Source organism: Cajanus cajan, chromosome 3, assembly GCF_000230855.2.
Source record: "Cajanus cajan strain Asha chromosome 3, NIPB_CcT2T_4, whole genome shotgun sequence".
NCBI classification, from domain to species: domain Eukaryota; kingdom Viridiplantae; phylum Streptophyta; class Magnoliopsida; order Fabales; family Fabaceae; genus Cajanus; species Cajanus cajan.
Window position 1 is genome coordinate 66,480,864 of NC_138519.1, and position 72,089 is coordinate 66,552,952.

The 72,089-nt window shown below is 32.5% G+C and overlaps 4 protein-coding genes across 9 annotated transcripts; 2 read left to right on the forward strand and 2 right to left on the reverse strand.

The window, feature by feature from the left end:
- Window positions 1–11,908: 11,908 nt before the first annotated feature.
- On the forward strand, window positions 11,909–12,594 carry LOC109816150 (small ribosomal subunit protein uS9). Its single transcript, XM_020381040.3, has one exon. It carries the CDS (start codon window positions 11,968–11,970, stop codon window positions 12,409–12,411), a length of 444 nt encoding a protein of 147 aa, XP_020236629.1. The 5' UTR covers window positions 11,909–11,967; the 3' UTR covers window positions 12,412–12,594.
- Window positions 12,595–15,390: 2,796 nt separating this feature from the next.
- LOC109816142 (filament-like plant protein 7) lies at window positions 15,391–20,896 on the reverse strand. 4 transcript variants are annotated; one of them, XM_020381029.3, is made up of 6 exons: window positions 20,740–20,896; window positions 19,463–19,572; window positions 19,145–19,265; window positions 16,493–18,794; window positions 16,325–16,385; window positions 15,391–16,133 (listed from the first exon to the last, which is right to left on the reverse strand). In XM_020381029.3, exons 2-6 carry the CDS (start codon window positions 19,559–19,561, stop codon window positions 15,636–15,638), a joined length of 3,081 nt encoding a protein of 1,026 aa, XP_020236618.1. In that variant the 5' UTR covers window positions 19,562–19,572; window positions 20,740–20,896; the 3' UTR covers window positions 15,391–15,635. The 4 variants fall into 4 exon arrangements, with proteins under 4 accessions (XP_020236618.1, XP_020236619.1, XP_020236621.1 ...); XM_020381030.3 differs by having other exon boundaries at window positions 20,697–20,861; XM_020381032.2 differs by lacking the exon at window positions 20,740–20,896 and adding an exon at window positions 20,453–20,690.
- Window positions 20,897–36,759: 15,863 nt separating this feature from the next.
- On the forward strand, window positions 36,760–43,421 carry CER9 (RING/U-box superfamily protein). 3 transcript variants are annotated; one of them, XM_020381021.3, is made up of 10 exons: window positions 36,760–37,288; window positions 37,631–38,323; window positions 39,100–39,852; window positions 39,935–40,146; window positions 40,242–40,604; window positions 40,898–41,058; window positions 41,137–41,300; window positions 41,403–41,549; window positions 42,559–43,074; window positions 43,270–43,421. In XM_020381021.3, exons 1-9 carry the CDS (start codon window positions 36,911–36,913, stop codon window positions 43,060–43,062), a joined length of 3,375 nt encoding a protein of 1,124 aa, XP_020236610.1. In that variant the 5' UTR covers window positions 36,760–36,910; the 3' UTR covers window positions 43,063–43,074; window positions 43,270–43,421. The 3 variants fall into 3 exon arrangements, with proteins under 3 accessions (XP_020236610.1, XP_020236608.1, XP_020236611.1); XM_020381019.3 differs by having other exon boundaries at window positions 42,559–43,421; XM_020381022.3 differs by having other exon boundaries at window positions 40,901–41,058; window positions 42,559–43,421.
- Window positions 43,422–45,942: 2,521 nt separating this feature from the next.
- Window positions 45,943–51,751, reverse strand: LOC109816141 (polyadenylate-binding protein 2). The gene is made up of 9 exons (XM_020381027.3): window positions 51,034–51,751; window positions 48,654–48,772; window positions 47,869–48,525; window positions 47,709–47,786; window positions 47,533–47,622; window positions 47,086–47,223; window positions 46,780–46,953; window positions 46,495–46,698; window positions 45,943–46,366 (listed from the first exon to the last, which is right to left on the reverse strand). The coding sequence occupies exons 1-9, from the start codon at window positions 51,290–51,292 to the stop codon at window positions 46,121–46,123; spliced, it is 1,965 nt and encodes a 654-aa protein (XP_020236616.1). The 5' UTR covers window positions 51,293–51,751; the 3' UTR covers window positions 45,943–46,120.
- Between the last annotated feature and the right edge of the window lie 20,338 nt (window positions 51,752–72,089).

Consider the following 72,089-nt stretch of genomic DNA (forward strand, 5'->3'; position numbering starts at 1 on the left):
TAATTTATATCTTAATGTAGCATCTATTATAATTAAAAAAAATTATATTAATATTTTGTTAATATGTTTAAAAAAAATTTTATGATAAGTTTTTTTGAATTTATAATAAAAATTAGTTTTTCCGTTATATTATTTTTTTTATTTTAATATTTTTATAATATTATTATAATTTTTTGTTTTTAATTTTTTAATTTTGTTACATATAAACAAAATTTATTATAAAAATTGACCTTTTAATTATTTTCTTTTGAATTAATTTTTTTGATTGATTCATTTTATACAAATTTTTAATCTAAAATTTATGTTATTCTGAATTTATTTTTTAAAAGTTATTTATTCACATAATTTAACTCTTTAATTTTTATGAGTACCATAGCAGCTGTTGAATGATTTAACTACTATAAGTACTTTGAAGACTTATACTCATAAAGTAAGTTGGAAATTGAGTTGCTGGTATATTAGAGGACTTTGCCTTTGTGATGTTAGAAAAATATTGGATAGAATAGAAGAATCACCATATGTACAACATTTTCTTAATATTCTTGAATAAAATTATCCACAATTTCCACTTTCAATTGTTAATTCATCTATCGTCTTGGTTTGAGCGTACGTATATAGTATATACAATGATTCAATGAAAGTTCTTAAATTTTAAATGAGTTTTAACAATATAATTGGTTAAATGACACATTCGAACTATGCAAACAAAAAACAATTGTTTCGGTGTAAGAAAAAGATTTCGGAATTATTATTTATTTTTTCACTTTTTCATTTAATTAGCACTCTATTTCTTTCCTACTTTCTACTAAACTTATTCCTACCTGTAACGTATTCACATTTTAATTTTCAATTTCTTGTGCCTCACATTTTCGGCTTGTTGGTGCAAGTGTAATTTCAACTCTACCTAATATCATCAACTGTACTTACGTTTAATTAATAGTCTTAATATGAAGAACAAACAAGATGTGATACTTATGTACTACTTGAGTTTGTTTAAATACAATAAAAATATAGTTTGGTGCATAAAAATAAGTTAAAAATTTGTATTTGTTTTTATACAGAAGATTGCTTTGTTTAAATTTAAAATATTCAATGAGTATAATATAACCTATCTAAAGATTGAGAAGTTCTCATTTATATCGGAGTTATATCTTTAGTATGAATCTCTTATTTCTTGTCAAGATTTCGTAAATCAGCCTGCATATTTATTAGTATCAATAGTTTCACAAATCACAACATTAATAGTCGTTGTTATACATAACTTTATAAATCATGATATTTTGTCTAATGTTTCAATGTTGAGGAGAAGTCAACTAATAATTAAGTGTAAACTTAATAACAACATGGGGAATCGGTCAACATTAAATCGAAGGGTCAAGTCATAAGGCTTGATCTTAAGAGTATGAAATGTCATATTGTTCGAAGGGTCAATCGATAGGAGTTATGATGCCTTGGTCGATTATGGTCGGTCGATAGGAGACTAGATGGTACACTATTATTTGGGCTCAAGTGTTGAGACGTGAAGAATCTAACAATTTGGTGTATTTGGTCATTTTGAAGTTGAAACAGTACACAACCCTTCAAACCGTAAAGATTTTAATTATTTTGTGCACATGGTCGATTAGAAGTTGATATATATAATTTATTACAAATATTTTTTTTTGTAGATATATGTATTTTTTTATTGATTAATAATATGAATTGCTAACACTTATAAGTAATTAGGTTAAGATTAAAAAGTAAAATATATCAAAGGTAATTGCATTGACATAGCTCATTAAACACTTCATCGTAGAATTTGTGTTTAATGTAAAATATTTGTTTGTAATTATGCTTAAAGGTGTAAAAATCATCTGGCCGACCTAACAGGCTAGCTTGATGGTTCATCAGTTTGGGTAACTAGGCTCCAAAGAGAGTCGCTCAAAAAAGAATTACACTACTTTAGTCGAATCCAGGTAAGCTAGGCCAATCAGGCATATTTGGCTTAAAACCAATCGGGCATTTTTGGTTGATTTTTTTTCTTTGTAAAATTTAAATAGAAATATAAAATAGAATAAAATGGATCAATTAGATTTGGTCTAATGGGTAAGGTTGAGCCACAAAATAAGTGACCCATCCAAAATTTGGGTCGGGCTAAATCCATTTGTCAACTCTAATTGCTTTTAATAATATGATTTTTCAACTCTTTTGAGAATTTCACTAGTATCATAAGTTTTCTAGATCTATTTGAGAGGGATGTAGAATCTACTGATATAAAAAGTGAGTACATTTTATTAGAGATGGCAAAATGGATTGAGTTTGTTGGATTAGTTCTAAACTTGTTCGATAAATTTAATGCCTAAGCTCTAAATTTCAAGTCTGGATTAAATGTTGGACTAGCTCAGTTGAGTGATGGACTGGTTGCTTCTTTATTTAATTTTATTAACTATCTTTTTTAGTTAAATTTTTTTTGTAAACTAACTAAGAAAAGTTTAATAATATTAATATTACTAAATTCATGATAGTCTCCAATTTATTTATGCTCTTTTATAGGTATAACCATGTCATTATGCATGTTAAATGCAAATATTCCTATTAATTATAAAACATATTTATTAACATTTAAATTTTAGTTACACTAATTAAATATACAAACAATATTTAATGATTATTTGCAATATAATGGTCTTTTAATCATGAACATTTAAATTCAAATTCAATTTATTTTCACTATAAGAAATGTACATCTAAATTACCGTATTTTTCTTATTAATTGTGAAATTGCCAACAATATCTTTCCACATTTTAACATCTTATCTTAATCTTACTACTACTGAAGCTACGTTTGGAAGAACTTATGAATTAAATATTTTTGGTGGACTATTTATGTAAAATAGGGATTGATATTCTTTTTAAATTGTAAAACTTCTTTAAACTTCAAGGTATTTCACATATGCCATTTCCTACATTATTATGTACACATATTTTTCTCATGATTTATTATGAACCACAAATATATTTTTACAATTATTTATCACTATTGATAGAAAATATAGCTTACACCATAAATTAATAAGTTAATATCAAATCAATTTATAATATTCTAAAAAAAAATTAGGGTATTCCTAATATTTATGAATGAATTATATATTTTGCCCAGAATTTATCCCACACATAAACAAATTTTCATCCAATAAAAACTTAACAAAACATATTTCTAAAATTCCAATAAAAAAATTAAAATCAAATACTTCTAGGGCTTGTAAATTCATACAAACATTTGAAGACATTATCAATGATTTGTATAAGGTTTCCATTGACCCATTTTCCACTAATATCTAATTTAAGTAGTGTAATTGAGTAAAAATAGCACTAGGGTAGATTCAACAAAATAGATAAATGCACCTATTAAAAATAGTAAATGAGCTCAAACAATTCCAATTTTTTTTCCCAGTAATTCTAGAGGCATGATTACACATGGATATATATAGTCTCACTTCACCGAGAAGAAACCACAAAAATTCCAACAAAATTAATTACAACAACAATACAACGAGAATATAACTTCTTAACCACTCAAGACATGCAAGAGATAAAAGAAAACTCCTCCATAACTATTTGAGAAAAGATCAAAGTTTTTCATATGCTACAAAAATTGTATCCACTTGGAGACCTCAAGTTCCCCACCAACATATTTGAGATAGAATAAGAATGGAGGCCTCAAGGTGATTTAATCTTTAGAGGGAAGTTTGAGTATTTTGGGAGAGATGAGAGGCAATGAGAGATTCTCTCTCTTGAGGGTGGTGACTAGACAAAAAAAAAATATAGGCAGAAAAGCTCATTATCTATTTATACTTAGGGCAATACACACACACATACACTTAATTATGTTTCTTAATTGAGGTTTAGTCTAGTTTTAGGCACTAATTCTAGTATAACTTAGCTTTAAAATTATTCTTTAATGAGATGAATCTCTAATTAGTTTAATCACATCTTTAATTAACTTAATTTAAGTGTTAGTTAAGCCCACAAATATTAATCACACCCTAAATACTCTTAGAGTCTTAGTCTAATTTTAAGCTTACTTTACAAAGTTCTTAAAATTTATTGGTATGTCATTAATGAGTTGACTAAATCTCTTTGAATCTTGTTGATTTTCTAATCTAATTTTGACCTTGCTTTAGACTATTAAATAACTTAAATTAAAAATTAGTCAAAATTTCTTTTGATAATTAAGTTAATTCTTATATATACTAATTGGTTTTGACTAAGTGTTATTGGTTAACCTCTTTGTATTAATCTAGTGCTTGATTAAATTCAATTAGCTAGATTACTAATTAATTAGTTCTAATACTTCATCACTAATTAATTTATCACTTATGTGTCTCTATTTAGGTTTTTTTACTAAGTGTTAAGTCTTAAACAACTTCTATTTAGCTTCTAAGACTCTTCATTAATGTACACTAGTTCAAGTAGTCTATATTAACTTAATCAAGGATTGAAAATCCTATTTATTTTAGTCTAGGTTCTTATTATTCATTTCCTTTGTATTTAACCTCATTAAGGAGTTTATTTCTATTTAAATAATTGATATTTACTATATTCTAATTAGTAAAAGTTTGGAATGTAACAAAAAACACAAACTTCATGAATGCAAATTCTTCACTTTTCTATATTTTCTAATTTTCATTAAATCATAATTTTTCTATCAAACATATTTATTTTTAATACAAATGGAAGATCTTAATCTTATCTTAATACTACTTATATCAGACAGGCCATTCAGCCACTATAAACTGACAAGTACATGACCCTTCGACGTTTTCAATGACCAAAGAACTCCCATGAACATGTTCTTACTCCCTTCAACACCTTCGACAGTCGAAGGAATCATATGATCGAATTCCTTGATTAGTCCCTTTGGCACCTTTGGTAGCCAAAGATATCACATGAACAAATTGGACCAATCCATTCAGCATCTTCGATAGCTAAAGGGATTACATGAGCAAATTGGACCAATCCATTTGGCACCCTCGATAGCTGAAGGGATCACATGAACAAATTTGGCCACTCCCCGACACCCTTGGTGGTCGAGGGACTTGACAAGCCTTTCAAGTTACATCACCTCACTCAACCACTAAATCCAAACAATCCCTTTCGACCATTTCGGTAGCCAATATGATTGAATGAGATATGAAACTTGCAATTTAAATTATGATGAAAAAGATTATTAGGACTTAATTATTGGTACAAAATCAATTATTGACGTATTACCTAATCGATAATCTTAGATTGCGACCCATTTGAGATTTGTGTTAATTATAGTCAATATAAATAGTTAGTATCTCGAGGTAAAATTATTGTTAATTATTCACATTTAATATAGCAAAAGCGTAACTTATTTGAGCATCAAAGTCTCTTTTGTAGGTGCACTTCCTCAACACAGACATGCAATTGGATTAGACAACAAAGAGAAGTGAAGGCATCATCAATAAGGAGGAAGAAGTGAAGGCATCATCAATAAGGAGGAAAAAGTGATACCTGAATGCAAGTACACTACTAAATCTAGAACAATCTCCAATTTTTTTTCTCTTGTTCTTTATAAGTATAATCATATCATTATACATGTTAAATTCAAATATTTCCTATCTTAATACTACTTATTTAAAATTACAATATAATTGAAGTAAGTGTATATATTATAATGAATTTTACTTTGCACATAATGTAGTAAGAATAATTATCAAACCATATTCTTCTTTTCTATAAAATAATAGTAGGAATGACAAATAAATCTATATTCATGGATAATATCCGAACCCGTCCTGACTTTGACGGAGAATACTCGATTTGATCGGGTATGGGTACGGGTACGGGTAAAACCCAAATTATTAAACTTGGGACGAGGATAGATATATACTTAGTCGTCCCGTCCTCGTCTCCATCCCCGTCCCCATCCTCATCCCCATCTCCGGTTTCACTTGCAAGATGAATTTTATTTTTATTTGAGAAATTTCAATTTATTTTGTTATTTCAACTCAACATTGTGGCTGTTTATTTGTGACATTACTAAACATTTGTGGTTGTTTAATTTGTAAGATTTTAATTATGTATAGTTGTATAATTTGTAAGATTTTAATTATGTGTGGTTGTTTATTATGATATGAAACATTTGTGGTTGTTTAATTATTAAGAAGTTTGTTGATTAAAATATGAGATAAACAACCAACTCAATTACCATTATAATATAACATAAAGATTAGTTAAAATATTGTGTGTGTTTTTTGCAAAAAAAAATTAATTTTTTATGGGTACATGTATGAGTACGGATATACCTGATACCCAACGAGGACAGGGATGAGAAGAAAATTACATATCCTTCGGATATCAGGAATGGGGACATGGATGAGTTTGAACCGCGAGAACAAGGACGGATATCTTGAAACTCATACCCGCCCCACCCCGCCCCATTACCATGCCTAATTAACAGAAAATAATTGCAAAAATGTTGATTGAACAACATTTGAAAGTTCATGAAAAAATCAATTTTGAAAAAATTCTATTATTACTCTTTATTAATTATAAAAATTATAAAACAAAGGTAAACATTTTTATTATTTTCTCAATATTATAAGTCTAAGTTTAGTAGGTCTAGTAAAAAAGTCAATTAAAATTAGTAAAAGTTTCATCAATCTTTATCAAAGAAATAAAATGTGTATACAAATACACATTAACTATTTAATGTAACATGTGTCACACAAATAAATTTGAATATGATATATTAACATAAAATTATCAATCGTTTTAAAAAATTCAAATAACCCACGACATCATACGGGTCAACCAAATAATTAAGAAATAAAGACTAACTAAAACTATAAATTTTATAAATTTATGGAAAAATGGTTAAATATTATATATATATATATATATATATATATATATATATATATGTATGTCTGTGTGTTATTTTTTACTACAACTTATATTAAATGGTAGATAAGATTAACATTTTTTTTTGGCTAAGCAAAATTGAAATAAATAAGAGGAATATAATGGGTACTCCAACCTATATACACAACATAACCAAAGTAAGTAGTGGACCTCTAATATCAAGAGGTGTTTAATGAAAACAACACAATAACTACATACCTCCTAAAATCAATTTGCAATCATCATACAATAAAAAAATCTTACACCAATAGGTGGAACAACCAAACTAGCAATCTAAAAAAAGACTATCAACTGCAAAGTGAAACCAATCACCATTGTCAAAAGCATTGTCGCAACTAAGTCAAAATCACACACCCAGATAGCAATAATCACCATCAAAATCACTTAATAAAAATTTAGGCATACGAAAGGTGACTCAGCCTAAGAAAAAAATGAGTATGAAAAAGAATTATCTCTCTCTTTTAACCATTTCCAAGTGCCCAGTTTTATCATTTCGAGCACATCTAAAGTAGATAGCACATTGTCAGAAAAAATAAGAGCATTTCTTGCTAGCCAAATACTCCAGATTACAGTCAACCAGATCATAGCCCATCTATACCTCATTTTGGAAGGACAGAGAGGTAGACCAAGAAATTGATCAAAATGAGCAATGAAGCTATTGGACAGCACAGAAGTGAAGCCACACCATTCCAAGGAAAGCATCCAAACATGATATGAAAAAGAGCACTCAAAGAATAGGTGTGAAGAAGTCTCCATCCTATATTGACACCATACACAGGAACTATCCGAATCAATAAGAACATGTCGCTTAACAAGATTAAATTTTGAGGGGAATCTGTCTAACAATACCCTTCAAACAAAACAAGAGACCTTATAGGGCACCAAACGACACCAAATAAACCTGTGTAATGGTATTTCAACAAAAAGAGAATCATTGACAATAACATGATAAGCTGACTTGACAAAATACTTGCCATCTGAATTAACTTTCCATCTCCAAGAATCATGAGTATACTCTTGAACCTAAAAACCACGAAGATCAGAAACGAATAGATCCAACTATTGCAATTCCCACTGAAATAAAGGCCTTCTCCACCTCCAATTCCACTCAACACCACCCTCTCTACCAAAGAACATGTCCGCCACGGTTGCCTCCAAGTTGATAGTAATAGAAAAGAGCCTACCATATCGTACACAAAAAGGAGTTGTAGTACACCAAGAATCCTTTCAAAAAGAAGTGTTTCGCCATTACTCAAAACTCTTACACACATCGTAGAAAACCAATCCCAACAGATACCATCACACACATCAATACTCCATAGATCTAACCACCACTTGGACACACTACCCCTTCTACCTTCCGAAGTCAAGGATGGCACCCCATATAAAGATGTTAACACTTTATTCCACAACCTATCTCTCTCAACTAATAGACGCCACCTCCACTTCCCTAATAGAGCAAAATTGAAAGCTCTCAAATCTCTCAAACCTAGTCCCCCATACTATTTTTCTCAACACACATCAGCCCAAGAGACCCAAACTAATTTCCTATGTTCATCATCCCTTCCCCAAAGAAAGTTTGAGAACAAAGATTTAAGATGTGAAATGATCCCTTTAGGAGCCTTGAAGAAGGAAAGAAAGTAGATCGAGATGGAGTGGAGCATAGATTTCAAGAGGACAAGCCTACCATCGAAGGACAATAATTTGCTCTTCTATTTAGATAACTTTTTTTCCACCTTCCGCACCACGGGCTGCTAGGTTGCCAAGTGAGTGGGATTAGCACCAAGTGGTAATCCTAGGTAAGAGCACGCAAAAGACCCAACTTTGCAATTTAGAAACTGAGCCAAAGACTGGAACCAAACCTGATCAACGTTAACACCCAAGAGCTGACTTTTGAAGAAATTAACTTGATCAATGTTAAAACCTGATAAGATTAACATATTATATATATACGTGTTTTTATATTAAAAAATTATAACAATGATCATTTTTTTAATTTTAATATTTTTCTTAAATATATCAATAGAATAAATTATTTTTTTATATTTTATTTATTATATTAAAATAAATATGTCAGTTAAAATTAATTATGACAATAATTTTTTAACTCAATTTTGAGAAGAAAATAACAAAAAATAAAAATAAATAGCGACAAACTTAAAATTCTGCAATTTGTATATAGCGCCAATGTTAGACATTAAATGCTAATCTTTTTTTTATCTCAATTCATTATAACATGTGACCCATACCAAATTGGCCTATTGTTGGATTGAGGTCAAAAACTATAGCTATTAGTTAAGATATGAACTTTGGTTCTAATACCTATTGTTAGATCAAATGTTTATCATTAAGTCAAAAATTATAATTGTTAATTAGGACTTTTATCACGAGACAATTAAAGTCACCCAACAAACAACAATAACAGGTTGAAGTAGCCCATTTTGTTGACTTTATATTTTATATTAATTTTGAAATCAATTAAGATATACATCTTCAATATTAATTATCAATTATAAATATAAGATTAAATTACATTACCTTTTTATGGGAGATAAAAGTATTACACTATTATTCTCTCTTGTGCTAAAATATACAATTTAGTTCATTTATCTTAACTCATTAAAGTAAATTACACTTCCATCCCCTGAGTGATACAAATATTACATTATTCTCCTTTCATATGTTAAAATTTAAAATATGAAATAAATTATACTTTTATCCTTTAGAGATATGAGTAATGTATCATCACTCTTCTATTATATTAAAATATATAGTTTAACTTAACGTCTTAAAAAAATATTCATTCTAATATTTTAAAATATACTTTTGATAAAAATATATGATGAAATATTTTTAATTCATTATCATTTATTTGCTTCATAAAAAATTATAAAATATATAATTAAATATAAAATAATTTTTTAAAATATTTACCAATATATAAAGGAATAGATCCATTTGTAATCATTTTTTGTCTATATTTTTTAGACAATTTTACCTATAAATCTTTAAATAATTAAAAAATAATATTGAAAGTTACTTTTATTTTTACTATTCAAATAAGTTAACCACTCATAATCACTCAAATCTTCAAAATTTTAAATAGCTATTTCATTACCTTTTTTACACCACTTATTTCATTACTTAACTTTAATTCTTTAATTTTATTTTTAAATTTTTAAATAAAATGTAGAAACACGAAGTGTTTTGACCTTACTAGTAATAATTAAAATAAATTTTATTATATTAATTATATATACATACATAATATATATTATTAAATTTTGTAATAATTATATTTTATCGAATAATAAATCTTTAATATAAATATATTCATAAAAATTGTATGTTTAATATACATATTTTAATATTATATTTATTAAATATGATAAATTATATTATATAAAAAAAAAAACCCATTTATTTAGATATTTCTTAAAATATTTTATTAATAACATCAATTAAATAATATCTTAAAACTTATGTATTACATAAATTTAATATATATATATATATAATTAATACTATATAATAAAAATATTAATTTGTTTAAATATTTATAAAATATTATATTAACTACATCAATTAAATATTACTTTAATATACCATTTTTAATTTCATTATAATTATATATATATATTATTTTTATTTTTATAAATATAAAATTATTTTAATATTTAAAATACTTATTTTAAATATACAATTAATTTTAGAAAATTCATAATAATTTTTAAAATAATAATTAAATATATAAATCAAAAGATAAATTGTTTTTTCTTTGCACCAAGAAATAAATTGTTAAAGTGTAACATTTGTACTTATTAAAGGAGAAAAGTGTTTATTTTAACACACAAAAAAAGGCAGTGTAATATTTATATTTATGAGAGAATAATGGGATGAAAGACATTTTGATAATATTTTTTTTAAGATTTAAAAATAAATAAAATATCATATATTAATATTTATATTTATTAGAAGAGGAATGTGTAATATACTTTTAATATAATAAATATAGAAACTCTACTAGAAAGTGAAAGTAGAAATAGTAGGATGGCAAAACGGGCCAGCCCGGCCCGTTTTGGCCCGACCCGCCATTGGCCCGCCAAAAACGGGGCGGGCCAGCCCGGCTCGCTAATGTAAAATGGGCTGGAGATGCTGGCCCGCCCCGCTTAAGGGTGGCCCGCTTACAAAAATAAAAAATAAAAAAAAATGGAAAAAAAAATTATTTTATGGTTAAATAAATTTTTTTTTGCTACAAATAAATAAATATAATCATATGAAATTAAAAATGCATACATATTGTACTTAATATATGTTCAACAAAAACAAATTACAAACTTAAAACAAAATCAAATAGAAATTAGTCCATTTACACCAAAATCAAAACTAAATTATTAACTTACAAATTATTTATACACTAAATTTTTTGATAGTCCACAAACAAGTTTAAATACAATTAATTAACTTTAAATTTTTATTTTAAGAATATTAGAAGCTCTCTTGAAAGAAGATGTCTCTACTTTTTTTCTTAATCATCTTCATCCTCATCTTCTACATCAAAATAAAATAAACATAAAAATAATTAAATTAAAAAATATATATATGCGGGCCGGCGGGTTGTGGCGGGTCGGCCGCTATTTGGTCCGGCGGGTTAGCGGGCTTGGCGGGACGGGCTTAGCGGGTTGGCAGGTTGAAATGCTTGGCCCAGCCCACCAATTGTTGGCGGGCCAACGGGCCGGCCTGCGGGCCATGGCCCACTTTGCCATCTCTAAGAAATAGAAAGAAAGTCTACCTTTTTCCATATAAAAGAAAACCTCTCCAATACAAATCACGTAACTACACTTTGATGGACTAATTTATATAATTAAAAATATTAGCTACATGCATATACAATGTGTATAGTGGGCCAAGGCCTGCAAATAGGCCCAATCGTTATAGATCCAAAAACCCTGATACATATATAAGCTCCCTCACGCCCCTCTCCCAATCCCACTTGAGATTAGGGTTTTGTGTTGGAGAGAATCAACAACAACGATGACGCAGGCACAAGAGGCGCTGGAGCAGGTGCAATGTTTCGGGCGGAAGAAGACGGCGGTGGCCGTGACGTACTGCAAGCGAGGGCGCGGTCTGATAAAGATCAACGGCTGCCCGATCGAGCTGGTGGAGCCGGAGATCCTCCGGTTCAAGGCCTTCGAGCCGATCCTCCTCCTCGGCAAGAGCCGGTTCGCGGGCGTGGACATGCGAATCCGCGTGAAGGGCGGCGGCCACACCTCGCAGATTTACGCCATCCGGCAGAGCATCGCGAAGGCCCTGGTGGCCTTCTACCAGAAGTACGTGGACGAGCAGAGCAAGAAGGAGATCAAGGACATCCTCGTCAGGTACGACCGCACCTTGCTCGTCGCCGATCCCCGCCGCTGCGAGCCCAAGAAGTTCGGCGGTCGCGGCGCCCGCGCCAGGTTCCAGAAGTCTTACCGTTAGGCTATCGTTTCTTATTGTGCTTTCGGTTCATGTTTTATGCTGTGGAAAACTTTCGCTCCGAGGATGCTCTTTTTTTTTTTTTTTGTTTAGAGTTTTCGTGTTACAGATTTTGTTTCAATTGAATTTAAGTGTTACTCCATTTTGCTTATGAAATCGAAAGGCCTTGCGACTCTTCTTCTAGTATTTGATGAAATATAATTAATATGTTTTCGACTGTTTTTGTTTAGCATCTTTTGTGTATGAAAGCGATGAATTTAGGGGAGTGTTTGTCTTGGTTCAGATTAATATTAGATTCAGTTGGGTTGTGAATTGTGATAGGTAATCCATGTCTAACCCTTGAAGTTAAAGGATGGATTGTATATTTATCTAATTAATTGGTATATTGGTACGACTCAACCCCATTATCCCCGAAAGGAGTGAGTCAATAATTCCTTAGTTTACTGTATTATTTTATGTTTATGCTCATATATTAAGTTTTTTAAAATATTTTTCAAGTAATTTAATGATACAAATTTATGTATTTATGATGACATTTGTATTATACTTAGTAATTTGGTGTAATAAGGTGTTAATTAATTTTTCGATTGTATGAAATTTTTTAAATCAGTGATTAAGTTTGATTTCTTTCATTAGATGATGATTACCCTCTATAGTTTTTTTTTGTTTTGACAAGATTACCCTCTATAGATTAGAATAGAATAGTATGTTAATTACTATATGAAGTGATTTTTTGTAGATTTATTTGTCAATTTATAATTATATATTATCTCAATTATCTATGATAATTTGTCAAAATTAAATTAATTGGAAAAGCATTATTAAAATGGTCTTATGTACATTTTTTTTAAAGTTTGATTTATTAATTTTTATTTGGTACTTTCTCTGGACCTTAATTTTTGTGTTTGGACTTTTTCTTTTGTTCCAATTTTTTTTTTTTTTTTTTTTATGTTTTACATATTTCATGTGATGATAGTTTTTATTTTTGTATATTCTTATTTAACAATTTATATTCTATAATTGTTCTTATTTTACATGTTTCGAAATATTCAATAAGGGTATTTCAGTATTAAATATGGTAAGGGGTGTGAAAAACGTTAAACATAGAATTTGATCTGAAGAGCTATTAAATAGGCCTAAAAGCTACACTGTTCCACTGAAAATTCTCTGGCCCTACGTACTAATTTCCGCTTGTCCAAGTTGGTTTCTATGTAAATGTGGGTAAATTTGACCTTATAATTCCCATCTACCAGCTTGCGAATAGCTTGATTAAAGCTCCAACTAGTACTACTGCCATTAGACAAGTATTTAATATCGCTGACATCTGAATCTCGACAGCATTGAAGTTCTTCATTCTTGCTAGTTTAAACTATCGACCCCCTCACCGTTCTGCAACATTAGAAGTTGATCTCGCAACCTTCTCAGCAAATCCACAAATCCATCCCTCACTATTGTCACGAATCAAGCCACTACAGATAGCGGGATGATCCATTTGTGTGAGTGACCCAATTAGTCAATTATGCATCATTCATTGGATTCAACGCACCAGAATATTACCTTTAGAATATTAAATTAAATAACTTATATTATATTTATATAAAATAAAATTTTGTGGGTCTTCTTATTTAACAAGTTTTTCTCTTAATTTTGTACTTTTTAATATATTTTAACTTATAGTAAAATGTGTTAAAAAGAGTGCTAGAAAATATATTCTTAATACACTTCAAGGTTTTGAAAAGACATACAAGTAGGTGCTAATGTTCTTTTTTTATTTTAGGGCTCAAGTCTTTATTCATTGAAAATGCTAAACGTGCCAAAAAGAAGGGGATGACAACAGTGCAAAACAAAATAAACAACAATAAATCAGAGATGCACACTCAAAGCTAAACAATTAAAATATTAACTTATCTAAAAGTTCAAACACAATACATATGGTATTTACACCCTCCTACAAGAAACCTTGATAAAGTCTTGGGTTATTCTGCACTTCTTTTCTTTCCTTTATAATTTCTTTTAGATTGTCGTTTGTACAATAACAACTGAAACACAGGCGACACGAACAATTCATAGTGAATCCAAGTAGTACAATGTTGTGCAGTATAACTCGCGAAAAGGCAACAAATTGGAGTAGTGTTGCATAAAGTAACTAAAGTGATTTGTATACAGTTCTAATAAGTTTAATTGGAAGGAGAAATGTGATTGAGGTAGATATTAATAAGAGCGAAAATAGAGAAACTGGATTTTTAAGGGAGAAACTAAAGGCGGTGGCTGGAAAAAAAAAATGGAGTGAAGACTGGTCAGAGGAGGTTAGGTGGTGGTGAGGAAGAAAAAACTAACTCTCACTGTTTGAAATAAAAGGGTTCTATAAATTTCATATTTTATTAAATTTTAACTCATTATATTTTGTTGAACTACATTATTTCGAAACGAGTAAAATCGTAAGAATGAAGTTGAGAAAATAAATGAGAATAAATAAATTAGTTATTAGTACATTGAAGATGTTAAAGGCTCGTTGCATTTCCTCACCATGTAATGATTTTGGTCGTTTGACATGTCATATAATATAAACTAGTCAAACTTGTTTGTGTTTTTTCCTCTCAAAGAAAATAATTTTAATTAAAAAGGTATGTTTTAAAAATTATAACAAATATACAAATTATTCAAAATAATACTCTATAAAAAGCTTATTCCAATGTTTTAACAAAGAAGAATAACTTGTTAGAGTAAATACAAACAAAACGGATAAATGTTCGGATTGAATTTGAAAAGTATTGTCTCATTAATATTAGTACCAAAAATTAAAATGATAATATTAATATATATTTAGAGACTAAAATGACAAAAAAATAATTAAATTTAAAGTCTTGATATTTTAAGAATTTATTTAATAATTTCTTTACTTAACGGTTAATATTACATTGAATTTCAAATTTAGTCTTTAGTGACTAAAGTGAGTGATTACTCAAACAAAACCATTCCATATATCATCAGGACAGCTTAATCTCAAATACCAATGAATCAATGAACGTATTTACACCAAATATATTTACATCACCAAACCTCTCTCGCACTCTTTGGTTCTCAACTCCAAACCTCGATAATCTCCAATCAAAGAAGTCATTGTCAACCAATAAAAGATAAAAACATGTTACACCAGAATCTAATAAAAGGCAAAAGCATGTTACACCAGAAGCATGTCTTTACTTTCTCTGCAAGATCATTCTTTTTCATGCTTTGGCTAATAACTTAGCTCCCTTACCCCTCCCTTTATGTCGTCTTGACAGCAGCTTCCTCAGAAAACCAAAGCCTACTTGTCTTTTACTCGGTACAATTGCCATAGATCCTGTGACTTTGCTTCTATCATTTTGCTCTGAAGTGAGACATGTTTCTGGAGCATTACTAGGACTTTGCATAACTTTTTCGTTTTCAGAGTGAAGAACGGGTGGCCTCTGCACATCTTTATCACTTTTAGTTTCTTCAGTTTGGACAGACTTATGTTTCCCCCCTTTAGCTTCATCCTCAGCTTGCATATGATTGCGTAGAGAGGATCGTTTGATCAAGTTCTTCTTCTGGGTTGGATTGGCCATAGTACTAGTTGTGGAGACAACTTTGTCAAAATGTGCTACTTCATTAGATGAGGCAAGTGCCTTGAGTTGTTTCCCAAGGTTTAAGATGGTTTCTTGGCATTCTGCCAACTTTGATGAAGCTGTTGTGATCTCCCAGCCCTGAATATTTGTTTAAGATTTATTAAGTGTTCATTTCAAAGGAAAATAGAGTTAAAATTGATATATGATCATGTAAAAAATATATATATGCCCTTGCAACTTACAGAACTTACCAGAGTCGACCCTAACAGTTTAAGATATCTGTGTTATAATCATAAATCTTGAATTAAATGGGGATGTGAACTACTTACAGTTTGATATATCTTTTCTACTTCGTATCTGCCATATGTTGGAGATTCTTTCTTTGCAATGCTGATAAGATTTTTTCATGTTCTCAACATCAGATTCATTGTGCATGGCAAAAGTAAAACGCAGTAAGACTAGAAAGAGAAACAATAAAAGGGAAAGGGTATCATTACCTCTCCAGCTGGAGTTGAAGCTCTAGGCATGTTGCTTCTAATTCCTCACAGGAGTTCTTTTTATCCTCTAATTCAACTTCTAAAGACGAAAATTTTTGGAAAATGTCATTTAACTTGGCCTGAGCTATTGTAAGCTGTGTATCAAGATCTTCACTTATGATCTTTTGTTTCTCAATCTGATCTTCTATTGTTTCCTTGGCTTCTTTCAATGACTCTATTTCTGATTCTAGACCTCTGATGTTATTTTGTGCTTCTTGACATTGTTTTGTCAAGTTCTGACTCTCATCAGTTACTGATACCAGCTTTTCTTCCAAGTCTTTCTTCGCAGTTTTTGTGCTCCTCAAATCATCTTTTAATTTTCTAATTTCTTCAAGGAGATCATTCTGATTATTCTTTGCGTTGAAGAGCTCACATTGATCATCAGGATATGCAAATGAGGGTGAGCGAGAAGACTGTTTATCTTCAACATCTATTTTATTTTCATTTTGTGAGAAATGAGTGCTAAAATGCTTCTTGATCTTATCCCTTGCAATTGCAGCATTTGTGGAGGTGGCACAGTTATTAATGCTCCAGTCCAAAGCAAATGCCAGTTCCTCAATGAAAATTTCAAAATCAGCTTTCCCTGTTAACAAATCTTTGCAGGTGTGAACAAGTTGATGCAAGAGAGGATTTAAGTCTGAAACCTTCCATTGGAAAACATGAACAAAATAATCTTTGGATGTTGGTGATTGGGATGTGTCTGAATGCTTATTCTCTTCCAAGCAGCCAGGACAATTGTTGCATATAAACGACTTGGGAGCAATTCCTTCAATGAGGTTGATAATTCTTTGGAGTGACTTTCTCAAATTAGAATTAATGTGTCGATTGCTTTCTGCTTCTGCAAAATCATTGAAACTAAAAGAATCAGATTCTCCTGGATGCCTTGACTTCTTAGTTGTCTCAGATTTACAAGCAGTTGGGTGATTTATGCAATCCAAAGCAATTTTTATGTCATCAAGCAGTTCATAAAGACTTCGTTTTGATATGAATTTCTCCTCCAAGATTGCATTCAAAACAATCTGAAGCCAGTCAAATGATTTTTCAGTCACATTTTTGAATTGAATCTCCTGTTTCCTCTCACTGAAGCCAAGATGATCTTGCTGAACTGGCACTAACTCCCTACCACTTATATCAGAGAAGCATCCTCTTTTAGGTGTATCAATAGAAACTATAGCTCGTTTTTCCATCTCAACAAAATCATCCATGCAACTCATGTATGGAACTTCATTACTGCTTTTATGAATTTTAGCCTCCGAAGTTCTTAAATGTTCAAGTTCTGAAATAAGAGCATTAGCCCAGGATCCAGAAGAGATAGCCTCATCATCACTATAAATTTCAAAATTTGACATCAAAGAAAGTTCATTTGATGTGGGATAACACCTAGCCAGCTCCATAGACTTCTGATTTTCAGAAATCTTTCTAAGCAGAATCTCAGCCTGGGATAATCTTGAAGCTGTTTCAGCATACATAAGTCTTGAAGATTCTAGTTCAGAGTTTTTGTTGTTTAAAATTCTTTTAAGAGCTTTGTTTTCCTCATCCATATCTTGCAAACGCTTGATCATCAAGCCAAAACTTTTCTCAGACACATAAGGAGAGTTTCCAATATCATTTTTTTTGTAGATCAATTCTCTGGTAGGATTTGGCTTTCTTCTTCTCATCACTCCAACCTCATTCTTCATATTCACCAAACCAGCAGAACCAGGTGATCTTTTTTGTAGCAAAAGACGGAGTTTCTGACACTCGGCTTCTAACTTTGAGGCTTTCTGAGAACACTCAAGGTACTGTTTATGTGATGCATCTGCATACTGACGGCTATAATCCATCTCCTCTTTCCGGATCTCAATTTCCTTCTCCAGCACGTGAAACTCATATCTTAAGAAAGAATTTTCCTTTTCTGTGTTGTCTAGCCTAGCCATCAATGTACTAAACTCAGCATCTGTTTCTTGTTTACATTTAACCAGGTCCCCAATTGATTTCTCTTTGGTTAGCAAGGCATTAGATAGATGAGTGTTCTCAGCAGTTAAGTCATCTATCCTCTTACTTGTTTCCCTCAACTTTTCTTCCAATTCTTTCTGAATCTTCTCATGCTCTTTTGATATCTTTGGAATGGCACTACACAACTTTTGCTTTTGTTCTTCTTGATCACAGCTTGGTGGCTGCAAAGGTTCCTGCAACGTTGTGTCTGCAGAAGAAACAGTCTCGGCAGATGCTTTTTCACCCAAGTCTTCAACAGATTCTACTTGATGTTGTGTCTTGTCCTTGCCTAAATTTTTGTCAGAAATTTAGTAGGATCAGCCAAAACCAAGTTGTATGCCCAAAATAAGAAGACGAGAGCACAAGCAAAAAACATGTATTAAAAAAGAAACAGGCAAAACTTAGATAGGGTACCATAAATATTGTTAGTGTTGTTCTTCAATCAGAATTAAAATTTTACATTGGTAATCAACATTTATATTTTGTGGAATATTTTATTATGCATATTATTAAGGTGAAACTCCAATTTTAATTAAAAAAACAACACCAACTAATACTGTAAGTACTATACTTAAGTTTTGTCCAAAAGAAGCACCATAATAATGAGATAAGTTGAAGGGAAATGTGAAATTAGGATACCTCTAATTTCCTGTTGGGGCTTTTGGACATGTTTTGCTAAAGGGTCATCTCCAGAATGAGAATCAAGGAGGACTGTTGCCAACTTCTCATTTAAACTTTTTGATGATCTTTCTAATCCATCCTTATTTGTTGGAAGTTTGTGTACATAAAAAAATATAGTACTGTCAGTATAGTAATCAGATCGAGCATTTCTTTTATGAATTCATTTATAGTATTTGCTAGATCAACACTTAGCAAAACTAAGCAGAGGATAGAGGCATAACTGGTTTCTGATTTGCAGAAAACAGAAACATATAAAAATGAGCAAGTTTTGAGTACCTCTTCTTCAATGGGTCTAGAAGGACTGACAACTTTGTCCGCTGCAAAGATTGTTTTCTCCATAGATCTTTTCCTCCAAAGCCATGGCTTGTGGTTCATGATCGCAGGTACTATTCAAGAACCAAGAGAGAAAACATCATGCTATTGAACGATCACTATCAATAAGGAGAATTTCTTTTTTAAAACAAAAACACAAGAGACTAAACCAAAGAAATGTGGGTACAGGACTTCAGGTTACGAATTTCAAGGTCCACTCCACCCATTCATAAATTGAAGATAAGCGATATACATTACATTCCACTATTAATCAACAGTTTTATTGACAGCCTATAAACGATTTGAAACATTTTGCAAGCTTATCCTTTATGGTCAGGTTAACCTTTTAGCATGATAAAGTGGAAACTAGCTTTGAATGGCTAAAAACACACATAATTGTTAAGAGAGTAAAAAGACGTGCTGATAATGCTAAACACACATAATTGTTAAGAGAGTAAAGTCTAGTTGGATGGGATCCTAAGTATAGTGTAAATACTGTATAACTAACACATGTTACTAATCTTGGTTTAATCACTTCCTGAATGTAAAAGGAACTAGAGAAATCTGACACTGAATAGCTATTACCCCCCCCCCCCCCCCCCCTTCTCTCTTCTTGAAATTCAAACTCAGCCGATAATGCTAAACAAGGAAAAAGAATCGTGAAAATGTGAATAAAGATCAACACAAATACAAGGAAAATGAAAAATCCTTAAATAAAATCCATGCAAGGGGTAGCATGAATAATTGAACTAACCACAGTTGACTATAGCAGCATACTCATTAAGCATGAAAAAAAAAAAAAAACTTAATATATACTCATTTTCATCCTTAAATTCTCGAATTCCATGGGCCAATAAATACTTGTTTTCACAAATCAATGTTTCTTCATTAAATTTCTCTACATTAGGCAGTTTGTTGCAGTTCAAGAGAAACACAGTTTTTTAAATTTCATACCTTTTACAGCTTATAACCACCCTTAAGAAAAACAGTTATAAAGCTCATGCTCAAGATATTTCACATGATTCCTGTTGCTAATGAAGTTTCTAACACGGATAACACTATCTTTCTAAATCCCCTGCACCCTTCACCCTTCACCATCAGATACTCAAGTTAAGCATCGAGGGCCATCGAAAAAAGATATTAAGATAATGACAACAATTGAAATGGAAGTGAAAAGAGGTCGAAAGACAAGTAGTACACTAAGAGGAGTAGCAAGAGCAAACTGCAACACCAGCTGGTACCTGGCAGAACGTAGCATCAACAATACTTAAAAAGGCACTGACTCCACCAATGGAACTTGGAGGTGAAAGTAAAATAATAGGTAGATAAGTTATCAGAAAAACACCAAACGGATATGTCATAGGATGCTTACCCTCTCCACCGACAGATACAAATCCTTGTCTCAAGATATATTATATATATTATTATCCTATTAAAAAGTTTCACGTATGATATCACGTATGATATCATGCTACAAAAAGGTACAAATTAAAATAAATAAATAAATAAAATTCACTTATGAACGTACGATGTAGTGAAAGAGAAGTAACAGTGTTATAAAGGATTATTTTCACAATATTAGAATAATATTTGGAAACATATATTAATTTTTAGAGTCTCTTTGGATATAAATTTTAAATTTTTTAAATTAAAAATACTCTTTATTTTTAATATAAAAAAAACCTTTAAAAACACTTTTAATTTGTAATAATACCCTTATGAAGAAGAAATGAAAGAGAAGTAGCAGTAAACAAAAGGAGAGTGAGTCATGAAATTGAGCACAGGTGGTAGAGGTGGGTCATAAAAGACAATGCACTAATATAGGTGAGGAGACAATACTAAAGAGAGACCCACACCCCAACAAATTAAATGTTCCTAGCTATCTGTTAAATGTTGGGATGAAATTATGAGACTAAAATAGATGCCACATGCCCAACATATTCTTCTACATTAATTTATTTTTATCTATTTATGTACTCCACAATAATTACAAATATATTTTCTATAGTGTAATTTTTTATTTTTTTTATAAATTTATTTTTTCATTAAATTGTTAATAATTTAATTTTTACATATTAGAATACAAACAAGTTTCACATCAATAAAATAAAAAAAAATAATTATAAAAGTACCGTAAAAGTATAAGTTCTATAATAATAATTTAATTTTTGGTAAATAAAATAATAATAAAAACAAATATTAAAGTGAGTATATAACATTCTTTGAGTGAGATTAAGCTTTTTATTAGATTACAATATATGCATAGTGAATATAAAACAAAAGAGTCTAATAGGCGTATGCATTTTTACTATAAAATATTTTACACAATCACCTAAGTAAAATTTTTTTTATAATTTTTAAAATAGTTATTATACATGTCAATAAATTTATCACATATAAATGCTTGTAATTAAATGAGATGGTAAAAAAAGCTTTACATAATGTACTAGATTCTAAAGTAAATTTATACAAGAAAGTACTTTTGTGCATGTAAGTGAAATGTGATGAAACTAGAGAATACTGTTTAGATATGTCAAAGAGTACTAAAAATTGGAGAATAGTATGGAAAACAGTCTCCATGAAATGCGGGGTCAGAAGAATTATCATTGCATTATATTAGTTTCTATAAATGATGATGTCTGGTGTGTTTGTCTTCTGTTGGTAGTTAGCTCCAAAATACAGCGTTATATATAGTTGAGGAAGAAGAGCTTTAATAGCAAAAGGGGAAATTATAAATATAAATATATATATATATATATATATATTATTCTAAATAAATTTTTAATTTATTTTTTTAAAAAAATATAAGAAATAAAATAATAGAGTATCATGAAAATATTATATATATATTTTTTGGTTTATTTCATATATATATTTTTATAATGAAAAGTTTAGATTAGGATAAGTTATGACTCTATATACAAGATCAAAACTAACTATCAATTTTTTCAAGAATTTCTAGTAAAATTATAAATACGAGTCATATTTGATTTCAAGTCTTAATTCATAAGTATAAGAGATTTAACCAGATGTGTCATCTTTGCAAAATCATTTTATATATATTATAAGTTTTTAATTCAAAATTATTCATTTTCTCTCAAGCACTTCATCCTCTCATACTCAACAATGGTTTCCTTGTTGATTAGAAGAAGAAGAAAAAATCCCTTTTGGTTGAAACTTGAAATTAAAATTCCATTCACAGCTGACATGCCATGCCTGAGAATACTTTCTAAAGTTAAATGGAAACAAGGCTATCAAAATCAAACCTTTAATCATGAGAGATCTAAGAGAATATTGATGATTTTTATGAGAGCTTTTTCTTTTCCTTTAGTTTATGAATGATGGCCATGGCCAACGGTGCCACATTCACTCGCTTCAACAGTAAGAAAAAAGAATTCAAAGGCCATTGTCTCCAATTAGACGTTATTTGAGATGACAGTGGAACTAACCATTTCTTATAAACTTATGGTAGAATTGTTAACCACTTTGCATTATTGTTTTACTAGTCATTAACTCATACTTAAATATTTTACTGTTGATATATTTTTTTTTTCCAACGTTATGTTACTTTGGCAGATAGTCCCACATTACCTTCCAATAAATCAGCTTTAATAAAAGTGGAGAACATAATTCAATGAAACTTTTGACTTTGAAAATTATGAAATGCATACTTTATCACAAAGGGTTTTTGCCTATCATTTTTTTTTATACAAAGGGGGAAACTAAAAAATTATGTAATAGGAAGAGGATGTTTCCCAAACGATGAGTCATTGAGTTGTTTTACCCCAGTGGTGGAGCACCATATAGGTTAATGAATAGATTACTAGTTCACTAGAGCTTATACTAATGCTATGCATGAGACAAATTAGAAGTGTGGAGTAAAATAAAATATTATAATAAAAAATTAAAATTTTAAAAATGGAAAAGAAAAATAAATAAATATAACACTATTAAGTTTTTAAAAAAATGCAACACATGTTTGATCAAAGTTGCTTCTTCAATGGGTGTTAGAAGATTCTACCATTGCTCATTTTAAAATGTTTAAACTTCAATTCATAATTGAAATAACGAAAGAATAAATAGTTAATTGAATCATTTGATAATAGCAGAAATGGACATAAATAAAAATGAATATTATGCGATAAATTAATATATTAAAGTAACTCATTCATATATTATGACTATTATTTTCTCTATTTCCTAAAAAATAAATTAAGTGTCAATTGTACTAATTTATGTATATTTATTTATTGAATATATTTTTTTCACACATAGGGACTAAACACTTAAAGCTAAAAATCATTAAAGATAAATACAACTGATATATCAGTAAGAAGAGAAATTTGAATCCACTAGAGAAGCTTTTAAAAAATATGCAATTTTTTACTCAAGTCACATATCTAAAATATGATATAACTCAATTTGTTTCTATGAAAATATGACTACAAGTTACTTCTCAATCTTGATCCATCAAATTTACCACTTTATTAATCAAGATATAACAAAGATGATATTTATAATCTATGTAATATGGATTTGGATACGATATGAAGAGATGACACGGATATAAACACGTGAATATAAAAAAATTAAAAAATATAAGACACGTAAAAACATCATATATTTAATATATAATATAAATAACATAACAAAAATATTATATATTAATATAACAATAATCTATTAAGTCTCAAAAATAAATTATTAAGAAACATCATATTCTACAATAATTTTTTTTAAGTCTCAAATCCTCCTTTCATTGTTTTTATTTTTATTAAGATTTTTCTTTTTTATTACATGAAAGTTAAGTAAGGAAAGACAAAACAATTCTCTTCTTTGTTTATATTTTTATTAAATTTTTTTCTTTTAAAAAAAATCTCAAATCTTACCTACTTTGTTTCTATTTTTATTGAGATTTTTTTTTCATTTTAAAAAAAAAATCAAACTCTTCCTTTTTTATTTTTATTAAGATTTATTCTTTTTTTTAAAAAAAGAAATCTCAAATCATCCCTTCTTTATTTCTGTTTTATTAAGATTTATTTTAAAAAAATCTCAAATCCACGTATTGAATAGTGCATCGAGATGAAGACGTATTCATTTGCAGGTATTCACAATAGAGACATGTTAGTTTTATAGGTGTCTGCGATAAAAACAAGTCGATTTTATAGGTGTCTGTGATGGAGATGTGTTCAATTTGTGTGAAAACAGTCTATCAAAATGTTTAAACATGTTCACGACGTGTCCATTCCTAAAGAGTGTCGAGCTCGAGAACACAACAATCTCTTATCATGTCCATGCAACATAATCTATAATACCCGTCATTTAAAAATTTTGCCATCAAACTCAACTAACATTTTCTCAAGAAGACCCTTATCATGCATTACCCATAACACTCAACCTATACCACAGAACAAGTACCCAAATTAATAGAGAAAGCAACACAAATCCACCATGATGATTGTTAAGAGCTAGTTATCAGGACTAATATCCTACCATTTATTCTCTCATTATTATGATGTAATTTCTTGTTTTACATTGTAATCTTTTTCCTTTAAATCATATTGATTGCCTCACACAAATTGTGGTGAGATTTATCACATCTTACATGGTATCAGGTTACGGTTCCAAACCCTAGCCTCCAAACCCTTGTGCCGTCATCTGCCACCACGGTCGTGCATTCTCCCCCAACCGTGCGATCGTCCAATTCTGTTTGTGGTCCTCTCTCATGGCTGACGATACCACTCCTCCGTCTCTGCCGTTTGCTACCTTGGTTCACATGATCACCATTCGGCTTAACTCTGAGAATTTTCTTCTCTGGCGTAAACAGGTTACTTCTCTTCTTCAAAATCAGAATTTGTTTCACATTGTTGATGGTTCTGTTGAACCACCGTCGCACATCCTCGATTCTATTCCAAATCCTCGATTCGCTCAATGGCAAGCTCAAGATCGAAATGTCACCAGTCTCCTACTTTCTTCCTTGACCGAGGAGGCCCTCTCTGAGACACTCAGTGCTGACACTGCATCGGGCTTCATATCAGTAAAAATCAACGAGGCTCCAAATCTGATATCGCGCCGGGCGTGACATAAGAGTGCCCGGCGGGACAGTGGTCAATTTGCCTAATTTTTCTTTAAGAGAAGGCCTTATCCCCACCCAGAACCAGAGTTACCTCATTCCTCACATTCCAGCCAAGATGTACCCTATATTTACCCACTCAAGCATGATTCTGACAATTAACATATAACAAAGAACAACATATACCACAGAACACCTATAACATAAAACAACACATAATGCAAAACAACACATATAGCACATAACAACACATATAGCACAGAACAACATATAACACACAACAATTATGCATAACAAACATCAACACTGAAATCTACAACAAGAATGAGATGACAAACACATAAACAAAGTTCAGATCTCTGGGTTGCCTCCCAGGAAGCGCTTGTTTACTGTCCCGAGCCTGACGGTGACCAACCTGAGGTGCTCTGATTCTCCTTCTCCTCCTGTTGCTCTTGTTCCCCTTTGCCCCGTGTTCAAACTCATGATTGCTCAACAACGGCTCAGAAGGATTGGTCAGTCTAATTTGAACAGTACCTTGCATACAAGAGAAAGCTGAAAACTAGAGTACACAGGTTAGCTCCAACAATTCATTGCTAACATAAAAATAACAAAAGCAATAAAGGATTAAATCACAAATAGCTATAAATACTAAATTGCCTTGCTAATCCCCGGCAACGGCGCCAAAAACTTGTTGAGATTTTCGTTGAAGTACTTTTGTTATAATTGTAAAACAGTTTAATTCTATCAACGGTCTCAAACACGGCAAGTATACCGGCCGTTCAAGTAGTAAAAATATCGTATCCACAGGGATTAGAAGGTAAAATAAGCATTTATTGACTATTCGTGACTAAAGAATAATTCCAATTTCATAGTTTGTCATGTGAATTCAAGGTTATGACTATTGGAATGTTAAACTATAAAAATAATTGATTTTGAGTGGAAAAGGATAGGAATGGTGTAATGGTTTTGTGGGATTGTGGGGTCAGATTTCACCGAACGTCTAATGAATCCTTAATCACTTGTTCCATACATTGCTTAGTCAACCCATACGTTTACTCAAACCTAATCCCTTAGAGAAAGAGCCTAGGTGCGGATATTGACTATTAATCCCTTGAGTACCCAATATCTACACCCGCATTACGGGCTAGGGTTTAAGACTACTAATGGGTCAAGCTCTATCCCTAGATACAATCACCACTAGGCATATGTTTCAGAACTAGTTTCAATGGTATTTCCCAATACTCAATGGAACCTTAAATCATGCAAAGGGTGATCAATCCAAAGCAAGCATTAAGAATAGAAACAAACACAACATATATATATATATATATATATATATATATATATATCACAGAAAACGTACGGATTACAATAGAATTCGTTGGTTACATCTAACCCCACAAAAATGGGTAAAACCACTCAAGACAATGAGGGCAAAACAAAAATAGAGATGGAAGAGGAAATGAACAACCGGAGGAAAGATCCGCACACGAACGATCCCAAGCCCTGGGAATCTCTTCCGCGGCTCCTAGAGGCGCCCAATGTGTGAATGAGGAAGAAAACCCCCGAAAATGCCTTCAAATACGAGCTTGGGAGTCAGATTAGGGTTTCCGCGCCCGACGCATAAGTCGTAGCGCCCGGCGCAGGGTCTTCCAAGAAGTTAAGCATTTTCTGCCTCAGTACACGCCCGACGCAATTCCTGTTGCGCCCGGCGCAATGTCTTCTAGAGACTTTGAATCACTCTTTGTTTCGATCACGCCCAGCGCGGGTCATCTTGCGCCCGGCGCAGCCACCCTGCTCTGCTCCTTAGCTTCTTATATTTCCAATCCAAGGGATCTTCAACTTTCCACTCTTCACTCAATACCTGCACAAAAAATGAGGTGGATTAAGGTATTTTTAGATGAATTCGGGTTAGTTATATCTGCACACAAAATGAACCAAAAGGAGAACAATTATATTGCAATGGTTCAGAGGATGAGTGGAATTGTTCAATAAGTCTCATCCAAAAAGAAGTAAAATTGAGACTTAACACTAATCTAACTAAAAATCTTGTATCTGTTAGCAGACTGACTCGTGATAATCATGCTAAAGCCATTTTTTTGGATGACTCCTTTGTTATTCAGAATCGAAAGACAGGCAGAGTTTTGGCAAGGGGACGATGTGATTAAGGACTCTATGTGATGGATCAAGGACCACAAGCGTTGCTTACTACTAGTTCTTCACTGCCTCGTGCCTCTTTTGAACTTTGGCACTCTCGTTTGGGACATGTTAATTTTGATGTTATTAATAAGTTAAATCAACAAGGTTATTTAAATGTTTCGTCTATTTTGCCTAAGCCAATCTGTTGCACTACTTGTCAGATGGCTAAGAGTAAACGTTTGGTTTTTTATGACAATAATAAAAGGGCTTCTGTCGTTCTTGATCTTATTCATTGTGATTTATGGGGACCATCTCCAGTTGCTTCTGTTGCTGGATATTCTTACTTTGTTATTTTTGTGGATGACTTCTCTCGCTTTACCTGGTTTTATCTGTTACGACATAAATAAGATTTTTATGATGTGCTTGTTCGGTTCAAAGTCTTTGTGGAAAACCAATTTTCTCGATTTATTAAAGTTTTCCAAAGTGACAATGGCACGGAGTTCACGAATAACAAAGTACAGGATTTATTTGCTTCTTCTGGTGTGCTTCATCGGTTCTCATGCCCGCATACTCAAGCACAGAATGGTCGGGTTGAACGGAAACATAGACATGTTCTTGAGATTGGTCTTGCAATGTTGTATTAGTCACATGTTCCTACTAGTTATTGGGTTGATGCTTTTAGTTCTGCGGTATATATTATTAATCGTGTTCCCTCTCAGGTGCTATCCGGCCAGATTCCATTCACACTTCTATTTCAAGTTATGCCTACATATGCTAATTTTCATCCTTTTGGTTGTCGTGTGTTTCCATGCTTGCGCCCATACATGAAAAATAAATTTAGTCCTCGGAGTTCTCCTTGCATATTTTTGGGTTATAGTAGTCATCACAAAGGATTCAAATGCTTAGATATGACCACTTCCAGGATTTATGTGTCTCGCCATGCTCAATTTGATGAAACTTGCTTCCCTTTTGCTTGTTCTCCTTCTTCTAGCATCGATCTTATGGTTTCTTCATTTTATGAACCAATCACAGGCTTCAAGTCTTCTTCGATGTCTGCTTCCTCTATTCTTCCGACGAGACCACCACTAGTTACTACTTTGTCTTGTCCATCATGCGTTTCCTTGGATGCTGCTCTGGCTCCCCATCCTGCTCCACCTGTTGCACTTGCTTCATTGGAACCTGTCTCTCCTCCACGGACTCCATCCCCAGCATCGGCCTCTCCTATAGTGTTACATGCTTCTTCTGATGCTTCTATTCAACCAGCCCCAGTTGCTGTTCGTATGCAGACTAGATCACATAATGACATTTTTCGGCCTAATCTGCGTTATGCCCTCGTTCATCACCAGCCTACTGCTCTTCTCACTGCTTTGCATGTTGCTGCTGATCCCAAGGGTTTTAAATCCACCATGAAGCATCCTCAATGGTTGGCAGCAATGGAGGATGAGCTCTCTGTTCTTCATAACAATCATACTTGGACCTTAGTCCCTCGTCCATCTGCTCTTAATATTGTTGGTAGTAAATGGGTTTTTCGTACCAAACACAAAAGTGACGGCACTATTGAGCACTTAAAAGCGCGTTTGGTGGCTCAAGGTTTCACGCAAATTCCAGGTTTTGATTACTCACTCACTTTCAGTCCGGTTGTCAAGGCTACTACTATTCGTCTTATTTTATCACTTGTCGTGCTTAATGGCTGGCCACTTCATCAGTTGGATGTAAAAAATGTTTTTCTTCATGGCCACCTCACTGAAACTGTCTATATGGAACAACCTCCTGGCTTTGTTGATCCCCGTTTTCTGACTCATGTCTGGCGGTTGAACAAGGCTCTCTATGGGCTCAAACAGGCGCCCCGTGCTTGGTTTCAACGTTTGAGCTCTTTTCTGTTGCGCTCTGGTTTTATTTGCAGCAGGGCTGATCCATCCTTGTTCTTCTTCTATTGCGGGCGCATCACTCTCTACCTCTTGGTTTATGTGGATGACATTATTCTTACTAGAAGTGATCCCCCCCTTTCTCACTCAATTTATTGCTCGTCTTAATGCTGAGTTTGCAATTAAATATCTAGGAAAGCTTGGCTACTTCCTTGGTCTTGAGATCACTTATACTGCCGATGGTTTGTTCTTGGGACAAGCCAAATATGCTCATGATCTGCTTTCCCGAGCTATGATGCTTGAGGCCAAACCTGTCTCGACCCCATTGGTTGCCGGTTTTCATCTTGTCAGTGATGGAGTGGCTTACTCTGATCCAACTCAGTACCGCTCTTTGGTTGGGGCCTTACAATACTTAACCATTACTCGCCCTGATTTATCATATGCCGTCAACACGGTAAGTCAATTTCTCCAGGCTCCTACTATTGATCATTTTCAAGCTGTCAAACATATTCTCCGTTATGTTTGTGGTACACAACATTTTGGACTTACGTTTCGCAGCTCACCTTCTCCCGCGGTTCTTGGTTATAGTGATGCTGATTGGGCTCACTGCACGGACACTCGTCGGTCTACCTATGGCTATGCTATCTTTCTTGGTGAAAATCTCTTGTCTTGGAGTGCCAAGAAACAACCTACTGTTGCCCGCTCTAGTTGTGAATCTGAGTACCGGGCCATGGCCAACACAGCTTCTGAACTTGTTTGGTTGCTTAATCTCCTTCGTGAACTTCGTGTTGGGTTGTCTGCGACTCCTCTCCTTCTCAGTGATAATCAAAGTGCATTGTTTATGGCTCAGAATCCTGTCGCTCATAAGCATGCTAAGCATATTGATTTGGATTGTCACTTCATCCGTGAGTTAGTTGCCTCTGGTCGCTTGGCTGTTCGCCATGTTCCTACTTCTCTACAACTTGCTGATATTTTTACAAAGGCGTTGCCTCGTCCGTTGTTTGAATTGTTTCGATCTAAGCTTCGTGTTGGTCTCAATCCAACGCTTAGCTTGACGGGAGTTGTTAAGAGCTAGTTATCAGGACTAATATCCTACCATTTATTCTCTCATTATTATGATGTAATTTCTTGTTTTACATTGTAATCTTTTTCCTTTAAATCATATTGATTACCTCACACAAATTGTGGTGAGATTTATCACATCTTACAATGGTCCTAGATAATGCCACCACAAGAAAATAACTCTCCTTCTCTAATAGCCCCACCACATTTGAGTTTATAGCATCCCTCTGGAGGTAGAACCCACCTAAATTAGAAATAGTATCCATCCGTACGTACGTGTTGGAGTCAAATATAGCCACTGAGCACCCTTTAAAAACACGAAGAATTTCGTCCGACTAAGCCACTATTTCATGCACAAGAGTACTCGAACTAACCTGTACATTATGTATATACTTTTGCAGTGTGATACCAATTTCTTACTTTGTCATATAACCAAAGATGTTTATACTTTAGAGGATGATAAAAATGAGCACGAAGTTCAACTTCCACTTTCAAAAACATGTTAGAATGACATTGGAAATTATAGCTCATAAGTCGATTAAAAATATATTAAGTTTATGCAACTTAATAGCAATAAAATTTATTAAAGTTCAATTACCTAAATGTGAAACATAATAAGTTAATAAACATGATAAAAATAAAATAAAATATAAAAAAATAGGGTCCATGTATGAATATCAAACATATTTAACATCAGAGAATTCACTTATAAAAAATTTCTGGTTTATCACAATTTTAGAAGTGAAATGTTCGAAAAATGAAAAATCTGCATCATCTTAAAGTCGTTTTAATTGAAGGCATAAATCTAAATGATTAGAAGTTTCTGCTTCTTAGGACAAAAAATTGTGTTCACACCTCAACTGTTTCTATTCAAAGTATTGGATTAGTGTGCATCAATAATACTCTAAATATTAGAAATGTCTTAATTTGTTTCATCAACTTTGTTTAACTATGAATTTTCCTAACCTACTTTCGACTTTTATAGAGAAAATGTATCTGTTGAACTTTTCCCTTATTATGTTTTAATATAGCAACAATACTAATAGTTGCGGAGATGTAAACAAATGAAAAGAAAAAATTCTCATTTTTGTGTGAATATGTTAATACTCACAGTGTTGTCTTAGTTGTATGAACAAAGCTAAACAAAACTTCAATTAATGATGCAGACATTTTAAAGTTGTCCTGATACTAAGAAGAATTCAAAATAGAAGACTTAAAATTTTCTCTCAATCCTAAAAATTATTCCAATCATATTAATTATACCTTTATTTTTCTCATTACACAGTCTAGTTGCTTTTAAAAATATTCAAAACCTACAAACTTAATCATAACATGTTTCTATCTGCGGGATAAAAGTGTGTTAATTTACCAGTGTAATACATTATCCTGATTAATAAGATTTCAAATTTTATATTTTCTTATGTTAACTATCTCGGCTACACTTCTTTATTGTTACTCCTAAAATTTCATTCTATCATAAATTTTTTTTTGGTAGAGCCCTATCATAGTTTGAAGAAATAGAAAATCAAAATTGTGCTTTCAAAAAAAAAATGGAATCATTAATAAAATAACTATTTAATTTCCAAATTAAATATCACATTAAATTCATCGATCCTTAAAATTGAATCCCAGCATATTAGGTTCTATCAGATAAAAGAATCAAGGATTCACTGTAATGCATTATCTTATTTGAAAAATAATTGATTTTTTGTGACATACAATTTATATTACTATGTTAATAAGAATATGAGGGTTTCAATAATTAAGACTCTGTAGGATTTTCTTTCTAAACTGAAACTCCTCTATTCTTCATAAATTAAAAATTATAGTGTAAGTTTGTGATAAAGCTAATGACAATTTTTTATTTAACAAAGAAAAAATTTGAAATAATATTAAAGAAAACTAATTGATTGACCTTTTTAGATGTTTCATAAGCCTTTGAATTGCATTCGTGTGCTAATTCCAAACATTACTTAAAACATGAGTAATTTGACTTTTTTTTTCTCTCATTTCACCTTTTTGAAGTGTCTTAATTTATCATTTTGTTTTATGCACAACATCTTTTCACCTTCTCTGGGGCCCTTAATTTTTCATTTTCCATTACACACATCATCACACATAATCCATTACATACACCTAACACATTCTATCTCAAATGTTCACAAAATTTTTCATAACACAAATATACAATACGTTATGTCTCATTGTTTTCTTATTAAACAACTCTCTCATTTCTTCTTCTTTGGAGGTTCTTAAAATTTTCATATTGTTCTACACACAACATCGCACAAAATTTTTCACGACACTATTTTTCACCACTTTCTTTTTCCTATAGACTAATTCCTACACTCCTCTCTAAACAAATTAATCAAGCAAAGGAAATTAACATTTAGAAGAAAAAATAATACACAAACAAATCTTTATTGAAATAGACTTTTATTAAACTCTAAACTCTAAACCTCCAACAAAATAAAGTAAAACCAACCAAAGAAATGAAAAATTAACATTAAGAGTAGATTGCAAACCAAACAAAAGGAAAATGTTTTTTTTATTGTTCGTCTTTATAAATGAGAATAAACAAAAAAAATGAATTTATCTTATCATTTATTCTCGCAATACCCTCAAAGATTTAATAAAAACATATACCAAAATATATGAACCTTTTAAAGTCCTTAAAGTTGCATGTGAAGGCTCTAGCCTTTTTCCAGTAGCCATAACTTTTTTCTAAATTAGGGGTTACACCTACACTTTAATGACATATCCCAAACATTGCACACTAGGCATACAAAAATACATTTTGAACCCTTGGCAAAAAACTTGTTAGTACTCAATAACTCTAGAATAATTTTAGTATAATATGGTTTATTAGAGAAATACCATAAAACAAATAGTGTCAAAGAAAGCTAGGACAATTTTTTTGCAAATAAGGTCTTAATAAAACAAGTACATTTTTTGCAATTAAAATGTAGAAGGAGCATTAGAGAGTCCAAAAGTTATAACTAAGAACTTGTAATGTCCATCAAACATGCAAAAAACCATTTTTAGGGTATCAAAAAGTCTTACCCTGATTTGGTGATATCTAGATCAAAGATCAAACTTAAAGAAGATAGTAGCCTTAATCAATTCATTTAAGAGTTCATCAATTGTAGGGATGGGTAAACAATCCATAATAGAAATTGTGTTTAGAGCACGATAGTCAACACAAAATCTCCATGTGTCATCTTTCTTGCACACTGACAAAATAGAAGGTGAATAAGAGCTAGTACTAGTTATGACTATACATTCTATATTCTCAAACCATTTTGGACATAATCTTTTGGGAATGAGGTAATAATAGGGCTTGAAATTGACTAAATTGTTGTTAGGATGCAAATTACTGTGATGGTCATGGGCCTTAGAAGGTAATAGTCCTTTCAAAACATTAAGGCCTTGAGGGAAAGAATGTATCAAGGAAGTGAGTTCGTGGTGAGGAGAGGTAGGTGTATAAATGTATGGGTTAACTACTTAGACCTCAAAGGATAGTAAATGAAGGGAAGCAATTGAGTCGGTGTGGAGATAGTGACACATTTGCTGATGAGAGGTCAAGGTAGGGTGAATGGAGTCTTCCCCCCTTAATAGTGATGGTAATATTGTTTGTAAGAAAGGATAGTTGAGGGATGGAAAAATTAGCCTAAATGGGTCCAAAGCTCTGAAGCCATTCATTGCCTAAAACCACATTGGCACCCTAGAAAGGTAGAAGGTAACAAAGGATGTTGAAAGTTTTATTTTGAAAAGCGATCAAAACTTCGGAGTATTTATCCAAGCATGTGATATGTTTTGTTGCAAACCATAATGAAGAAAGGTTTTATGGGGGTGGTAGGAAGCTAAAGGTGATGAGAAAAATGATGTTGTAGGATAATGTGGGAACTGCTTGTATCCATAAGAATCATGAAAGCAAGGTCATTAACAAACCCTTGAAATTTTAAGGTCTAGAGGGATGGTATTCCAGTGAGTTATTGGTTGGAGAGTTGTAAATGTATGTCTTCATTTGGGTATCTAAGACAAGTGGCTCATTAGTAACAATAACAAGGGTAGGGTCATAAAACTCATCTTTAACTAGAAATACGAGGAATTTGGGTGGAGAGCATTTGTGACAATTGTGGAACTTTTCATCACATTAATAACATAGGCCTTATGGTTCTCGTATAAGCAAGGCATAAATGCAATTTTAAGGCCTTAGTGAAAGTATGTCAATCATACAACTAATTGTTCATTGACATCCAATTAAACCAACTTAGGGCATTACCTTTCATGTAGAACAAACCAATGGTAAGCAATGATCCCAAAGTGTCTAATGATACATAAATAACTACTCTACTTTAAATAGCTAGTTGAGTGGTTCTAAGCCGTCAAAAGGTAAAAGTTAGAGTCTAGGTAATCATAATTTGGTGAGGGATGATACAGGGAGGTAGATATCTTGGTGGTAACGAGATAGGTGAACCTATGGGGGTAGAATATAGAGATGGCAAATATGAAGGAGGTTGTGGAAAATATTGATTAATAATTAGGAAAATATAGGGCAAAAAAGTAGGGAGAGTGGACAAGAGGTGAGCAAAAAGGAAGCATAAAGTAGAGGAATGTCGACACCTAGTGGGGAAAATGTAGAGGTTGAATAGGTGGAAGTGTAACAGGAGGGTTGTGACTTAGTTGGTCTAGGACACCTATAAGAGTGCTTGTGATTGATTCATGGTTGGAATCTTAGAGGAGATTGGTTTCCATTTGGATGGAAAGGAGAATTAATTTGTCATTTAATGCGTGGATGGTAGGTTCCAAATCCTTAGAAGAGAAATTGGCAACAAACAATTTAGGAGGCATGATGATCAAAATGAAGTGGGCCAAATTGATATGCTATGACCTGTCAAATCAAAATATCTATAAAAAGATTGAAATAATTAAGAAAAATCAAATAACATTTCATTCCATAAGGTTCAAGATCTTACAAAATGATTATTTAAAAGAAAAGAGTAACCACTATAAACATTGTTACTTAGAAACTACATATGCACAAGGTAACATTTCACTTAACACTTATAATCATTTAGCTAAATTATATTTTTTGTCCCTTATCTTATTTATTATATTCATTTCAGTGATTTATTTTTTTAAAAATGATTATTTTGGTCATTTATCTTCTAAATTTAGGTTGATTTAATCCTTTTGATATAATAATTATTTACAATTTTGAGACATGATTTTAAATTATTTTTAACTAATTCAAGCCTTGAAACTTTTCTCATTAAACACTTATATGAAAATTATTAAATATAATTAAAGTTTAAATAAAAAAACGTTATAAACACAATATAGTCCAACAAGTAACTGAAATTCTTTTAAAAAAAATATAATTACATATTATTTTTTGTTATTTGTATATATTTTTCACGTGATTTTTACTATTTGTAAGTTTTATGTCTTAAACTAGTTATAAATTAATTTAAAATAATGTTACAAAATTAAAATTTATTATTTTAAAATGATTAAATTGGTAGAAATATAAAAAAATTTAATAGAAAAAAAGTTAAAATAAATCTAAAAAATAAAATAAAAAACTTAAAAATATAGTTTAACCTAATCATTTCGAGGTCTACTTATGGTAGGTTCGGCCTCTGTTGGGCTGGGAATTTATGGTCTTCTCTTGTGCTTTGATCTGTTGGGCTTTTATTAGAAGTCTACTATTATATTTTTTTACACAATTTTGAAGTTAAGTCCAGCCATATATAACATACCAATTTGCAGTTGTGCATAAATGCACCGCAGTTTACGTACGAGAATAAGGTGCAATTTACGGATTTCACAAACGTGATAATATTATACTGCTAAAATAAGTTTTATAAATGAGTGATTTTTTATATTTTAATTATCGTAAAAGAATTTCTTTATTTTTATCATTTTATTTTTAGTTTTAAAAAAATAAAAAATAGCTTTAGTTTATGTAAAATATGTTTAGATGATGGTGGATTTTGACATGAGTAAAAGAAGCATGTAGAAATGAGAGGGTGCCACGTGATGGAAAACCCACATGAGCATATACGTAAGCGAGAGAATTACATTGGCGTAATATAAACCAGCGAACGAGGGCAATCTCGGGAAAACCCTAATTTCTATCTCCGATCACTCTCCATAATTTCTATCTTCTTGTCTCTCCTTTTTCTCTCTCCCTTCCACCGACGAGCTCCCTTGACCCGCCCTGACTCGCCACCGACTCGGTCCCCGGCCGGTTCGGTCCAAACCGTCATGGAGATCGCTCACGAGTCACCGCCTTCCCTCCACGGAACCCCCGTCGCCGTCGACGCCCTCGCCAATTCCCCCTCCGCCTCCTCCTCCTCTTCCTCCTCCTCCTCCTCCTCCGCCTCCTCGCCGCGCGCTTCCAAGGGAAAGGAGATCGAATCGACTGCGTCGCCCACGCCCACGCCGCCGCAGACGCCGCCGCCGCTCACGGCCAAGTACGACGACGACGATGAGGAGGAGGAGGACGTGTGCAGAATTTGCCGGAACCCTGGCGACGCCGAGAATCCCCTCCGGTATCCCTGCGCGTGCAGCGGAAGCATCAAGTTTGTTCATCAGGATTGTCTCCTTCAGTGGCTCAATCACAGCAACGCACGCCAATGCGAGGTTCTGCCCTATCTTTTTCGTGTGCGACTTTCTCGTAGTTCGTTGTTTGGGTTGATTGTTTGGAATATTCAACATAAATAATTTGCAATGTTTTATTTATTTATTTTTTTTAATTGAATTGGTAATATCTCTTTTTGTTATAGTGTGGCATGTATCCTGTACTGCATAAACAGAGATAGGAGAAAAAGAATCACTCTTGGTCTTGCAAAGGCTAATTGGAGAAACGTGTATTATATTATATTAGACTTCTAAGCATGCTGTTGTTTTAATAGTTATGCATATGCTATTATGTCCAATCAATATTAGGTTTTGCTTTCCTAAATTTGCTTCTATGTGCTGCAGGTCTGCAAGCATGCATTCTCGTTCTCTCCAGTTTATGCTGAGAATGCTCCAGCTAGGTTGCCTTTTCAAGAGTTTGTGGTTGGAATGGCAATGAAAGCTTGCCATGTTCTTCAATTCTTTTTGCGCCTGAGTTTTGTGCTGTCTGTGTGGCTCTTAATTATACCCTTCATAACATTCTGGATATGGCGATTAGCTTTTGTGAGGAGTTTAGGTGAAGCCCAGAGGTTATTCTTGAGCCATTTATCAACAGCAGTTATTCTGACCGATTGCCTCCACGGGTTTCTACTTTCTGCAAGCATTGTCTTCATTTTTCTTGGGGCCACTTCTTTGAGAGATTACTTTAGGCATTTGCGAGAAATCGGGGGACAGGATGCTGATAGAGAAGATGAAGTGGACAGAAATGGTGCTCGAATTGCTAGAAGACCTCCTGGACAAGCTAATCGTAACATAAATGGTGATGGGAATGGTGAGGATGCTGGTGGAGCTCAAGGAATTGCAGGGGCAGGTCAAGTAATTAGAAGAAATGCTGAAAATGTTGCGGCGCGGTGGGAGATGCAAGCAGCACGTCTTGAGGCACATGTTGAGCAGATGTTTGATGGTCTGGATGATGCTGATGGAGCAGAAGATGTTCCTTTTGATGAACTTGTTGGCATGCAGGGTCCAGTTTTTCATTTGGTTGAAAATGCATTCACTGTAAGTCTGTCACCTTGATTTTATTGAAATTGAACTTGATGAGGGAAGCCTTTTGAAAAGCTAGAACAGAGTAGGCACAGGCTGCACAGCTCATTTTTAAATAACTTCTCATTTAATTATTTTTAATAAATTACTAAGTTCCATTATTTGATAAGTGTTTGCCAAAAGTGTCTATCCAAACACTATTAAGCTTATTTTATCAATTTATGGCAGTAGACAAGCTCTACTTTGTCTACCTAAGATGTTGTGTATCCTGACTTTCTGCTTATTTGGGGTAACAGATGAGATGTACTCTTGATAATTAACTTCTATCATTCATGTGGTTGGAAAGATTTCATATTAGCCAATGAGAATTTATTGTCTTTTTTAGATAAATTTTAAGTACATTTGCTTTTAAAACTTCAATAAGGAATTTGTAATTGCATGAACCTCAATGGTTTGTTCATTTTAATTTGATTATTTTTCATCATTAACCGACGCATGCGTAGTTCACTTATTATGATTATTTTTCCTATGTTAATTGGGCATTCTATTGATGCAACTGTTTCTTTTAATATAACTTGAATTATCAGTAACTGAAACATGAGTATTTCTCTGTGATGATTTCCCCATGGTTAGGGGTCATTATATTGACACGACAAATTCTTATTTTTTGTAAATTGTGACCTCTACTGATTACTGTTGTTTAAAAAATCCATGTTTTATTATTTGGAGAAATGAATTTGCTATTTATCACATTTTTTATTTAGAAACTGAATGCTTGTTTCTCCATGCAGGTGCTGGCAAGCAATATGATTTTCCTTGGTGTTGTAATTTTTGTGCCATTCTCATTGGGCCGAATCATACTCCATTATCTATCCTGGTTCTTCTCAACTGCTAGTGGTCCTGTGTTGTCAGCTGTAGCCCCACTTGCAGACACATCTCTTTCTCTAGCAAATATTACTTTGAAGAATGCATTAACAGCTGTTAAAAACTTATCATCCGAAACACAAGAAAGTGGATCGATTGGTCAGGTTGCAGAAATGCTGAAAGTGAATGCTAGTGGATTGAGTGAAATGTCAAACATAACTTCATCTGCTTCAGCTGTTATCTTGAAAGGAACTTCAAGGCTTTCTGATGTTACCACGCTAGCTATTGGATATATTTTTATTTTGACTCTAATTTTCTTCTACTTTGGAATTGTTGCTTTAATTCGTTACACAAAGGGTGAGCCTTTGACCATGGGAAGGTTTTATGGCATTGCTTCTATAGCAGAGACAATTCCATCTCTCTTCAGGCAGTTTTTGGCTGCAATGAGGCATTTGATGACCATGGTTAAGGTTGCTTTCCTTTTAGTCATTGAACTCGGGGTATTTCCTTTAATGTGTGGGTGGTGGCTCGATGTATGTACCATTCAGATGTTTGGGAAGACAATGGTTCACAGAGTTCAGTTCTTCTCTGCATCCCCTTTAGCAAGCTCATTGGTTCATTGGGTTGTTGGTATTGTGTACATGCTACAAATTAGCATATTTGTCAGCCTTCTAAGAGGGGTAATTCTTGTCATGTGATATGATTTGTAGAGCTTTGGTTATATTGTTATCCACTGCTAATGTGGTTTGTTTTCAATGGCAGGTTTTACGTAATGGAGTTTTATACTTCCTTCGGGATCCTGCTGACCCAAACTATAATCCATTCCGTGATCTGATAGATGATCCTGTGCACAAACATGCTCGCAGGGTTCTGTTATCTGTTGCAGTTTATGGGAGTCTGATTGTGATGCTGGTATTTTTGCCTGTCAAACTTGCCATGCGGATGGCACCTTCTATTTTCCCGCTTGACATATCGTAAGCTGACTCCTTAATAGACTTTAGCAGTTGTTTCCAACTTGCCATGGATTATGTGTCACGTATGTTAAACATAAATATGCTTGCTTTTGCAGGGTATCTGACCCATTCACTGAAATCCCAGCTGACATGCTTCTCTTTCAGATTTGTATCCCATTTGCCATTGAGCATTTTAAATTGAGGACAACTATTAAATCCCTACTTCGGTATTGGTTTACTGCTGTTGGTTGGGCACTTGGTTTGACTGATTTCTTACTGCCTAGACCTGATGACAGTGGTAATCAAGAAAATGGAAATGGGGAGCCAGCTAGGCCAGAAAGGCTACAAGTAGTACAAGCTGGTGTGCATGATCAGGGTATGGTGCCATTTGGAGGTGATGATTTGAACAGGGTCATTAACACAGTGGGAGAACTGAATTCCGGAGAGGATTATGATAATGATGAGCAATCTGACTCCGAGTGAGTTCCTTTCAAATTGGAATTCTAACTATGGCTTGTGAAATTATCTTATATTGCACTCAATTTTTTTATCTAGTTATATTATGTTTTACTTTTGTTGGTGGGGGATGAGAGCATGACTGTGTCTTTCTTCTTTTTTTTTGGGTATTAAGAGGGGCCTAAGCCTGTGGTTTTTGGGTTAATTCAATGCATGAAAAAGTCTGCTAGAGTCATCAGTTTCTTTCCATATGCATGTTTTAGCTATTGTTACCTACCCTGTCACCTTCTAATTTAATATTTTTCTATGGCTATAGCAGTTATGCCTTTGTGCTTCGCATTGTTCTTTTACTGGTGATTGCTTGGATGACTCTCCTTGTCTTCAACTCTGCTCTGATAGTTGTACCAATTTCACTTGGGCGGGCACTTTTCAATTCTATTCCTCGCCTTCCCATAACTCATGGCATTAAATGCAATGGTATGTAATTGATTGAACTAGCTTTTCAGTTGCTGGGCTTTATAACTTTGAATGCATTTATAATCTTTCTTTTCACAGATCTGTATGCATTTATCATTGGGAGCTATGTGATCTGGACTGCTGTTGCTGGAGTTAGATACTCGATTGAGCAAATTAGAAAAAGGAGGTCTTCTGTTTTGTTCGGCCAAGTATGGAAGTGGTGTGGCATTCTTGTGAAGAGTTCTGCACTTCTGTCTATATGGGTAAAGGATGATTCCTCTTGCTGATCATGTTACTGAAGCTGACACTTTTATTTTTCATATATATATTTGCTTTTAAGTGATTAACCCCTCTTTTATGTACAGGTATTTGTCATCCCAGTGCTAATTGGGCTTCTCTTTGAGCTTTTGGTTATTGTGCCAATGAGAGTTCCGGTGGATGAAAGTCCGGTATTCCTCCTTTATCAAGATTGGGCATTAGGCCTTATATTTCTCAAGATATGGACTAGATTGGTGAGTTTGTTTCCCTTATCAGCATTTCCTCTGTTAGCTTTTTTATCGGCTTTGCTTTAATTTTGTGCAAGAATTTTATAAGCTTATTTAAATTCTTAAAGGCATATAAATAAATTATGAGTGATATGATGTGGTAAACCTCTTTTTTGCTTTGAAAACATTCTGGTCTTCTGCTGTGTTCTAGTTCTGGTAAATGTATCCTGCTGCATCGGTATCAATAAAACCAAATTATTTCTTTCATTATGTTGTTTCTTTTATTTATTTTTTTCATCTATCCTTGTCATAAAGATTAACAAAATTTTATGTTAGTTGGTGACTGCCTAACTTAAGCCTCCTTTGTAATCTGAGTCTGGGTGTTGGGACTGGTTATATAAATGTTGGCTTCAAATCATGAAATACGGTATATAACCGAAATGACATGTTTTTCCATGTAGCTAACTCCATTTTAGGGGTAAAGCTTGGTTGTTCTAATCTACAATTTTTTTTCCATATATAGTATGCTTCTTTATTTTTCTAGTAGGATTTTTTTAGAAAAAAAATTGTAAGGGTACAAAGTTGTTGGGGGTTCAAATTGGTAAGGGATGATAAAATACTAAATGTGGTAGATTGGTAAGAGTGAATATAATTGGATAGAATGAATTTATTAGAGGGGAAGGTCTTACTCAGTGAGGTTACTGCTTGGTTTCTTGGGATTGTAATCAGAGGTAAGTGTGTTTACATGCAGATTTAGTTGTTCAACTACAACTTAGTTTCTTTACCATCTACAAGTTTCAGATGATCAATTTCCATTCAGCTGACAAAAATTATCTACCTTAAAATAATGTTAAAATCTTTTCATACCCTACAAATAATTTGATTTATTTTGTTTTTTATTTCCCCCTCCCATATCTCAAATTTCTTGGACACGTCTCTTTGTAAATGGTTACGTGTCTCCCCAAGGTTTGTTATATAATTGAGCTGAATATATCTATTAGCTATTTTTCAGTTGTTGACTTGGTTCTTTCATTAGGTTATGTTGGACCACATGATGCCTCTAGTGGATGAAAGTTGGCGAGTAAAATTTGAGAGAGTGAGAGAGGATGGTTTCTCCAGGCTGCAAGGTCTTTGGGTCCTTCGGGAAATTGTACTTCCAATTATAATGAAGCTGTTGACAGCATTATGTGTACCCTACGTTTTGGCCAAAGGTGTATTTCCAGTGCTTGGGTATCCCTTGGTGATCAATTCTGCCGTCTATCGGTTTGCATGGTTGGGATGCCTCTGTTTCAGTTTCTTGTGCTTCTGCGCCAAGAGGTTCCATGTCTGGTTCACAAATCTCCATAATTCAATACGTGATGACCGGTATCTGATTGGACGGAGGTTGCATAACTTTGGAGAACATGTTGAGAAAGCAAATGAAGCAGGAACTTCTACAGGGATGCAGGATACCATTTTACTAGGTACAGGTTTAAACCAACAAGATCGTGAAGCAGATGTTGGACTACGGTTGAGGCACATAAATCAACAAGTGGGCTGAATTATATTTCAGGTAGGAAGCCTAAGGCTGACATTGTTCATGAATCACTGATGTATACTCTACACTTGTGTTGGGTAGTTATAACAACTCGTCTTGACACCTGTGCTGTAGTTTAACATTAACATTTTGTGTGTGTTACTTGTTTAAATTTAGTTAATAGGAGGAAAATAAAATTGTTGATAGATCAAATTTTTTTTTTCTTTTCAGAAATTCTTTGTGAAATAGGGAAGCGGAGGGCATGCTATGGTCTGGAATCTGGATCGTATTTGAGATATACATATAATCACGTTATAGTAGTTAATTGTTGTGGTAATTATTTATTAATTAGTAATGTGATTGATTAAGTGGGCTTAACTTCATATATTGCATCAAGTAATATTTGGAATGTTATTTCTTGCATCATACACGTGTACGTAGATGTGTTTTGTCCATTTTGACTATTCGCCCAGCCAGTACAATATGTTATATTGCGTTTCCTGCGAACCTAGAATGCAATATAAAAACTGCACAAGAAATTAAACCAATGAGACTCGGGCTATAGTTTGATTAGTTTTATTGGGTAAATTTGTGCTTTGATTGCTCTAACTGGTTAAATATGTGGTTGAATGGTTGAATCCGATTAACCTTTATAAGGAAGATATGGCCACATTACCACTTGATTTGTGAACTGGTTGATGTTAAATTATTAGAACTTAGCGTGAGCGGCTATGAACGTCCGCTGGAGTAATGCTACAATTTCATTCATTATTATTTAAATTATATCCATGGATAAGATCTTGAAAGATTTCCTTATGCATAATAAAAACCTAATGTATATCCTTGCAAAAAAATCAAAGTAAGCACTTAAAAGCTTAAATAATTAAAGAAAATGAGACCCGTAATTTATATTGCTGATAATAATTAAAAATAAAAAAAGGTGGCCAGCTCCCCATCAAACGTGTTCAGTTTAGAGTTGGATACATAATACATATAAACGAATTAATAATTTTAAAATTCAATTACTTTATTTAGCTTACCTAATTTTAAAAATCATCAGGAATTAGGAGGATGAATTGTTGGTGTTTCTCTTGTAATTATTCATGGATTCCAATAAGCTTGGGATAAAGGAAATCAATGAATAAAGGGGTGGGAAAACTATGGATGGGATATCGGATTCGGATGGAACCATTTTTGGTAGCTGACAGCTTCGCCAAGTGCGGGTCCAATATGTTCACTGCCTTCACGTTTTTAGATGATTCTTCTAACATTTGGTTCTCTTGGAGTTACTGTCACCAAAAAGAAAATAACTAATTACCAATGTTATTGGATAACTAATTCCTTATGTAAGTGTAAAGTATTTATTCATTTTATCGATAATCAATATATATCACGAAACTTAATTGACTATTGTTATTAGTAGCTTTTACTTCCTAACTAGGTTTTCTTTCTAACTCGAGACTTTACGTGAAATCCAACTCATACCAATGTAATTTTAAGCTAGCTTATTTAAGTAAATTCAAAAGTTTGACCTGTTTTTATGACCTCACTAAAAATACTACAAGGTCCTTGCAAAATGAACAATAATATGAAAAAAGTGTACATTTTTAAAATTGACTTTAATATGTTTTTTCTGTAAAATAAACAAGTTTTGATTTTGGACTTTGTAAATTCTTTTTTTTAATTTTTATCCTCTAATATTTGGAACCTCTCAACGTAGAATGTTTTGCCGCAGATCCCACCAAAATTCCATGCGAGTCTTTTCTTATTCATTGCCCCCACAACCAAGACGGAGTCTAACATGAAGTAGGGAAAAATCTCCCTTATGAATAAGGCACTAAAATGACCGGGAATAAGAGATTTTTAACCGGAAAAATATAAAAAAAAATTACAAAAATATTTGAGAGCTAAGATGGTCCCGTCGCCGCTACGCGTGTGGCCACGATGACGACGTCGCTGCACGTGTGCCCACAGTGACGATGCCACTACGCGTGTGGTCATGGTGACAACGTTGCTACTGTCCATTAAAGAGGAATCAAATTACGAGCAAAAGAAAGAAATTGAAAACCCTAGATTCTGCCACTGTGCGTGCAGCCACGGTGACAACCGTGGCTGTCCACCAAAGAGAAATAGTCGAAAACCCTCACCGTTCGAGAGATCGATCACGTCGCCGTGAAACAAATCTCGTTCTCACCGGTTACTTGGTTAGCCATAACAAAATCAGATTATAAGTAAAGGAAAAAAATTAAAAATTCTAGGTTTCGCGGCTGCGCATGTGACCACGGTGACCGACGACGCCGCTGCACATGCAGCCACAATGGTTCGACAAGCCACTGTTATTCAACGGAAATGAATTGAGAAAACAAATTACCAGTTGTAAGTTGCCTTATCAGTTGAGAAAACAATCTCATACATTGATTTTTTTTATTAATATATCGGATGGCTAAAACTAATGATTCATCCATGAAGAACATTTTTCCCCACTTCATGTTAGAATCCGTCCACAACCAAATGCACATTAACATCCGTGCTCTCCTCTCCCCTCCCCAAACGCAGTGTGGACGATCTTTCTATCATCTATCATCTTATGGTACTGCCTGTTTGCCACCAAATATTCAGGACAATGATGCCATCTTTTCCATCAAAAGATTGCTTGTATTCGTCAAGTCTTTTTAAGAGGTAGAAAAACATGAAATCGTCCCTGGCCTACACACCACGTAGAAGGGGCATAAACTAATCAATATATCCATTATGGATCAGGCGGAGACTGGGCACGATGCGAGGATTCACGTCCCCGCAAAACATTGGATCACTGGTCACAGATATGGCATTGTTAACGCAAATCAAACTCCTTCCTCACACCCAAACTCATGTAATCAAAAGATAAACCAACAAATGATTCCATGTACCAAATGCAAGGCATAATTAAAATCAGCGTTGAAGTGTCCTTCAACCAAAAGAAGAATATCCATAACAAACCAAAAGTATCTAATCTAACGAAACAAACTCAACCAGAAACCTGGTTCAAAGCCAGTGCCGAAAATAACAATCCATCATCACTAAGTAACCCCAAAATAAAATCTTAAGAAACAAGGTTGTCATTAAGTGACAATGAAGCCAGCTGATCCGCAGCACCGCCAGCCTGCTGCTGCTGAGCAACATTCCTTAGGACATCCATAGCCTCAGCCACCTTTGCTTTCAGCGCTTCTGGTGACTCGAGCAAATGCAGAACTTCAGTCTGGTCCATCTCAAGAAGCATGCCTGTCACTTTGGCAGCATTATCAGGCTCTACCTGTTCCACAAGGGGGTACAGATTCTCACCCAGCATCTACAAATATACCACCAACAAAGAATAGTTAGTTACAAATACTAAAAGGCAGTAAATGACGCTGGGGCATATCCAAACTAAAAAACAATAATTAACATAGTAAACATTAGAGGAAGTGAAAAGCCTACCGTCCTCTGCTGCTCAGGAGAAGCATTAGCAAGAGCCGATGCCAAAGCCCCAATAGGAATTTGCTGGGAGAGAGATGCATCACGCAGCGGCATCCCACCCACATCATATGGAACAGAAAACATACCTCCAGCAACCCCAGGCATAGAAACATCAGGCATACCCCTACCAGGAGGATAACGATAGACACGCCCCCTAGGAAGCATCTGTCAATCCCAGAATTATATGGTTAATGTTCATAACAAGATAGATGATCCACAAAAATATGAACAAAGAATTGCATGAACCTGCTGTGGCATCATTGGAACTGGCTGCTGGGACTGCTGGACTGCACCACCACGCCTTCCACCAGGACGCTGTCCTTGTTGTCCCTGCTGAACCATTGGCACAAAGAAATTTGGCACAGGAGCCGCACCGGGCCTCATACCGGGCACAAGTTGTTGTTGATACCCAAATCCAGGCTGAGAAATTTTTCATGGTTAGATAGGAGCGATTATCAAATTACTCCATGGAGCAAAAACAGATGAATAACATCAAGCATCATTCAATATTCAATATTGCACTCGTTAAAATCTAGGTACAGACAAGGTTACCTGGGAAGGAATGATAGCAGGAGGGCCTTGGCCATAAAATATCTGTTGACCAATACCTGGACCACCTGGGGGATACATCGGCACACGAGGACCAACAGATGGTGGCATTCCAACAGGTCGCATTTGAGCAAACTGAGCCTGCATAAAAAATTAGTCCAACATAGAAATGTCTTTACAGTCACTGATATTCAATAACCATATACGATTCATAACTAATCTTAATTGAACTTATGATGCTTTGCAAAGCACAGCAACATAGCCCAAGTTATCAATCTCATTGATCCAGAATTTGCTCAAGGAAATACAATTGACACAGAAAAACATGTAAACAATTATGCAAAAAACCCATATTCAGCTCCAGTTACAATCATCACATTTAATCCTGCATTGGTAATACATAATTCCACCATCAGAGAAAAGAGCTCAGTTTTTAAAACAAAGACATACCTGAAGTCTAGCTCTTCTATCTTCTTTCCGTTGGGCTAGAGTCACATACAGAGGTTTGCTTACCACCATTTTGCCATTCATCTCCAAGAGCTACCAAAAAAAAAGAGCAAAAAATTACATTTTCAAACTAAAAAAGACAAGTATTACTTTCACAAAGAAAATGCCCTGTGACTTACTGCTCTAGATGCCTCCTCAGGAGTTGAGAATGCAACAAATCCTGATCCACGGCTTATACCATTTGGGTCTCTCATAACCTTTCAAGTGAAAAGAAAATAATATAATATATAAACTATATAGAAAACAAACATTTAGTGTCAAGCCAATTATACTACATACCTTGCAAGAGGTAATGGTACCAAAAGGGGAGAACAGCTCCTTAAGTTTATCGTCTCCGATGCTATCGTCTAAATTTTTGACATACAAGTTTGCCCCTTGATATTTATCAGCAGCTTCTTTCATGCTCTGCTCAAATCGCTGTTTCAATTCATGCTCCCTTTCAGATTTCTTTTGAGCTTTTCCAACATACCATTCCTTATCATCAAATTTTTTACCGTTGAGAGCATCAACAGCCTTAGCAGCATCATCAGCATTCTCAAAATTCACAAATCCAAAACATTTAGATTTCCCTTCTCCATCCCTCATCACTACAGCACTAGTGATAGCTCCAAATTCACCAAAAACATTCTTCAATTCATCATCAGTGGTTGTTTCTGATAGATTCTTTACAAAAACATTGTTGAATTTTGCCTTGTCAATAGCACTTTCTCTCTCTTGCTTGCGGAGGAAGGGTCCCACATACACTTGTTTATCATTCAGCAGCATACCATTCAGCTTCTCTATGGCTTTCTGGGCAGATTCCTCATTATCAAATTGAACAAAGCCATAGCCTTTGGATTGGCCAGATGAGTCCGTAGCTACCTTGCATGAAAGGATGTTCCCAAATGTAGAAAAGGTATCATGTAATGCCTTGTGGTCAATTGCCCTATCCAAATTCTGTAATAATCCACAAATTCAAAAGAAAACAAATGGAAAAGTCAGGACCAACTAGCATGAAATATAGAAGCTTGGGAGAAATAAAAATATTTATACCAGACAATCAGGAAGAATAAAGTCGTTTATACCTTGATAAAAATATTTCCCGCCCCACTTTTACGGATACTGGGATCACGATGTGAATACATAATACGAATGGGCTTGTTATTGAGAGGAGTGAAGTTCAGAACATCCAATGCTCTGGCAGCTGTAAACAGGCAGCAAATATGTTAGAAAGAGCAAGAAAAGAATGTAAAATAAGCCTGGGAGAATAGAAACTTATGGCTATCACAACATCAACAGCATAATATGAAGTATTACTAAAGCATAGAGCACCTGCAAAAGAAAATCAAATCTATGGGAAATAAAGCTAATAAAATAAGTGAAGAATCAAATCATGAATTTTCACGATACAGTCAAATATCATGAAAACACATCCACTGATGTAGAATGGTCCTGGCCATTCAGCTGATAACATGGAGTATAATAAGAAAACAAACCACCTCTTAGAATATTTTAATCATTCCTCTGATGTATAAAAATCATGATAACCTGGCTTATTGTTGATGAACAGAGTCATCAAAAGACAAATTTCTAATGACATTGTATGAAATGATGTGAATATATTATCCTATCAACAGAATACCTAATTATTACAGAGTTTTGTGCTCTACCAAACACCAAAGGTAGACTACATATTCAAAAAACAGATTGCCACATGTTTTTAAATAACTCCAAAGTCCAATGGATCTAGCTAATTAAAAAGATCATGAATCCAAGACATGAAGAGAAAGGCAGAGCTCAACCACAAAAGAGAGATTAAAAAATACATAAATTATTAATATCAATAGCCAAATAGAAGAGGAATTCAAAATCCATCTCTTTGCAAATCCACTAACAATAGAGAATTTACGAAGACTGAAAAAGACTTCTAGTTCCCTAAAATATCCTATCAATATGAATTAGGTTGTGAGAAAGCAAGTACTATCTTTGTGGGTCAGATACACTAACACATCAGATTCTTGATATTTTCTTAACAGTTGCCAACTGAAGAACATGGTGATCCCAAAAGCACACTAGACAATTCATATAGGCTTGTAGCTACCACAAGATTTATACTGCAATTATTAGATTAGCTCATGCTTACAATAAGTATCCATTCACACATTGAAATGTCCGGGTTATATTAAAGGATGGAACTTACATGCAGTACCATAAGTGTTGTTAGTAATATTCTCCAATTAGAATTGGAGTTTCACCTCGATAATATGTGTAATAAAGAATTCCATTAAATGTCAAGTGTATTACTGAGCTAAAACTTTATTTCTAATTGAAGAACGACACCAGCAATACTTACGGTACTATGTCTAAGTTAGTTTAGTCCTACATTAAATTCATCCGGTAGTGCAAATGTCTTCTGGTCAATTTTTAGACTTCAGAAAAATAATGTTAAAAAAAATTAGCTGTGACAGCATGCAAAGTTTCTTTTTCCCATGGAAAAAAAATTGCAAAGAAATTTGTGTTTTACTTCATAAATAAAATGCCATTAGCAGTGCATCTTTCAGTAGGCATACCAGACATGTCTGCAACAAACATGGTCAAGATTTATGGAGCAATAAAGCTTGCCACAAACATTACAAATAACATCAAAATAACAGACTGACTGCACGAGCAGCTCAAGGCCTCAAGCAATAAAAGAAATTAAAGGCATGACACATTAATTAGGATAACAAATGTTACCAGCCCATCTTTATAGCAAATAGGCTAATAATGGGTCAGTTTGTTTAAAATGCAATTCTATAAAAAGTGATTTTTTAAAAAATGCAAAAAAGAGTTGCTTCTTAAAAAAGTATAGAATTTTTTTTAAAAAGGCAGTTTAAAAAAATACATTACAAAAGTTAAAAAAACTGTTTACTTTATTAAAAAAAACGCTTTTTTTAGGGGAAAAAATAAATAAACAAACAGGACCAAATTCTCCTGCTGCTTTCACGCGTTTCTGTTTCGTCTCCTCATTCGGTTACACCAGAGCAAAACAGCACACAAACTATAATAGCTGGAGTGAATCCCTAGAGAATTAACACTAACACAGTTTTCAGTCAAACCACAATTTAAAAACGAAATTCGCGTCCAAAACAAGGTTTTAAACTGGTAGTGGTTTTGACGAATTCCTTGCCGGAAATCGCCAACAAATCCGGCCAATGCGACCACAGTTGCAGCATAGTTACGGCCTTGCGGCCGAAATCCCGTTTTTCGAAATCCTTAATCCAAAATGCACACATGAATAAAAGCACCAGAACCAATCCATTCATTCAGAAATGAAATTCGACAAACCAATTTCATCATCAAATCACCAATACAGGAAATGATAAAGTATTAAGAGAAAAAACAAAAAAACAAAATTCCAATGCACACACTAAACAAAAAAAGGAACGAAACACAAAAAAAAAAAAAAAAAAAAAAAAAACTAACCATCTTGCGGGTTGCTATAGTTGACGTAACCGTAACCGAGCGATCTCCGACTGGTCAAATCCCTGCAAACCCTAACCGACACGACTTGGCCCAATTGGTTGAACAAATCATAGAGCTGGGAGTCCGTGACGTTCGGGTCGAGATCTCCGACGTAAAGCGACGTCGTTACGAACTGGTTTCCACCAGCAGCAGCGGCGGCGGCAGCAGCACCATTGGGACCGGGCATCGCATTCTGAGGCGGAACCTGAACCTGAGCCATCTCAACCAACAAAAAACAACTACACCAACAGCAACGTTAACCGAAAAATAATTTCCCCTTTTTTTTCCTTTTTTTTTTGTCTTTTTTGTCTTCCCCCTCCTCTTGTTATTAACAACAATAAAACCCTAGGAAGCACAGAAAAGCTAGCTAGAGTGAGGTAGATGCGGCCTCGGGAGAAATCGATAATATATTTTTTTGGTTTTTGTGTGCGAGAAAGGCGAGGAGAGGGAAGGGATGGAAGCGCGGCGGATAAAGGAGGCCGCCGGCGGATATCACGGCGGCGCGTGAGGGTAAAGGGAGAATCGAAAAGGGTGATGTAAGAAAGAGAGGGAGCAGCAGGTACTGCGCTGAGGAAAGGAGGAGTGAGAGAGGGTTATAGGTGAGAGAGGGTAAACCCTAGCACAATCCAGCGGAGAGATCTGAGCCGTTGGATGATGGAGGAGGTGGGGCCCCAGGGAGGGATGCGAACCAAGGCAGATAAGGATTGAGATTCGAGAATTCAGAAAGATGATGAAGATTCTTACGAATGAGGGAGAAAGGTAACACTCATTTACCAATTACCACACCACTCACAACCTACACTTCTCACTATCTCTTTTTTTTTTTACCTTTTTTCTCTTCAAATTAAATGCATTGCCCTATTATTCTTTTTTTTTTTCTTTCAAAAATTTATTCATGCTGTAGCTGTACAAATTATTAAATTATTCACGATATTAAACTTAATTTAATAATTTTCTTAAATTGATATTATGTTATTGATAGGAGTACACTGTACACTTTTGTGTGGTTTATTAAAATTTATGGAAAGTCATAAATTCTAATAAATTTCACAGTTAAATTAAGAAGAAAATATTTATTAAATAAGACTTGTGACGAAACTTTCCAAAATTTATTACTTTTAATGAATTTTAATTAGTAAAAATATGTTATTAACGTTAAAAAATAATTGTCAACTTTATGTATGAAATTTTCAACCAAAAAACTGACGCCTTTTTTCTAGTTTTTTCCTTAAAATATATCTTTTGAATGCAATTAATAAGTGAATTAAAATATGAATAAAAAAATAATATATTTTACTAAAAACAAGTCTTTGAATCAGTACTTTCAAAATACTTTTGAAACCGCGTTTAATATATTTAAGACAAATAAAAAAAAATACTTTTGAAACGATATTTAATATATTTAAGACAAATATATTTTTATTTCTTAAAAAGTGACTGAGTTTTTATTTTTATACTTGTAAAATTATTATTTTTTTCTTTATCTTTCAAAAATTTGCATCATTATTTTTATTCTATAAAAAAAGAAAATTTGATTTTAATTTTATAAATTTTTTCTTTAATTTTTATCTTTTAAAACAGAAAATCACTATTTAAATTTTTGTATTTATTTTAAAACAAATAAATAATTTTTTATGGGTTTATAAAATTATCTAGAACTTACAAATATTACATGGTAATAGCCTAAAAGGTACCATGACATTAGTGAGTATTAGTTGATATTATTAATTTATTTTTCATTAATTACGTAATAGTAAAAATTAAAAATAATAATTTTAATTTTTCAAGAGATAAGCAGAAAAAGACATTTTATAAAGTGTAAAATTAAAATTTATTCATTTTACAATGAATAAAATATGTCTAAGTTTATATTTTATTAGTAACTATAAAAAAATAATATTATTAGATTCAAATTTCTACATTTATTGAATAATTTTTGTATTTTTAATATAATAAATATTTTAAAATATTTTTCTTTTTCTTCTTAATTAAATTTTTTAGAAGACTCGTTAACAATCTCTTGACAAGTTTTAATTATTTAAAAATGTAAACAATTTTTTATGTGTAATATAATAAATAGTGTTTTATAGTAAATATATTATATAATTTTTAAGAGTGAAATATATTTTTTTCTCTCGTTTTAAGTCAATTTTTAGTTTTAGTTTCTAAAAAAAAAAATCTTCTAGTCACAATCCCTTGTAAATTTATTTGTTTACATTTTTAGTCCTTCCCATTAATTTAGGTCCTTCAGTAATTAGGTAGCATCCACATTAGCAACCTCGTGGATTGTTATGTGATAATGAATTATTAAGGGTGTGTTTGTTTTTTTAGTTACGTTGAACGTAATCCAAAAATAACACATCACTTGCTTCTTCCTTTCTGTCTTGAAAAAGTAGAAAAATTCAGTTGAACGAAGTTAGAATGATAAAACAAACACATATTAATTCAACGTGGCAACCACATGATAAAAAGTTGTATTTTACATTTTTATATAATTATTCTTCTTCTTTTATCTGATACTATTATGTAATTATGGATAACTAGCAATTTTATTCATACGATATACGATGTACAAAATTATTTGAATTTTTTTTTAAAGAGATTGTTAATCAATAATTATATGTTAAGATGTTATATTCGAATTTATTTATATGTGACATATATTGTGTCAAAAAATTAATGTGTATTTGTATATAGATATTTTTTTATTGAAATTGATAAAAAAAAATTATATATTTTAATTTATTTTTTCTACTAGACCTACTAAAACTAGACATATAATATAAAGAAAATAACAAAGATATTTATTTTTATGTTATGATTTATATAATTTTAATTTTAATATTACTAAATTTAAGATAATCTTTAATTTTTTTACAGCTCTTTTTATAGAAATAATCATGTCATTATACATGTCATATTAATTATAAAAGGCTAAAAACTTAATTTGGTCCCTTATAATAATTGTTTGTTTCAATTTAGTCCCACTTTTATTTTTGGTTTCAATTTGGTCCCAAACTAATTAATTGGTTTCAATTTAGTCCCAAAAAATTTAATTGGTTTCAATGTTGTCCTTCCGTCAAAATTTTCGTTAACAGTGTTAATTGTTGAGGACGTGGACGCCAGTTGGTGCTGATGTGGATTATTAATGGGCAGTGGGATGCCAACGTGGATTGGGACGTGGATGGCTTTTTGTTTTGCTTCTTGTTTATGTTTTTGTGGATGGGTATTTGTTCATTATTCTCATTTAAGGTTCCTTCGTACGCCTCCAGTTCTTCTTCTTTTGTTGTTGTTCTTCTTCTTTTGTTGTTGTTGTTCTTCTTTTTGTTTTTGTTGTTGTTCTTCTTCTTGTTGATAAATTAGTTTTAGTTGTCCCCATGTTGTGATTTGCAGGATTTGAAGTTAGGGTTTACTGTTGAAGAATGCAAACGTCCCGGATGTCTACGAATTCACGCCCAATGAACTCCACGAATTCAAGTGGGTTTGAAAGTCATGGTAGTAGGTATTTTGTTCCCTATTGCTATTGCGGGGAGGTTGCTGTGTTGCGAACAGCAATGACATCTGCCAATGCTGGTAAAAGATTCTGGGGTTGTCCAAATTACAAGGTATGTAATGTAAATTAATTAAATTAATTTAGCCCTAATTGGTGATTATGTTTCAGTGGTTTTAAAAATTTGTAGTTTGGTGATGCTGAACAACAAGGATGCAACTTTTTCAAGTGGTCTTTAGAGGAATATGTGGATGAAAGAGATTTGTTGATAGCTAGGCTGAGGAGAAAGATGAACAATCTCCAGAGTTCTTTGAAGTCAATAAGATGGTGGATGAAGTTATTGATAATTGTTGTTGTTTTTCTGTTGTTTTTGAATTTGGTTTTAATATATTTAATTTGTAACAACTTGGTTCAATTTGGAAGGGTGTTTTATTTGAAGTAGTGAAATATGGTGTTTTGTATTTAAAGACACCTTTTGGGATATTGTTGATGGTTATTTTTGTAATGTTGGTTTAATTGCAATGGAATTATCAAGTATTAAGATTAATCCTTCTAGGAGGTCCGGTATCCTGTAAATTGTCCAGAAATTCGCTATAGCCCAAATTTTTTGCAATTGTGGTTATCAAGCCCCCGTTGACTATATTACCAAAACCAGTGTTTGCAATGCTTTGCAACTGTCTAGCTAGATGTGCACCAGAGTTGATCTTTTCATCCCTATTTTTCATCATTGCCCATATAAATAGTAAATCCGTTAGGCGTACCTTTCCCTCTGAATCGCCACGACCTAGAACAGTAGATGCAATAAATCTATGCATAATTCTAATGGCCGGGTGGCGAAATGTAGACGAATTGCATTTACCAGCCAACCATTGTCTATGACCTGTTACAGCCCCCCAAAAGTTGTATGGATTAAATGATCTTGGGTTTCTTTTTTCCCCCCCAGATTGAAATCCAAAGATAGCATTGAATTGCTCCAAATTGAGACTATGTTCTATATTAAAAAGTCTAAACGAAATCAATCCTACTCCACAATTTGGGCCACTCAATATTTCAGTGTGGAGAGAACTAAGGAACTCAAGAACAACCCTTGGATAAACCTTTTCGACATGGATCGTCGCAAAATTAGTCCACCCAATGTTTGTCAACATAAAATTGATGTCAGCACGTAACCCTAATTCGCGCAAAAATTGAAAATCAAGATACCTTGTTGTAGTGATTGTACGAGTACTGAGAGTCTGATACCTATCATGTTGCTGACTGTCTCGAAATTGTAGAGGCGGAAGAGCTGGTACTTCCATGTCTTCCAACTCAGGTGTGGGATTGTTAGAAGATGAGCCATGAGATGCACGAGTTCGCTTTGGGGCCATTGCAAGGGTCTTGGTTTCAGTGGGTTTTCCGTGGCTGGGATGAATCACGGGCTGGGATGAATCACGGGCTGGGATGAATCACGGGCTGGGTTGTTTTTGGGTGGGAGGAATCACGGGCTAGGTTTTTAGGTTTAAAGGTTGGGTGTTCTGTTTAGGGTTTAGGGCTGGGTTTTTATAGGATGAAGGTAGGGTTTTGGGTGGGTGGGTCGAATGACTGTCGTGGGTTTTTATAGGATGAAGGTAGGGTTTTGGGTGGGTGGGTCGAATCACAGTCGTGGGTATTTATAGGATGTACGTGACTGATGGCGTGTCAATCACGGGCGTGATTTTGAATCACGGCCGTGATTCTCACGGGCCACCCAATGTTCAACTTAAACAAATTTTAATTGTGATTTATGTCGTGTCAATCACGGGCGTGATTGTGAATCACGGCTGTGATTCTCACGGGTCTGGTCTGGCGGGTTCAACTGAACATGTTTTGATTGTGATTTATGCCGTGTCAATCACGGGCGTGATTGTGAATCACGGCCGTGATTCTCACGGGTCTGGTCTGGCGGGTTCAACTTAACATGTTTTGATTGTGATTTATGTCGTGTCAATCACGGGCGTGATTGTGAATCACGGCCGTGATTCTCACGGGTCTGGTCTGGCGGGTTCAACTGAACATGTTTTGATTGTGATTTATGCCGTGTCAATCACGGGCGTGATTGTGAATCACGGCCGTGATTCTCACGGGTCTGGTCTGGCGGGTTCAGCTTAACATGTTTTGATTGTCATTTAAGTCGTGTCAATCACGGGCGTGATTGTGAATCACGACCGTGATTCTCACGGGTCTGGTCTGGTGGGTTCAGCTTAACATGTTTTAATTGTAAATCTCATTCTGAAGGGTTAGAAGACCCTTTAATCAAAAAGACCAATGCATGCGCCTTCTTCTTCTTCAAAGGACTTACCCGATTAGAAGACCCTAAACAAAGGACTTACCCGATTAGAAGAACACACAAACGTCGCTTCTTCTTCTTCAAATCAATCACCAATGCATGCGCCTTCTTCTTCTTCTTCAAAACCCTAACAAAGAATTTATCTCCAAACAAACCAATGAACCAATCACACTTCTCTGTTTAGGGTTTTCTCTTCTCTCTCGCGGTTTTCTGAAATTCAACTCTTTCCATGTTGGAAATCCACGTAAGGAGTTGGAAATCCACGTAAGGATTTATTACACTTATGAAATTTAATTTTTTCGCCACGTCGAAATTGACCAAACGACGTTAACGAAAATTTTGACGGAAGGACAACATTGAAACCAATTAAATTTTTTGGGACTAAATTGAAACCAATTAATTAGTTTGGGACCAAATTGAAACCAAAAATAAAAGTGGGACTAAATTGAAACAAACAATTATTATAAGGGACCAAATTAGGTTTTTAGCCATTATAAAATAAATTTATTGATGTAACACCATGAAAATATCGAGTTATTTGATAGATATACTATATATATATATATGTATGTATGTATGTATGCATGTATGTATATGTTGTTTATATGGATTTGGATTGGATTATGAAGATGTGGATTTGAAATGTACTTACCTCTGTGCATGTTGTATGTTGATGTGGTTTAGATTAGTTGTTTAAGCATGGTAGTGATTTTATAGCATGAGATGAGAGGTTGATGTTTTGAGAGGTTTATATAGGCATGTGTGTGCATGAATTTGGTGAATGATGCATTGTACACCATTATATTGAATTGGTACTAAGAGGGAAGAAGACTGATCACCTTCCTTTTCATCTTGGTTAAGTGAAGTATTATGGCATGCAACTCATTATTGTATCTGAAAGTGATGTTCGTTTGTGTGTTAATACATGTTGCATTTCATATGGTGGTGAGTTGTGCGTATTGCATGGAAAGGAATAAGATAGGTAAGAGATTGAAAGATAGGAACATAAGATAAATCTGGTCTTTCTGAGTGAATTTGAGGTTGTTTTAGAGCTTAGGGAGTTGAAATACTTCAAGGAATAGGATATTTGAGGTGAATAGTTGCTAAGGGTGAAATTTGGAAATTTCAGAAAATGGCTATATATAGGGACTTAGGACTGGAGGGTCTCATTTGTCAGATAAGGACAGTTCTAGAGAGAGAAAGTAGAGAGAGGGACTCTGGTCCGGAGGGAAGTTTAGGACACATTTGGGAAGCTTATCAAGCCAGGATCAATCTTCACAATTAGAGTTTCAAGAGATTCACCTTTAAGGCCTTGAAAAGTGAGATTGAAGTTTGAATTGGGAATTTGAGGGTTTTGTTCAAATCTTGCATTTTTGAAGTTTCTGAGGTAAGGGTAGTACTTATAAGACTTAATCTAGTATGTATGGAGTTGAAATATCACATTGATTCCATGTTTTACGCATAATTGCGGCTGGATTGAGCTGGAGAGGGTTTGGTTAGGGTTCTTCATGATTTCTTCATGATTTCCATGGATTAATGGTTAATACTTGATTTTATTGCTTAAAATGTTGTTTTTGGATATTGTTTATGCTTTATAATGGTTCAAACTCATGTAATTTGGATTGGATTCATGATTGGAAGGAATTTTCAAGGTTTTTCGAGGGTTTCTGGTTGTAAATGCGTCGGGCGCAGTTCTTGGCGCCGGGCATGAATTCATCAGAGACCATCATTGCCAAATCATGTCGGGTGCAAGGTTAGTCACGTCGGGTGCAATTTGGTTACTAAATATTGCGCCGGGCGCAGCATAATTACGCCGAGCGCAATGAGCTCTGTAGGTCTCTGTTTAAGTTTTGCGCCGGGCGTGATATTAGTGCGCTGGCGTGAGTATGTTGGTCTTGAAGTCTGCATGAAAGTTGTACCCTTGGATGTTAGCTTTCTAATGGCGTTGGAATCACCCAAAAAGGAGGTCTAGAACTCCAGATATGACTGTTTTAGTGAACAGGGGTCAAGCTGCCAGCATTGGTTATAGTTGTTGCGGTTTTTATAATTTTTAACAAAATAGATGATGGAATTAGGACTTGATGTCTTCATAAGAGTTGTAGGAAGTCTTCTTATCTTTCATATGAGATAAGTATGAGCATGATAGGAGTAATATAACTCTTAATATGTTATTTTATGTGAAGATTGTCATTTCACAAAGGGTAATTTGGTTAAGTTGATAGTTGTTTTGGGTGTTTAATTATTTATGTTGTTATATTTAGTAATTTGGCATGGTTATGGAAAATTTTGTATGTAATTATGGAATATGCTATGTGTGTTTGGTTTGGAAAGCTAATAGGACTTAGAGGAGTAAGGTTATGGTATGGATTAGGAGATCTCTTGGTGAGATCAGAATATAATCTTTGGAAAAATATGGAATTTGGGAATCCCATGGTGAGGATTCCAGTATGGAACTTTTCCAAAGATTATATAATAAACCACTTCAGATGTTAGGTGGATTCTGAAGTAATCATCTAAGAATTCTATTTGCTACCGGTATGGGGACAAGGCCGAGTCATTCCGATGGATGAAGTGGCCGCGATCACCAGGGTTACGTGACGACGTAACCCAACTGTATAGGTTTGGATGTGTAGGCTACTTCATGGGATTATACAGTGGTGTAACTTTGGTTTGGATGTGGAATATGTATGCATTTGGTATGGATTGTATACATTGGTTATGAATTCTTTATTATCATATAATATGTATGCATTGGCATGGATGTGTATACATTGGACTTTGGATTGATTTATATTTGGCATGGAAATGACTTGTTATAATGTTGTCATTCCCTTGGTATGGATACATACTGTTAATGAATATCTAGTTTAATGATATTTCATTATGTTGTACTATGGTTGGTTTTATACGTGCTAACCCTTATATTTACATGATGTGGACTGTGATGATCTCATTATGTGGGGGAGTAGATCAGGTGTGAGGCTTTGGGATAGCAAGGAGTCTTTTGGTAGCTGCTTTGAGAAGTGGCTAGGCTTAGAGCTTGACCAGCACCTAGGGTGTCTTATTTTGATGTTTTCATGACGTTGTATATTCATTATCTTTTTGGATTACTATATAACCTTGCTGAGGATGACTCTTTTATAAAATTATGTTTTAGATGATGAAAACAATTTATACGTTATTGTATATTTACACTCTAGTGTAGCTGGCCTTTGCTCTATTTTCTTTATTATATATTATTTTATTTTAGTTGTCATATTGGTTATTGATGTGACGGCCTATGGCGGGTCGTTACAATTGACATTTAATAAATTTAATTACACTAATTAAACACAAATAATCTTTACTAATTATTTGCAATATAATAATTTTCTAATTATAGATATTCAAATTCAAATTCAATGTATTATGATTATAAAAAAATATGCATCTAAATTGTAGTATTATTAGATGTTTCTTCTTACTTGTGAAATTGTCAACTATCTATTTTCACTTTTTGAGATCTCATTTAATAACAATTTTTATTGGTATTAGGAATTGTAGAATTATATAACACAAATAGAAAATACACAACAACAAAAAAACTTCAAGTATACAAAATTCTTTACTTTTCTACATTTTTCTCCTTTTCATTAAATCTTAATTTTTCTATTAAACATATTTATTTTTAACGCAGATGAAAAAATTGTGAAATCGCATAACGTGTATGAAGAAATGTGAAATTATGATATGCAAAATTTTTGTCATGTATGCAGATTGAGTCTTTGTAACGACCTGCCGTGGCTGTCACACTACGAAACAACACTACACACTACTGGAATATATATACTAAAATAGTATAATAAAATATTTACAACACAAGTTTCTAATCAAGCAACCAACAACAATCAATTATATGCAACAAAGTATGCTACTATAAGGTAGCCTAAAAAAAATATATCCATCTCCAGTAGGGATGGCAAAAATACCCGCACCTGTGGGTACCTGCGGATAAAATCCGCTACGGGTAATAAATGGATAGGCTAATTGGATACCCGCGGATAATGGGGACGGATAATTTTTTACCCGTTTATAAATGGAGCGGGGGCGGGTATGATGATATCCATACCCGTGGATACCCGTTTAATATTATTTCTTAAATATCTTAATTATCTTTATACCACATAGCCCTAAAACTACACTCTCCCATCTTATTTTCTTACAAAAGTGAGGTTGATGAAGTTACTAACATGTGTTAAGCATGTTATAGAATTATGTTAGATGTGATTTGATTAATTTTTTAGCTTTGATTGGACCAATAAGATTTATGTAATTTAAGTTGTTTACTTTCGTTTAGAATTATGAGATTGAATTATTGTAACTTTATGATGAGACTTTAACTTACTTGTCAGATTGATGTATTTTAAGTTATTGATTATATTGCATTTTTATTATTATTTCAACAAAATTAATGTTAAATACAAATTCAAAATTAACATTAAATTTTTATTTTTAATATTTCAATGACATTAAATATAAACTTAAAATTATTTGTAATATAATTTTTTAATTTCTTAAAATGTTTATAAATATTCATGGATATCTGTGGGTATTCAAGAAATTTATGGATACCCACTTAATGGATACCCGCACGGATATGGGGTGGGTATGGGGCCAATTTTCATTCAGCGGGGCGGGGACGGGTTTACTATTACCCGCCCCCATGGGACCCCATTGTCATCCTTAATCTCCAGGCACCTCCTATGACCTCTAGCAGCTATCTCCCAGCTTATTCCTACCCTGCTCCCATACAACGTATAATCATCGCAGTCCAAACTACATGGAAACATGCAAAGGGTAAGCTAGAGACAATAAACAACTCATAAATATCAAATATACAACATAACAACTATATAATCATCTTCACATCCGACACAGAAGACAAACAACACATATATTACACATCTTTCAACAACACATGTTTAAAACAACTTACAACGTAACAACACTATCATCATCCTCAACAAGATCAACATACAACACAATCACAACTTAACAACATAACAACATAGATACAACTTTTATCAACAACAAATCAACTCATCAACAACTTATGCGTCGTCACCCATTTCAACTCGGAGATCTCCAACAATTGAGGTTGAGCAGTCTAGGTGGCATAAACCCTACCAAATCCAATGTTTGACCTATCTCAACCAGGTCAAGTATAGAAAAACATTAGGAACTCCTAAGAGAACCAGGTATAGACAATAATAGGCGATTTCTCAGGTGTGCCACTTAGACTCAGAGATCCAGTACTACTATCAGGACAGAAGGGTTTGGGTATGAGCTTACCACAGCCTTGGCTAGCATCACCAATCCACATATGGAATTAGCCCACCCACTGTCCTCCAAGTACCATGCACCCTCTAGTACCTAGTCAAAGACTACATCTCTAACTAGATACCTTACTCAAATTGGTCATTCAACCATGACATGGATCGACTACTTCCATGTCACCCACACAGTACTAAGGGATTCAACTTCAAAACAACTTTCAACTTATCACCTTAGTACTATGTATCTCAACATAAGACATATATCTTCATCATATGTCTCCAACTTTCCAACTTTACAACAATAGACATCTGGCCGCTTGTAATCGGTATAACTCGGTCTGACCCCTATACCGTGGTCGCTTTATACACATTTGCCTCGACCTTGCCCACACACGGGATCAACTAAGTCCTAAAGGAGAACAACACAACGTCCACTGCAAGAGACAACTTCCCAAGGAGGGTTTTCAACAAATTGGGCTCTCAGAGCACCACAACTATCTCAATCCGCACAATGGGATGAGTAACTTTGAAAACATCTCCTCTAGTCCTAGTGATCAACAACTTATCATCACAGGTTAATCAACTTACAACTCGACAGCACAACTCAACTCAACAACTTAAACAACATATAACTTTTCAACTCATCATCTTAATCAACTTTCAACTTAAACAACATGGTATATCAGCACAACAACTCATCAACATTATTTAACAACACATTTTAACAACACAACATCTCATTTCAACTTTAAACAGCACAATCAACTCAATCATCATAAAATAATATCTTTTCAACACATGACACAACATACAACTTTATAGCAACATACAACTCTTCTCTAACAACTTAACAATATTATCATCATGCACTTCACAACATATACATGTCCACACATAACATATCGCAACTTTATCAACTTAATTTCAACTAGCTTCAACAAGCTTCAACAATATCATAGATCAACACACAACTTGCAAACAAATTCACAACTTAACTACAACATGCATCTCATTTACATTCCATTTTCATCATGAAAGCATCACCAACAACATCATTAATAAATATTTAATCATATATTAGCAACCCACAATATTTTCATCACATAACACAACTCATACTAATCAACCTAAGTACCCAAATGAGTTCTCAACTAACATACAACCAACAACTTTACAATCTATATTCCCTTACCTGAAGATTAACTCAAAATAGCCAAGAACTGAGAAGAAGCGGAATTCCCTTTCCGAAGCTCAACCCGGGACTTCAAGTATGAATAGTAAAATACAAAGACTTATTAAGTATGAATTTTTTTACTTTTCTATATTTTACTCATTTTCATTAACTCTTAATTTTTTCTATCATGCATAATTCTTTTCAACGTGGATAAAAAAAATTGTGAAATTTCATAATGTGGATGGGAGAAATGTGAAATTTTTATTGTGATATGCATAATTTTTGTCATGTACGTAGAAACTTAAAGCTCTAATTTTTTTATTTTGATCGCTTCAACGTAGGGTTTTCGCCTACTCTATAATTCTTGTCTCCTTTAATTTCTATACAATTATTTTCTCATTTTTATTGCCATTATTTTTCCTAGTCTTTTGTAATAAAATTTTCACATGCTAATATTTTTTTCTTCATTTTTTTCATTTTAAATTTTTCTAGTAGCATTAGCATCACTTATATACTTTTTTTCCTCTCGAAGAGTTAATATATAATTTTTCTTCACTTTTTTTTAGAGAATATATATTTTCTCCACTTAATGACAAAAAAAAAAATCCAATTAAAATTTTATAAAATTATAATTGCGAGAAGGTGTATGATGTTGTCATGTGAGATGAATGAATACAATTACTATTAAGTATTGTTGATTGTCTTAAATTGTATAATATTATTCCAATTAGTAATAATAATAATAATTATTATTATTATTTATTGCAATTAGTATTAATTAATTAAAAAATTGTATTAATAATTACAGAAAAATATTAAATAGTATAGTAATTAATATTAAATAAAAACTAATATTATTAATTGTAGTATAAAGTAGTTGCTAAATTGAAATTAAATTCAATAATAATAATTATTATTATATTAATAAATATATTAATTAAGATATTAAATTTGATTAAATTTTCGATAACAAATAGTATAATAATTAATATCTTTTGATAGTAAATCATAAATAATATTAAATTTTAATTATTATACATAATCACTACATTAATATAATGGTCATAATTAATATTAATTATAAATATATAAAAAATTGTCAAAAAACTTAAAAATATAAATATATCTTAATTAGATTTGAGTATTGCATATTTAGAAATAACAAAATCAAAGTGTTTCATATTTTTACCAATATTCTAATTTTATAAAATATTGAAGCTAATTGTAACAACATTATACAATTTATGACAATCAATAATACTTAATATTAGTTCAACTTATCGCACACCTTCTCACAATTATAATTTTATAAAATTTTAATTGGATTTTTTACTTTCCTTTAGTGAAAAAAATATATACTCTCTTAAAGAAATAATATATATATATATATATATATATATATATATATATATATTAATTCTTAAAGAGGAAAAAAATGTAATTAGTGATGTCAGAAGAAAGAAAAAAGAACAAAAATTAAGAAGAAAAAAAAGTTTTAATATGACAAAATTTTATTACAAAAAAATTAATAAAAAATAATAGTGTACAAAAGAAGGAAATAATTGTGGAAATCAATGCAGGAAAGAATTATAGTGTAAGTGAAAACTCTGCATTGAAGTGATCAATAGGAGAAAATTAGTCTTAACATGACAAAAATTACGCGTAACACAATTTCACATTTCTCCCATCCACATTCTACAATTTTTTCACCTGCTTTTATTGGGAAAAACCCAAGTCCCACATCGACTAGAGATTAGGCAATTGAATAGTATATAAGTGAAAAGCAACCCTCACCTTACAAGCCGGTTTTGTAGGGTTGAGTTAGGCTTTAATCCACTATTCTAACATGGTATCAGAGCCATTTAGATCCACTTTAAATGGGCCACTCACCATTGATGCATGCCTCATAGGCATGAGGGGGTGTATTGGGAAAAAACCCAAGACCCAAGTCCCGCCTATCCTAGATCATTAAAAAGGGCCACCCACCATTTATCCACGTACCAAGCCCAATAGTGCTGGACGTGAGGGGGTGTATTGGGAAAAACCCAAGTCCCACATCGACTAGAGATTAGGCAATTGAATAGTATATAAGTGAAAAGCAACCCTCACCTTACAAGGCGGTTTTGTAGGGTTGAGTTAAGCTTAATCCACTATTCTAACAGCTTTAAAAATAATGATGTGTCATGTGTGATAGACAAAAATTAAGAGTTAATAAAAAAAAACAAATATATAGAAACGTGAATAAGTTGCATACTTCAAACCTTTGTGTTTTTGCTATTCCTTTGAAGACCTTACATTTTGTGATTTTGCACTTTCTAAGTCGATGAGAATTGACACTAAACACAATATCAAAAGTTTGAAAATGAAAAAAGAAAAGGAAATTACAGAGAAATGAAGAATATACTTACATGAATTTCTTTTGTTCTGCAATTCCACAATTCCTAACTGCAGATGAAAATAGCAATTAAGCAGGTTATCAAAATGAGATAAAACTGAGCATGAAATCTCTCGTTTGTATACATGACAAGAATTATACGTGCCGCAATTTCACATTTCTTTCATCTACGTTTTGTGATTTCATAATTTTTCCATCTACATTAAAAACAAATGTGTTTGATAGAAAAAAAAATTAACATTTAATTAATGAAAAGGAGAAAAATTAGAGAAGTGAAGAATTTGCATATTTGAAGTCTTTGTGTTTTCCAATTTCTTTGAAGTCTTCACATTATGTGATTATGCAATTTTTAGTGCCAAATAAAAATTATCATTAAACAAAATGTCAAAAGGTGAAAATAAATTGCGAACAATTTTGCATGTTAAAGTTAGAGGCACATTTCTTATAATCATAATAATTTAAATTTGAGTGTTCATAATAAGAGTTCATTTTATTGCAAATAATCAAGATTATTTGTGTGTTTAATTGGTGTAACTAAATCTATTAAATTTAATTGATGTAAAAACTTATAACGAAAAATGTTGAATTCTCCCTATCTTGTTCCTAGCTCTTTCAATCTTCATTCATGACTTCAAACATCAAAGACTCAAACAAATATGGTTAGGAAGAAGAGTGTATGGTGTGCCACTTCCAAGTGAAAGATAAGCAATAATTGATGAACTTGTCATGAGGAAAAAAAATTTATTCCTCCTTGATAAAAGTTCTTAAAAAGAAAATTCTCTAAGAAGAGAACAAGACTTTGGAGAGATAATTTTGAAACTTAATTCTCATACAAATGCTCAAAGTGACATCAAAGAGGGTAGATAGAAGTATAATATAGAATTTTGATAACTTATGGTGTTAGTTAAGCTAACCAAGGTTAAGTTAATTTGTACTCAAATTAACTAACTCTAATTCAAATTTTTAAATTTTTGTATTAAAAATGCCAACAATATAGATCTAAAAGAGCAAATAAGAGTTTGTCACAAGGTGTAAAAGGTGTGATTGGGGTGTATCAGTAGAAAAAAGGGTGTAGAAATAAGCATGCAAAAAGTATAACTAGTGTATGGAACATGACTTGTTGGTAGTGTGTGAACCTGTGAGAGAGTGTGTGGGACCAATTTAGATGTCCCGGTCAAGGAGAAATGTTCTCCACTCTCTCTTGGCACAAACAAGCTCAATAAGCTCTTTTTTCAAGTACTAGTTACACTCCTATAAAACACTAAGTACAACCCTAAAGGAAAATTACAAGAAAATAAATTTTTACTCTATTTGACTAAAAAATACAAGGTCAAAATTAATAAAAAATTTATAAGAAAAAATATATACAAAAGAGAAAAAATGACTTACTAAAAATACAACAAAGTTCAACATGAGTCTGAGCTTTCTTCTTTCAAGTCTAATCTACTCTTCTTGATTCCTTTTGGAATGACTCCTTGAACATGATTTCATCACTAATATTTGTTTTCATCATTAATAAATAATAAAAAAAGGTTTGACTATTTTTTTATGAATGGAAAGGTTTGAATTTTTTACAAAAAAAAAATTGAAAAAAGTGGTCTAAGCTATATAATTTTGAGTAGGAAATTTTTTAAGGAGATTATTCTACCTTTAATAATATATATATATATATATATATATATATATATATTGATTGATAGATAGATAGATTATGCGGAAAAAATATTAATTTTAAAAAATATTAATTAATTTTTTTAACAATCATATTATTGACACAAAGTATTAACTCATCTCGAGAGTTTGCTAGCTAGTCACCTTTAGTGGAAGTTTTTTTCTCTAAATCATTTTTCTTTTTGTATTCAAGACTCGAATATGATATTTTATTTAAGGAAGTCGAGTCTAGTGTAACTCAGACCAAGAACTTATTAATAATGGTAATTAAGTTTGATATCGTCATTTATTATTATTGATATAAATATTATCTTTATTATTGATTAAAAATTATATAAAAAATCATAATGTTTTTTAAAAAGATTAAGATTTTCTATAAATTTTAATCAATATTCACTGTTGTATAAGGAGGGTGTATTTGATTAGGATTTTAAAGGATTTTTTTAGTAAAAACAAATCCTGCGGATTTTAAAAGACTTTGCGGGATTTTCATGACTTTTAAGATTTTGTAGGATTCTACAAGACTTAAAATCAGGATTTTAATGGATTCTACATGACTTTTAAATCAGGATTTTAATGGATTCTATGGGATTTTGTGGAGTTTTGACATTTGATAAGATTTATAAAAAAAAATTCATACATTCAAATTTAAAAAAGTCAAAAACAAAAATAATAAAAAAATAATAATGTCTAGATAAATAATAATAATAATTCTCCATAATATTCTATCCTCTTTTTATAGCATTCATTATCAATTGTAACAATTCATCGGAATCCTCCTTGGTCCAAGCTTCATAGTTTTCTTTCTCTTTTCCTTTTTCTTTATTATTTCCACGTGAATCTCCCATTTGAATTACTAAAATAATATATGTTGAAAACTAGTTATATAAATAATTATGGATAAGAGACAAAATCAATAAAATTATATTATTATTTTTAGAAGCACACCAATCACACACTGACACAAGATCGAATATATCTTGGCTATCCAAATGTATCAAATATCTCAATCATTATAAAAAAATGTAAAAACAAAAATATAGAAACAAAAGATAATTTTTTATATAAAAAAAATCAGTATATTCGATACTGAGAAAATATTTAGATATATAATTTTTTTATATAAACGGAAGTATTTAGATATAGAGAATATATATATATATATATATATATATATATATATATATATATATATATATTATTTTAGTTATATATTATATTATAATTTTTAACGATATTTATAAATGTAAATTATTCTAACAAATATTTTAACAATATTTCTTTTTTTTTAAAAAAATAAGCTAATGAAGGCATAAATCCTAAACCCTAAAAAATTAGATACTGCAATGTCTTATGTTAATTTTCTTTTTTTAAAATATAAAAAAATCTTAATTTCATAATATAAAAATAAAAAAAAAATTCATATTAAAAAAAAAAATTGTTGAGTCATAAAAAGAGGGATAAGAGTAACAAATTCAAGGGAATGAGAGAGTTCGCAGTTTTTATGCTGAGAGGGTTCTTCCCCAAACTAAGATCCATTTTCATCTCATTAATTCTACTCACAGAAACCTTAACAAATTCATCTTATATATATATATATGTATATAGAGATTATGATATCAATTTCATCTTTCGCCTTTTTCTTTTCTTGACGTGTGTTATAAAAAAAATTACCACTTAAAAGTTGAAATTTCAAGCATTTTTTTGTGTTATATAAAGGAACAAATTCAACTACATAGAATAAAATAAAGCAAGTCAATTAAAGAGAACGAACAGAAAAATAGAGCAAGTCAATGACATTATCATTTATATATCAGAGTTTCACGCATAGAAAAAAAAAGATGAAAAACTCACTTGAAAATTCTTGAAACACTTGAAAAATCACTTCAAACAATCCTTCAAAATCTGATGGGTTTGGATGAGATTGTTTTATGAATCTGGTATTTATAGATAACACTATAAAGTCCTTCAAAATCTCTCTCACACAACAATCCTTTAAAATCCTTATATTTTTGAATATCAATGGATTGTTTTTAAGTTGTAAAAAATCTCAAATGAATACCAGTGGATTTTAATGGACTCTTTAAAAAATCTTGAAAATCCAGATTGAATACCACTGGATTGTTTTTAAGTGACATAAAATCCAGATTGAATACCAATGGACTTTTTTACTCAAAAAAAGTCTTTTAAAATCTTACGAAATCCTAAACCAATACACCCCCCTAAGGAGGGTGTATTGGATTAGGATTTTAAAGGATTTTTTTAGTAAAAAAAAATCCTGCGGATTTTAAAAGACTTTGCAGGATTTTCATGACTTTTAAGATTTTGCAGGATTTTACAAGACTTAGGGGGGTGTATTGGTTTAGGATTTCGTAGGATTTTAAAGACTTTTTTTGAGTAAAAAAGTCCATTGGTATTCAATCAGGATTTTATGTCACTTAAAACCAATCCAGTGGTATTAAATCTGGATTTTCAAGATTTTTTAAAGAGTCCATTAAAATCCACTGGTATTCATTTGAGATTTTTTACAACTTAAAAACAATCCATTGGTATTCAAAAATATAAGGATTTTAAAGGATTGTTGTGTGAGAGGGATTTTGAAGGACTTTCTAGTGTTATCTATAAATACCAGATTCATAAAACAATCTCATCCAAACCCAACGGATTTTGAAGGATTGTTTGAAGTGATTTTTCAAGTGTTACAATAATTTTCAAGTGGGTTTTTCATCTTTTTTTTTCTATGCTCCTGTCTTCTCCATTTTTTCTCTACTAATAATACTATACTATTATTCATTGCTCATATATAATATTGTAGTACTGTTCTCATCCCATTCTCCTATTTTGTGAAACTCTGATATGTAAATGATAGTGTCATTGACTTGCTCTATTTTTCTGTTCGTTCTCTTTAATTGACTTGCTTTATTTTATTCTATGTAGTTGAATTTATTCCTTTATATAACAAAAAAAATGCTTGAAATTTCAACTTTTAAGTGGTAATTTTTTTTATAACATACGTCAAGAAGAAAAAAAAGGTGAAAGATGAAATTGATATCATAATCTCTAAATATATATATATATATATATATATATATATAAGATGAATTTGTTAGGGTTTCTGTGAGTAGAATGAGATGAAAATGGATCTTAGTTGGGGGAAGAACCCTCTCAGCATAAAAACTGCGAACTCTCTCATTCCCTTGAATTTGTTATCCCTCCTTTTATGACTCAACAATTATTTTATTTTTTTTACTATGAATTTTTCTTTTTATTTTTATATTGTGAATTTAAGATTTTTTTTTATATTTTTAAAAAAGAAAATTAACATAAGACATTGCAGTATCTAATTTTTTAGGATTTAGGATTTATGTCTTCATTAGCTTATTTTTAAAAAATAAAATATTGTTAAAATATTTGTTAGAATAATTTACATTTATAAATATCGTTAAAAATTATCATATAATATATAACTAAAATAAATATAAATATATATATATATATATATATATATATATATATTCTCTATATCTAAATACTCCCATTTATATAAAAAGATTATATATCTAAATATTTTCTCAGTATCGAATATACTAATTTTTTTTATATAAAAAATTATCTTTTGTTTCTATATTTTCGTTTTTACATTTTTTTTTATAATGATTGAGATATTTGATCCATTTGGATAGCCAAGATATATCCGATCTTGTATAATTGATGTGCTTCTAAAAATAATAATATAATTTTATTGATTTTGTCTCTTATCCATAATTATTTATATAACTGGTTTTCAACATATATTATTTTAGTAATTCAAATGGGAGATTCACATGAAAATAATAAAGAAAAAGGAAAAGAGAAAGAAAACTATGAAGCTTAGACCAAGGAGGATTCCGATGAATTGTTACAATTGATAGTGGATGCTATAAAAAGATGATAGAATATTATGAGAATTATTATTATTATTTATCTAGACATTATTGTTTTTTTTAATTATTTTATCTTTGACTCTTTTTAAATTTGAATGTATGAATTTTTTTTAAATCTTATCAAATGTCAAAATTCCACAAAATCCCACAGAATCCATTAAAATCCTGATTTAAAAGTCTTGTAGAATCCATTAAAATCCTGATTTTAAATCTTGTAGAATCCTGCAAAATCTTAAAAGTCATGAAAATCCTGCAAAGTCTTTTAAAATCCGCAAGATTTTTTTTCACTAAAAAAGTCCTTTAAAATCCTAATCCAATACACCCCCCTTAAAATCAGGATTTTAATGGATTCTACAAGACTTTTAAATCAGGATTTTAATGGATTCTATGGAATTTTGTGGAGTTTTGACATTTGATAAGATTTATAAAAAAATTCATACATTCAAATTTAAAAAAGTCAAAAACAAAAATAATAAAAAAATAATAATGTCTAGATAAATAATAATAATAATTCTCCATAATATCCTATCCTCTTTTTATAGCATTCACTATCAATTGTAACAATTCATTGGAATCCTCCTTGGTCCAAGCTTCATAGTTTTCTTTCTCTTTTCCTTTTTCTTTATTATTTCCATGTGAATCTCCCATTTGAATTACTAAAACAATATATGTTGAAAACTAGTTATATAAATAATTATGGATAAGAGACAAAATCAATAAAATTATATTATTATTTTTAGAAGC

Bases quoted from the DNA above. Each gene is read 5' to 3' on its own strand.
- LOC109816141 (XM_020381027.3), bottom strand. From the start codon at position 51,292: ATGGCTCAGGTTCAGGTTCCGCCTCAGAATGCGATGCCCGGTCCCAAT. The intron at 47,623-47,708 runs GTAAGTCACAGG...TTTTTTTGGTAG, and splicing joins CTGAGGAGGCATCTAGAGCA to CTCTTGGAGATGAATGGCAA. The intron at 46,699-46,779 runs GTTCATGCAATT...TGGGATTGACAG, and splicing joins TTCCAATGATGCCACAGCAG to ATGCTTCCTAGGGGGCGTGT.
- LOC109816142 (XM_020381028.3), bottom strand. From the start codon at position 19,725: ATGGGTGGAGTGGACCTTGAAATTCGTAACCTGAAGTCCT. The intron at 19,573-19,685 runs GTACCCACATTT...GTTCTTGAATAG, and splicing joins AATTCGTAACCTGAAGTCCT to TACCTGCGATCATGAACCAC. The intron at 18,795-19,144 runs GTATCCTAATTT...ACAAAAATTTAG, and splicing joins GCCCCAACAGGAAATTAGAG to GCAAGGACAAGACACAACAT.
- LOC109816150 (XM_020381040.3), top strand. From the start codon at position 11,968: ATGACGCAGGCACAAGAGGCGCTGGAGCAGGTGCAATGTTTCGGGCGG.
- CER9 (XM_020381019.3), top strand. From the start codon at position 36,911: ATGGAGATCGCTCACGAGTCACCGCCTTCCCTCCACGGAACCCCCGTC. The intron at 40,147-40,241 runs GTAAGCTGACTC...TTGCTTTTGCAG, and splicing joins ATTTTCCCGCTTGACATATC to GGTATCTGACCCATTCACTG. The intron at 41,301-41,402 runs GTAAAGGATGAT...TTTTATGTACAG, and splicing joins CTGCACTTCTGTCTATATGG to GTATTTGTCATCCCAGTGCT.